We start from the raw sequence: 72,089 nt of genomic DNA, 5'->3' as shown, positions 1-72,089 counted from the left end.
AGATAACATCATTTAGACATTTACATGTAATGTTGATTTAGAGAAATCATTATAGGCATGCTAAATTAGCTGTACAGAGGACTTAGGAGCATCCAAATGTCAAACAGAAAGTGAAACATTTTCGTTGAGGAAACGGGACAGAGTTGGTTGTACAGAGAATTATGATCATGTTAATATACAAAGGAATAAAGGATATGACAATGTTAAGCTCCATTAACCAACCTGGCCATCTGGTCCAGTAAATTCAGTATCAATAGCATCTCGGGTAGTTCCACTGATTGGACTGACAATTGTCCTATTATCCCCAACCAAAGCATTCAAGATACTACTTTTACCTACATTTGGTCGGCCAACTATAGCAATGGAAGGAACATATTCTTCCGTATCAGGGTCCTCTATATGCTGCAAGGGATGAAAACAATCAATTTTTATTTTCAAATCATTTACAATAACAAATTTTTTTTCAATAGGTTGGATATACCAATGATCATATCCTCGATGATTTAAAAGCATAAAAGCTGAAGCATCTCACTGTCTGGTGCAATAAAACTAACCTCAATCTTTTTCAATTGAGAACAGACAGAATCAAGAAGGTCCCCAGTTCCGCTCCCAGATAGAGCAGATATTGGAAGGGGAGAAAACCTAGTAGATCAAAGAAATAAAATAACTTGTTAAACATAGATACCAGTACAGGTGCCCACATATAATATATACTCCAACTTAATTCAACTAACAGTTTTTTTCCTTTTTCTTTGTATAGATTGAAAGCAGCATCTTTGTAGATTTAGATGTCAAGATAGAGAACATAGCTGCAATATGATAGTGAATGTGTGCCGCCTTTGAACTATTATTATTAGAGGAAGAAGCATTAGTTCAATTACTTAGTTCCATTTTATTTTTAAGTTGTAAATTAGTTTTATATATTATGCATGGTATGGCCTGTGCATGAGTTTAAATAGGCTTTTGTAAGGGAACAGAGGAGATGACAAGATTATCTCTACAAACATGAACAGAAAATTGAGTAATGGATGTGTAAAACTATAAGTTATCCATCTAGTCACTCATGTCTCCAATTCTCCTGACCTTTTCCTCTTTTGCATACTTTATAAAGTTTGCTGTTATAAGAATCCCACATGAAAGTGTGGAATAGCAATATGGCATAAAAGTGGGTGCCAATCCTTTCCCTTTGATCATGATCATGGGTTAAGTTAGAGCTCCCTAACTTAAATGCTTATCAATTTGGAGAGGTAAACGTCACGGCCTACTGAAAGGGGCTACCCGAAGGTGAGACCAAAGGGATGCCACCGAAGATGTGGGCCCAAGGGGCAGCAAATGGTTGGTGGGCTTGTGTAGTTGTGTTAGGGTTTGCCACCGGGCGTGTGTCATCCGTGGACGTCTAGTTTGAAAGGGGAATGGATTGATATGAAATCCCAAATTGGTTCCACATGAATGTGTAGAGTGGCATATAAGTGGGACTCAACCCTTTACCTTTGACCATGGGTTTGGGTTAAGTTATGGCTCCCTAACTTAATATGCTTATCAGCTTGAAGGAAAAATAAGTTTCATTAAGCCCTCTTACATCAAGTGATTAAATAGTACAGAGAATTAGAGATCAATGACAAGTATTCATGAAACAGTTGACTTGAAAAAAAGAAAAGAGCGCTTACCCTAAACCCCAGAAATCTGACGCTTGTAAGGTACCTTTGCGAGGAGATTCACATTTGTTAACAGCAAGAACAATATACTTGTGTGAATAGTTCTTTCGCAGCCAATCCCCTATTTCAACATCTGCTGCAGTCAGACCTGCCTGTTAATTGTTCATCTTCATCATAGACTTCCCATGAGGAATAAGACTTGTGATGTAACATTATAACGTACAAACTCCATAAAATTCACAACAACAACAAACTGTAGTGTAGGTTCAGTTTCTTTTAAAATTTGTCAAAGAACGTGAACAAAACCTAGAAATCTAGTGTATACTAAAACAAAGTAGTCTTTCACCTTAAATAAATATTCCAGAGATATTTTAATGAATTTATAACTACCTAATAATGATCAATAGATTAACATGTTGATGAATCTTGGTCATTGATTTGACACGTATACACTATAAAATGATATCAAATGAATTATAATAAATTCAAATCTCAATAATAGAGAAAAAAATCATAAAATATAAATTACTTATATATTTTTCTACTAATTTAGCTACCGTGCATCGGGCAGGAGCAAAACTAGTTGTACACAACATTAAGCTTCTTAAAAGAACTAATAATGAAAACGCACCTGACCATCAACAACAAATATAATGACAGAAGACTCTTCTACAGCAACAGTAGCTTGTCTTTCAACCATGGAAGGCATCCTAGCAACAGCAGCTTCCCTGGAGACGAGAGGAATACCCTCCATGCCAATTGTTGTTGATATAGCTCGTTCTTCATGATATTTTGAAATTGTAAGTACACCTCCGGTGTCCACTACCATAAATTCATAATCACCCCAAAAAGATCTACCATACAAACGGTCCCTGGTAACACCAGGTTCATCAACTACAATTGCTCTGTTTCCCTGCAAAGAGGCACCTCTGATAAATAAAACTTTGCTGCTAAATCAGGATTCCATCGAAAATACAGAATTAACTTAAACAATTGGCACGAACACAACATACTTGTAGATGAAATTGGCAAGAGCAATTTCAACCAGAGCTAACAGTACATACCCCAACCAAGCGATTAAATAACGCTGATTTACCAACATTTGGCCTTCCAACTATTGCAACCTTTGGAAGAAGATGGTCAGGAATCTGCCAAATAATTACTTGCCAAATCAACACCAGGAAAAATTCTACCCTACAGAAAATATTCAGCTTCAAGATAAAGAAAATCAGGTTGATAATTAGAAGCAGCATTTTAAACGTCCATAAGTATAGAAACTGTTTTTGCTGTAATATCTATGATTTTTTAAGGTCACACCTCACAAGGTGGAGGAAACAGGTTTTATGCTGGCATGGGTCAAAAGCTCGTGAGAATTTTCCAATACAGAGTACTTATTAGATTGAATGTACTGAATTTACAAACTCACATTAAAAGCAAAATCTACTTGACTTCGATATCCCTTTAATGCATGTTGTAATTAAAACTCCATGGTAAATTGGTAATCACCCAAAAAGAACAACAGAGATCCAGAAGACACATGAGTTTCACTGACATTGCTAATAGGATTTATGTTCTTCTTCTGCTTTCCTCGAGTTCCCTTTTGTTTGGAAACTTCACCCTCTGTAAACATCCAAACACAGGATGTCAGCATCCATATTCACAAATAAAACTGCAAAAAAATCTCAAATGTAGTCCTCAAACCTCCAAAATTAGGAGGCGTTTGCCTGAACTTATAGTCCTTAAAATTACCTATATAAGCTTCACAAAGAAATAACTTCCTCAACCCCAACTTAATTTTTCATAATCTTATAAGCAGCAATCACTTATCAATCGCAACCACAATATAAGCCTTTTTCAATTTCATCTCTCTTCAACTTTCACTCTCAAACTCATATATCCATCACTAGCTTATAAGCTAGATTATCCTAAATTTCACCGCCCCAAATTTTCACCATACATAATAAGAAGGAAGAATTTTCAAAAAGTAAATAGCTCCACGAATCACGAATTTGATAAAACGAACCAATGTTCAATTCTCGAGACAAGGAATCAGAGAACTCCTTGACCGCCCGCCTAGCCTCGATCTCAAGTTCTTCAGCGTCGAAATTCTCCAATTCCTCCTCCTCTAGGTCTACATCAGATGGCGCTTCTTGTCCGTGAATCTCGGCATGTAGCTCAATTTCTTCACTGATATCGAAATTGGTAGCAAACAACGGAGCAGTGGAAGGCTTCCGGAGGTGCAACTGACGGCGGAGGGCAGTGGGGAGAGAGAAAGCAAGAGGGGGAGGGCAATACTTTGAGAGATGAGAGATAAAGCAGCAACTCTTGCAGAGAGGAAGTGCGGAAAAAGATGACAACATTGCCTCGTCTTCGCTTCTTGGAATGTGGATGTGAGAGTGGGTTTATCGCGCAAAAAGGTTTTATCCATTCCAACCAAATCGTCTAAATGCGACTTTTTTTAAACGATGACAATTGTTACTACTTTTTAAGCGACTTAGTATGATAATCATTACATGAAAAATAAATATGGGGAAATAAACATTTAGGAGAAGGATCATTGAATCAAAATGTCCGATAACTTTGGAGCATGAGGACGTTAGTAAATTGATCCACATCCATTTCTGAGATTTAACTTGATTCATTTAGTTTAGATTAGTTTTCTTCATTTCTTGTACTCCACTATTTACTTTTTACTAACCGTTTAGCTTAGTTTTCTTCATTTCTTGTACTATTTACTTTTTTTATTAATAGTTATTTTTAAGCTTGTACTCGCTCCATTCCGATTAAAATGACACATTAATTTTAGGAGTTGTTGGTTAATATACTACTCCCTCTATCTTGTTTTAGCAGTTCCAGTTTCTTTTAGCACTCGTTTTATAAAAATCATAGATAGTTAAAGTGGAGAAATGGTAAAATAAGAGAAAATAATGTGGAGAAGTGTCTTATCTACAATATTTCTCTCTCTTACTTTACAGTTTCTCCACTTTAACTATTTATTACTCCCTCCGTCCGGCATTAGAAGTCCTGGTTGACCATTTTCATCCGTCCGGCATTAGGAGTCCTGGTTAGACATTTCCATAAAATGTGAAATAAAAATATTATAAAATAAAACACTAAAAATCACAAGTAAAAACACATCCAAAGAATAAAGCAAATAATAATGCAAATGGGTCCCACATTCTATTACCACACAATCCAATTATTACACACTCAAACATTTCTTAAAACCCGCACCCAACTCAACCAGGACTCCTAATGCCGGACGGAGGGAGTATCATTTTAAAAAAAACGAGTGCTCAAAAGTAACTAGCTAGGACTGCTAAAGCGGGACGGAGAGAGTAGTTAATTGCAGAAATAAATGATGGGTGTAAGAGTATCATTAACCCCGGCCTGGATCCAGGCCCCAAGTCACCCTCCTCATCATCTGATGTGGATCCATGTATTTTATGATCCATTTCTCAAGGATTTACCCAATTTGTAGGTGATTGATCTAATATTTTTGTGAAGTAGATTTTCTATTGTATCAATAATGGCAACCCAACAAGAAATAAGGAAACTAAGATAAACAAAGAAGGAAATAACATTGGATAGGGTGGAAATTGTGATACATAGTCATTGATGAAGCAAGCTAAGACACTTACAACATAACTAACATGCATCCATGGCTAGATCTTCAAGGAAACCACAAACCTTGAAGCATACCTCTACTTGATCCATACTTCACTAAGAATTGATGAACCAAGCAACCTAAATCTAGGAATTGGATAGAAACCCTCTCCAAGAGGAAACAAAGCTCTCAAGCATCTAATTTCATCAAAATCTCAAGAAAAGAAATGACATCAAGAGGTATTTATACTATGGGTCCAAAAATAGAAAGTTGGCCCACAAAATCTAAAAAATCGGCATAATCGCCTGGTCGGGCGTTTTTCACATGCCAAAATGCCCGGCCCGGGCGTTTTCCCTGTCCCCGGGCGTTTTACACAGTAAAAAACGCCCGGCCGGGCGTTTTTCCCGAAGCTCCCGGCCTTCTCTGCGCGACTTCCGTAAAACCGCCATAACTCCCTCATTCGGACTCCGATTGGGATGTGCAAGATACCCACGCGAAGCCGTTTCCAAGACGAAGATAATGGTGGCAGTTTCATAGCTTTCGGATATCATCTCGATAGGACGGTTTTCGGTTGAATCCAGCTGTAGCTGAAATCCTTGACGCACGGCCTCCATGATCGTATCATCCTCCCCTTCTTGGAAAGGATTTGTCCTCAAATCCGAGCCTTCTCTATTCCTCGCACCCTCGGGAGGCCCTCTAGCTTTATTGGATCCTTGGCATGTCTTCTCTTTCATCCTTGGGCCCCAATCAACCCATGGTTCACGCCGAAGGGAGGACCCTTGACGTCGAGCACCCGTGGTCATATCATCCTCCCCTTCTTGGAAAGGATTTGTCCTCAAATCCGGATTTCGTACACCTATGAAATGGAAAAAGAGCAAATCAAATATGAAAGTATGATGAAAAGGATTAAGACCACTAACGGCTCTAAGAGACAATAATACACCAAAGACGTTGTGTGGGCCTCCAGAATCATGTTCCCTCAAGCTCAAGGCCAAGTGACAATAAACATGAGAGCACGAATTAATGATTCCTTTCATGTCCAAATCCCTCCCATAAGAAATCAAGACAAAATCATCAAGATACCCTTCATAACAAAACTCAAACAACCTCACAATATAGGTATAAGATATATGTGCAAATAAACATAGGCATTCCTTCACAATGTAGTCCCAAACAAAGCCATTAGATATAAAGTTCTTCACAAATAGACCATAAAACATCCCAACTCCATTGAATGGTTTGATAGACATGCAATAAAAGCAATCAACATGCCAAAACACAAATGCCCCAAGCACCTTGTTTCTATTTGGTTCGATCATCCCCATACAAATGATGCCCAAATCCTTGAACATCTTCACAAAAGATTTGGCATTCTCAACAAGACTAGGCATATACAAGAAAGGGTCCTCATAGTGTGTATATTCAAAGGTAACCGAATAAGGTTTATTCACAAGATTCCTATTCTCAAGGTTAAACAACAAAAGACCATAAGGAACCATTGATACATCATTCTTGCTCAAATGAGAGCTACTCCACAAATTGACAAGCCCATATTTAACACATAGAGTAGGTTCATCACAACACACATCAAGTTTGCAAGAAGGATTATCATTTAACAAACAAAGTTCATCAATATGGATTTCATCCCATTGCCCCATCAATTTCAAGAGATTATCAAACATAAGGGAGCAATGTGTCCATAAACCTTCATGCACGACATGGAGACAAGACACAACACCATGCATATGATACTTGTAAAAAACTACATCAAGTATCATGAGAAATGTTTCCAAATTAGCCCCACACAATTGCTCTAGCAATTTTAAAACAATACCACAAACATGAGAACGATGCAATTTTATGCCATTAGTCACAACATCATCCTCAAGAGACATATGAGTGGAAAAATCCTTCACAAAACGGCCATAGAATACTCCAATCCCATTGAAGGGTTTAACCACTTTGCAATGAAGACATAGCAAACACCAAGTTCTAAAGTCATTATCCATGTTACTCTTCTTGGTCTTAGTATCCTCATCCACATACACATGAAGCTCAAAATTACCAACAAATGAAAGTTTAGGCATCTTAGCATGCAAGGAAGTCACTCCAACATTCAAGGTAGAAGCCACAAGAGAAATGTCATGTCTCTCAATGCTTGATTTTACCAAGAAAGGATCAATATATGGTGCAAAGGTAGATTTAGCATTCAAAGTTTCAAGCTCATGAGACCACTTTTTACACAAGACATCAATAACAAATTTATCAACACAAAGGGGTTTCTCTAATATAATCTCATTCAATGAAACATCACAAGGAGATAAGGATAGTGCACTTGAACCTTGGGCAAGGAGTTCATCCACTTGCCCTCGTTCCTCTTGTTCCTTCTCCGGGTGAGTAGTTTCCAAGCCATGTACAACATGATGCCTCACTTCCATGCCTTCAATTAAATTTCCTCTTTGGTTTGTGTCAACACCACCATGTGGGTAGGTAGGCCTCAACCGAGCTTTATATGAGACTTCTTCTTCAATTGGCCTCTCAAACCCATTATGGCTAACATGATCTCTCACCCTCTTAGAATGCCACTCTCCATGAGACTTGGGAGCTCGTTTCCCACTATATCCTCTATCAAGCCCATCTCCATGGTACCTTGATTCATAGTCACCTTTAAAATGGCCATGAGCACCATTTCTTCCCCCAAACCGATCATTCTCCATGTGATTGACTCTATTTCTATCATTCCCCCGTTGCCATCCCTCATACACCACTTCTTCCATCATCTCCTCCGGGGCAACATTAGGTAGATGGTTACCCCTAGAAGTAGGAGTCCTAGATGTGCGGCCTCCCTTCAAGGTGTTGAACTCCTCAAATAATGTGTTTTGGGCGGCAAGCATGCGGGCTTCGGATTCTTTTGATCGAGCAATGGAGTCTTTTGCTCGCACATCCATTTGGATCATCATCTCTTGTTTGAATTCCTTCATCATACGGGCCATCATGCTCACAAGATCCCCATCGGGTATAGGGTGAGTCATGCTTGTTTCCTCCCCCTCCGCACTTGTCCCCGCCATTTTGTTGGACCGGGTGCGAGGAGGCATAGAGTAAGTACCTACAAATCAAACAAACACTAGGAACTAGTCCTAGAGGTTAGTAATAAAAGAAAGTAGAATTTAAGAAGATGAACTCAACCTTGATGTCCCAAACCCCCCTCAAATCACTCCCCAATAACTCTCGACAAAGGCTTAGAATATTGTGAGAAAGGTGGATTCACTCACACTCACAAATCCAATTCCAAGATTTAAGTGCTTGAGGTGGATCAATCAAGGTATACTCCTTGGTCAACAAAATCAAGAAGACAAAGCCATAAACACATATTAGCAAGATGCAAGTCAAAGAAAAACAAACAAGGGGTGACACTTTTGCTGAAATTTGGCTGATCTTTATGATTTTTTTTGGTATTGATTCCCGCGCCCAATTTGGATGAATTTTGGTGGATAGATTCCCAAACAAGTCTAGATCAAGGGAAAAATGGCCATATATAGTCAGATTTGATGATTGGATATGTTTTGTATGGTTTTCCCCAACTATGCCAAAACAGGGCAATGATGTTAATCTCCACGGTTAACTAGGCAAACGAACGAATTTTTTGATGAAATTTTGCAGGTACGTAGTTCACATAACATAGATCATACACACCAAATTTCAGCTTAATCTAAGCACAATTGATCAATCCGATCATCCCAACAAAACAGAGCAAAAACAAAAGACAAAAGGAAAAATAACCCAACCCAAAGCAACAATAGATCAAACACCTAGTGGGTACTAGGCTCTAGATACCAAATGATGTGGATCCATGTATTTTGTGATCCATTTCCCAAGGATTTACCCAATTTGTAGGTGATTGATCTAATATTTTTGTGAAGTAGATTTTCTATTGTATCAATAATGGCAACCCAACAAGAAATAAGGAAACTAAGATAAACAAAGAAGGAAATAACATTGGATAGGGTGGAAATTGTGATACATAGTCATTGATGAAGCAAGCTAAGACACTTACAACATAACTAACATGCATCCATGGCTAGATCTTCAAGGAAACCACAAACCTTGAAGCATACCTCTACTTGATCCATACTTCACTAAGAATTGATGAACCAAGCAACCTAAATCTAGGAATTGGATAGAAACCCTCTCCAAGAGGAAACAAAGCTCTCAAGCATCTAATTTCATCAAAATCTCAAGAAAAGAAATGACATCAAGAGGTATTTATACTATGGGTCCAAAAATAGAAAGTTGGCCCACAAAATCTAAAAAATCGGCATAATCGCCCGGTCGGGCGTTTTTCACATGCCAAAATGCCCGGCCCGGGCGTTTTCCCTGTCCCCGGGCGTTTTGCACAGTAAAAAACGCCCGGCCGGGCGTTTTTCCCGAAGCTCCCGGCCTTCTCTGCGCGACTTCCGTAAAACCGTCATAACTCCCTCATTCGGACTCCGTTGGGATGGGCAAGATACCCACGCGAAGCCGTTTCCAAGACGAAGATAATGGTGGCAGTTTCATAGCTTTTGGATATCATCTCAATAGGACGGTTTTCGGTTGAATCCAGCTGTAGCTGAAATCCTTGACGCACGGCCTCCATGATCGTATCATCCTCCCCTTCTTGGAAAGGATTTGTCCTCAAATCCGAGCCTTCTCTATTCCTCGCACCCTCGGGAGGCCCTCTAGCTTTATTGGATCCTTGGCATGTCTTCTCTTTCATCCTTGGGCCCCAATCAACCCATGGTTCACGCCGAAGGGAGGACCCTTGACGTCGAGCACCCGTGGTCATATCATCATCATTCCCCTAATTTTCAGGGTCAGGCCACAATTCTCATAATCCTGCAGCCTCATAATCCTGCAGCCTCATCCAGGCCCCAATTATTAAATTGCGCTTTTCACGACTACAAGCTATTTTAATTGTAAAATTTAAAACGATGAACAATTACGGAAAATTCATTGTTTAATCGAAATTAAAAAAATTAAAAACCTAGAAAATAAAAATCACAAATCTAGAAAAAAAATATAAGAATAAATAGAGAGGATAACTGTAGAATAAAGTGAGAAATATAGGTGGGAGAATGTTGAACAAATGATATTTAAATAGGCAAAAAATAAAAAAAAATAAAAAAAATAAAAAGAATAGTGGGTTCGGGTCTGGCCCGAACACCCCATAACCCAAGGCCGGGCCACAACCGGGCGCGGGCGCGGAACTCTCCTGCGTCCTCAGGCGCGACCTGAGCCACAACTCCTTCTTCTCCAACACTGTAGGCCGCGGGCCGGAACCCGGTGCAGTCCGGCCCACGGTGTTATTGATGCTCTAAGTATTATGTGACATCCGTAACCCAAATCATACATCATATTGCATAATTACATATTTTATTATAATTACATGATATACATTTTTATTAGAATTATAGAGATTGAGTGGGTTGTGTTTAGAAATATACTCTCTTGATATTAGCAAGGGTTTTTGGCTTTTTAAACCAAAACCTTTCTCTGAATTCCGGTTTTTCCCATGAACTATGAGATTTGTTTTTAAAACCACAAACTTTCATTTCGTAAGAATTTTCCCAACCCGACCCGAATAGCACATTTTTTACCCGAATAGCATAATTTAAAATGTTAAAGTTGTGTTTTGTTTATTCAAAAGTTGTCATTTGTTATGTAATAATTGTGATTGTATGTATTATCGTGCCAAATAGGATCCAAGTAATCAATTTAGTGACAAATAGGATTAAAATTGACATGTAGACAACCCGGGTTTCGTCGTTGACCCGCCGGGGGAAAATCCTAACAAAATGAAAGTTCGTGATTTTAAAAACAAATCTCATAGTTCATGGGAAAAACCGGAATTCGGGAAAAGGTTTTGGTTTAAAAAGCCAAAAACCCTATTAGCAATTATGTATCACATAATTACATGTAATTGAGCTTAAAATATAAATAATTGAATTATGTATTAGGCATATATGTATAATGTATTCCATGTAACGTGTTAAAATATATAAGTGTTGGGATTCTGTTAATGTTTATTATACGTTAGTACGTTACTAATCAAATGAATATATATAATAGTTATGCAGGAGTAAGTTTTATGGAATCATGGAAGCATTTTGTTCATTAACTTTATTTATATATTTATATTTAAACTATTGCATGATCTTTTTGTATAAACTTATCTTCACTTTACAATTTGATATGTAGGTGACACGTACCACCATGGCTACTTAGGACATGCCATTTGGATTAATTACATTTCAATTTATTTGTTTGAGTCGGCTAGTGCCAAAATAAATATTTGTATGCAATTATACATCTTTAAGCAGAAACTTTTAGAGAAAGAGATATTAGAAGAGGTCTGTGGAAGAAAAAAAATATAACAGAAAGCTTTCGCCTAATAGGCGAGAAATTTATTCAATCTCAAATTCACACGACACAGTTCGATTTTTAATTATACGATTGAGGGTTATAAATCATAACTTGGATCCTGGGGTTCAGTAAGTTTTCCTATTATAATCAGGTATGTATAAATCATACTTTTAATTTTACATGTGTTATGTGGTTGATTATTATGTGTTGAATTTGAATGAGTTAATGTTTGAATTATATGATGTCAGTCTGAAATGGTTATATGTTATTTGATAGTGATGGCAATATGATGTGGATATGTGATTTGTGCAATAGATGTATTTATCTATAGTATTGGAGTTAATTGATGGAATATGTGAATATGTAATTGATGCAATGGATATGTTTGATGTATGGTATTGGAATTATTCGAGTCATGAGATTAAAGAGGATATGTGACTGTCTTGCTCTGGATCTGATATACAATGGCAAAAGACCTACGGGTCATATACAATGATAATGGACCTACGAGTCAAAGAAAATATGCAAAGAGGGGCCTTTGTGGAAAGGTCAAATCAAAGAGGGGCCTTCGTGGAAAGGTCAAAATGCAAAGAGGGGCCTTCGTGGAAAGGTAAAATCAAAGAGGGGCCTTCGTGGAAAGGTCAAATAATTAAAAAGGAACCTGCATGTCGTATACAATGGAAGTCCCGGGCAGATACCATGCTTGCTCAGTCACAGAATATTAAAAGGATTATAGAGGCATATGCATATGAATATTGAATTGTTCATGATATTTATTACTTCTGGTTATATATTTTGGTGAAAGAATGTGTTTGATATTGGTGTGTGAAATTAAAGGTAAGATTTATATGCACTGAGTTGTGGCTCATATAAACCACTAATATTTTTCAGGAATAAGATATCAGTGAAGTTTTTGATTGATATGGGTCATAGGAACTCCACATGTTATCAGGGTCGGCGGCTGACGCATTTTGGCAACTTCTCTTCCTCGTCATTTTTGCATGTAAATAAATGTATAGTATATTTATTGAGTGGTGAGAGGGTCCCACTACTATTAAAATGTTTTGAAATATGTACTTGATAAAATAATGGTTTTTGAAATAAATTATATAATATGTGTGCTTTTGAAATTTTGAATTTATTTATAGTAAGTGCATAAGTCATAAGGGTTGGGGTGTGACATATTAAATGGAGAGAGAGAGAGAGAGAGAGTTGCATATTCAATCGGGAAGTAGGGGTTGTGGTTGTTGTTGGAATCATGGATTAAATGTGCCCTGTCAATGGACTTTGACCGAATAATAAATGTGATGAGACATTTAATTTTCCAAAATTAAATGCTACATCATCGGTCTACGTTCTGCGTAGATGATCGTAGTATATTCACTTTCTCAAATCCGATTCCCGATGAGTGAGAAATAGTGGATTAAAGTTGGGCACGATTGAGCTTTATTTAAGCTTGGAGTCTTGAATGTAGGGAGCAATCAACTAGTGTTAGTTGTCCCACATTGGAAGTGAGATCCTCTGTTTGAGGTGTATATATTAAGTGTTCTACTACACTTAATAAATTCTAGTGAATCAAGTTAGGTCGAAGAGCCCACACGCGCGCGCCGCCGCCCACCGTGTCGTGCCGTGCTGAGCCACGTTGCGCCCGTTTCCTTGGACTTGGATCTTGGCAATTGATCTTTGGGTGGTCTTGGGGCCAAAGTATTACTTTTTGGACCAACGACCTGATCAAGTTGGAGAACTGCCATGATCAAGCTGGCAGAAGTCCAGGTGACCTGTTCAAGCTGGCGAAGTCTAGCGATGTGATCAGGTTGGAGCTGGCGCAGACCAGGTGAATTGATCAAGTCAATTGCAGACCTGACAGACCAGTGAACTGATCAAGTCGATTGCAGACCTGATCAAGTCAATACTCACTTCCGAATGTACATGTCTAGATACATCGGGGATTCAAAATCCGTAACGTTTTGTAACCCCCGGCGGTTACAGAATCTGTCTTGATGATCCATGATGACAGCCATCAAGGTTGTTGACCCCTGTAGGTGGATGGATCCTATAAATATGCTAGTCATTTGTGCATTTTAGCATACCATACAACACACCAGATAATAGAATCTAAAAAGCATTTGCATCATAAGCTCTCTCATCTCTCTGCATAGTTTATTCTGTCGAAGCTTTGTCCTCACCTCCATCCAATTCGTCGGAGCTCGTTTCGATTGCGGTGCTGCATCAAACGAGAGGTAGCTGTTTTATCTTTGGGGATGAAACGCCAATCCGAGAGCACTACCGGGGCGTATCTCGTCTTGTCGAAAGAGGACTCCTCGACTCGGCTAAACATCTTTCCTACAGTTTATTGTTTCAAATTTCTACGTTGTAATTTTCTGTTTCAGTTTTCCATTTTGAATTCCTTCTTTTGGGTTGTATTACGTCCGGCACTCGGCAAGTATTTATCTCTTGTAATCCCGGTATCCCCAACAGCTGTTTATATAGCCCTCGAAGTTGGCTTCTTGTGGCAGCTCCTTGTATACTATGCTTCCTATTTTGGGCTAAATGGTTTCCTCACTTTTGATGCAAACATTGGAAGTCCACTTTTTGTTTGATCTAGGTAATCTTGTCTACTGCCATCGTGGTTCCTAAATGAGCTCAAATTCTTCATCTTCACTTGGAAGATTTGAAGATAGTCGATCCATCCATCATCTTACTTACAATAATGCTTGTACTCTTATGACTTCATTGGACTTTGTTCTCACATCCCCTTTTTTAATTGTTTTGAGATGCTCTCTTGGAGCTTTGTGGGTTGCATAATCGAGTGAAGAAGAAAGGAGAGACAAAAAGGAGAATCTTGCTTTGAGGATTCTTTGGTCTTACCTCTATTTTTGGATACACACCATGACACCAAGCATTTATCTTTGAAAACTTAGGGCAGTAGTAGCTGCACTTCTATTTCCATGTAAAAGAGAGGGCCCCACAGTATGTAGCAACCTCTTATTTTTTGTGTGTGTGCGTGTAGTATTGGTGGGTGAAAATGAAGGAACTGGCAGCGGAAGCGTGTGGATAACAAATCACATAATAATCAGATCTATTCAGCAGATTATTTAGATAAATTCTATTCGCGCAATTATCACATGTATCATGCTCATGACTTGCATTAATCATACTTTAAGTATAATTGAAACCTAAAACATGTTTTTCTACGGAGTAGAAATAATACCTTGTTGATTCTCCAAAAATCGACGATGACTAGTGACTTCTCTGCGTGATGCTTTGAATACTAGACCACGGATCTTCTCTCTGGTTCCGGAACTGTACTCCAATATCAGTGTGGGCTGATCCCACCGGAATACTAGGACGTAAATAAAAGAGACAGAAGAAGAATCCTACTCCACGGAGGAAAGGAAAATTTTCGTCCTCTACTGTACAGAGAGGGGGCAAAATTTTTGAGAAAATAATGTTGTGTATTTTCTGTCTCCTTTATTCTCATATATATATTAAGTTCCTTTTAGGCCCAGAATCTATGGAAGGTTTTGGATATGGGCTCACCCAATTTACTTTGTACTAATTAAATTGAACCCACAATTTAATACAAGCTTTAATTGGAATATTACGAGTAGCCACTCATAAGTAATATTAAACTCTCCCCATCCAAATCCGAAATTATAAGTAATCCGGGTTTCTGTTTTAACTTTCATTTTCCACGCTTAAGATAAAAATGTTCATTAATTAATTAATACCTGCTATGGACTTAATTAATTAACTTTTTATAAATTTCAAGAGTGGACTTAGCACGAAACACTTATTTATTATTCATAGAGTAATCAAACTCCAACTAGCTAGGTTCCGAATAATAAAACTTTGTTTCGCGCTCCTCTTGAGGACATTATCAAACGAAAATCACATCGCGCACGATTCAACATAATAGCAATCCTAGCACCGTTAGATATTAATCACCACTACCCAATATATCAAGATTATTGGGTTACGAAAACCCGCACCATTTGATAAGTCAAAGTAATGCATAATCAATACCGTATGCTCAATGCTGACCTACATTGATTAAGAAACAAATATTTATCAAGACATCGACTTTCAGTAGATAGCATAAAGACTTGTCTTGCTGTTAGATCCGTTCAGTGCTTTACCACACCAATGTCATCTAATTTCAGTAAGGCTTAAAAATATGCGGACTGACATTGCAACCTTTCACGATGGATAGTCTAATTCCATCTGGGTTGTGAAATTCTTCTTTTTCTTTATTTAGGGCTGACCGTGTTACCTTAAAGTGGACGACGCCCACAACCAGTCTACTAAAACAAAGACTTTGTTAAATTTACTTATACATTTAAGCATGCAATCAACATCCATTAAATGTAAAACATAACAACATTATAACAAAAATAATTTGTTTAATTCCTTGGAAAATAAAATAAGAGTTTTACAGTATTCAATCACTCGAAAGATGATTTCTAGTATACAAACTCTAACAGAAAATTCTTATTTTGCTTCTCGCCACTTCAACTTCTTTGAACACAACAATGATACCTTAATGTTTCTTTAATATAAGTGCTTTGTTGGCGAAATCGGCGAATCAATCGAGCTAGAACAAGAACAATTTGAACACTTTGAATTCTAGGGAAACAATGAAAACCCTTTATTGAATTGATCGATCTACAATCTCAATCAAGAGAAATTACAAAATTGGGAAAAACAGCTAAGAGCCAAGAAGTAAAAACAAACTTTGTTTTGTTACAACTAATACAACGGCTAATTGTATCGGACGGTCGAGATTCAATCATCTAAACTAATCAAATCTGACGGCTCCTAACTTTGCTCAATACTTGAGCTAAAGACGCGTTTCCAACTCACGATTTCTTCACTATTTCGTTGAGTTGTCCCGAGATCGAATCCAGCAGCCAACACCGAGTCCACAAATCTCCACCTTGACTGCTTGATTCCGAGATCACTAGCCCCTCTCACACATGCCTATCAATTTCATGCATAAGTAAAATTTCTCCTTGGGCAACGGTTTTGTAAGCATGTCAGCCGGGTTGCAAGCTGTGTCCACTTTGAACACCAAGATGTTCCCCTTCTCCATCTCTTCTCTTACAAAATGATAGCGCAAGTCTATGTGCTTACTTCTTTCGTGAAAGAACTGATGCTTAGACAAACTGATAACACCACTACTATCACAACCTATGGGAATAGCCTTCTGCTCTACACCAAACTCAGCTGCAATGCCTCTCAACCATAGACTCTCTTTCACTGCTGCAGTTAAGGCCAGATACTCGGCCTCTATGGTGGATAAAGCAGCCATACTCTGCAACCCAGACTTCCAGATGATAGCTCCACCATAAAGTGTAAAGATATAACTGGATTGTGACTTCATGTTGTCAAGATTGCCTGCAAAATCACTATCACAATGACCCACCAAAGCATCTCCTTCCAACACTGCATCACCCCTGTACAGAATACCAAAACCCCAGCACCTTTCGGATACGTCAAAGTCCACTTCAAGGCTTGCCAATGCTACCTTCCATGGTCTGCCATAAAACGGCTAGTCACACTAATGGCCTGAGCTAGATCAGGTCTAGTGCTTATCATGGCATACATGATACTTCCAACTATGTTAGCATAAGGGATTAACTACATCTCATTTCTTCCATCTTCACTTTCTGGTTTTTGTTGGCTTGACAGTTTGAACTGCTATCCCATTGGAGTCCCCACTGCCTTGGTTCCTCCCATCTTAAATTTCTCAACAATCTTGCTGATATAATCTTGTTGATTCAGCTAAATCTGCTTCTTGCTTCTATCTCTAACAATGCTCATGCCAAGAATTCTACCAGCAGCACCAAGATCTTTCATTTCAAAAGCTTCACTGAGAATGTTCTTGACTTTCCTTGCTGCTTCCTGCCACCAACATATCATCAACATAGAGTAGCAGGTAAGCCACCATAGCTCCACCTTCTTCCTTAATATACACACACTCATCATAGCAGGATCTCTTGAAGCCATTAGCAAGGATTTGTTCATCAAACATTCTGTGCCACTGCCGGCTTGCTTGCTTAAGCCCATAGATACTCCTTTTCATTAGACAAACCTTGTTCTCTTCTCCAGGTTTAACAAAGCCCGGAGGTTGTTGCATATAGATGGTCTCCTCCAAATCACCATGGGGAAAAGCTGTTTTCACATCAAGTTGTTCAAGTTTCCAATCCTTCTTGGCTACAACAGCAAGCAAAATTCGGATTGAAGTGTGTTTTACCACAGGGGAAAAGACCTCATTGTAGTCAACTCCTTCTTCTTGTGTAAAACCTCTTGCTACCAATCTTGCTTTGAATCTTATATTCTCAATCTCCATTGAATCAACTTCTTCTTGAAGATCCATTTGCAACTTATGACTTTTCTGCCATCAACCTTGTCTACAAGTATCCATGTCTTGTTTTTGATCAGTGAGTCAATTTCTTCAATCATTGCTTGAAGCCATTTGTCCTTTTTTGGGCAATTCATGGCAGCATGATATGTATCTGGTTCAGAGAAAGCTACTTCTTCTGCTACACATAATGCAAAGTATAGCATCTCTGAATCCACAAGTCTAGATGGTGGTCTGATATTTGTTCTCCTCACTCTATCCCTTGCCAACTGATAGTTTCTCAAATCATCTTCTGCACCACTCTCATTGTTATTACTGACTTCAGTAGGCTCAGAAACAACTTTTCCACCAGAATCTGATCCATTCTCCACCCCAATCTCAGATGCAGCTGTAGATTGCTCTCTTACTCCACCAGCTCGATCTTGTAGAGTCCCCTTAAAATGCATCTCTGACTCTGAGAATACCACATCTCTACTGATAATGACTTTGTTATTCCCAGGATCTACACACCATAGCCTATAACCCTTCACTCCAGGTTGGTATCCCAGCATCACACATCTAAACGCTCTTGCATCAAGCTTGGATTGTTTCAGGTGAGCATAAGCCTTGCATCCAAAAGTTCTGAGATAGGAATAGCTTCCATAATCACCATACCATCTGAAATTTGGTGTGTCACCTCCTATGCTGGAAGATGGACACATGTTCATCAGTTTGACTGTAGTAGCAGCAGCCTCTACCCAGAACCTTTTTCTCCATTCCAGAAGCCAATAGCATTGATCTCACTCTTTCAAGAATTGTCCTGTTAGCCCTCTCAGCAACCCCATTTTGTTGAGGGTTCAATGGCACTGTTCTGTGCCTCTTAATTCCCTTCTCTTGGCAGAAGTTTTCAAACTCCTTTGATAGAAACTCTAGCCCATTATCTGACCTCAAACATTTCAATACACCATTTCCCTCAGTTTCCATCAGCCTACACCACTCCTTGAACTTCTGAAAAGCCTCACTCTTCTCTTTCAGCACATATAGCCAAGTTTTTCTAGAGTAATCATCTATTATGCTCATGTAATACCTCCCCCCTCCCACTGAATTCACAGGAGCAGGACCCCATAAATCACTATGATCATAATCCAAAGGAGCAGTAGAGGTATGCTTACCTTTGGGATAAGGCAACTTCTTTGATTTAGCCAGAATACATTCCTCACATGTCAACAGAACTGGTAATCACCTTCTTCTTTATCAACTGATCAATACTTCCAAAAGCAGGATGGCCCAATCTGGTATGCCACAACTTCACAGAATCTGTTTTCACGATATTCAGTTCACCATTCTTCATCACAGAAGCCTCAAGATAATACAGGCTCTCTCTCCTTTCAGCTTGTAGCACCATCTTTCCTGCCATTCCCACCATCATAATACCATCAGAAGAACAAAAAGAATATCCCTTTCTCTCAAGGGCTCCTAGTGAAATCAAGTTCCTCTTCACTAGGGGTGAGAAAAAAACCCGAAAACCGAATATCCGAACCGATCCAAACCGAAAATTTAAAATTCGATTCGGTTTGTTCGGTTTTTCGGTTCGGTTCGGTTTTAGAATTTTGAAAATTTCGGTTTTTCGGTTCGGTTCGGTTCGGACGAAAAAAAAAAACTGAAAAACCGAATTTTATTAATATACTATATATTTAAACTAAACCCTAAAAAATAAACTCCCACCCACTTCCGCCTCCACTCCTTACTCTTCTTCCTCCACTCCCATCTTTCTCCAATCTGCCTCCATCCCCAGAAAATTCTCCAATCTGCCTCCATCTCCAGAAATCTCTCCACCTCCAAGCCTCCAGCCGTGAGCTGTCCACCCACGCTATTGCACTCGCCTTCAGCTTCACACCGCTGCCGGTAACCTCCGCCATCCAGCCTACACGCAGGCGACTCCAGATCTGGCATCTCCCTAAATGCAAATCTCTCCAGCTCCAGCTCGAAATTATGGAAATTTAAGATTTTTGTTGATTAGTTTACTGTTTAGTGTGTACTCATTTTGTGGAAATTGTGGAAAATTATTGTTGATGAGTTCATGTATACCCATTTTGATTAGATTAGTTAATAATGAAATTTAAATTTTTTTTATTTCAGTTTTTGGTTGTTCTTTATGATGGATGAAAATTAATTTTTCTATTTTTTTGGTTTTAGCTTTTTTAGTTTTTTAAAAATCTTATAGAATTTCGGTCTTTTTCGGTTTATTCGGTTTTTGTAATTTGGTTTTCGGTTTTTCGGATTTCGGTTTTTCGGTTATTCGGTTTCGGTTCAGTTTTAGTTTTCAATAAAATTCGGTTTTTCGGTTCGGTTCGATTTTTACAAAAATCGAACCGAAACCCGAATGCTCACCCCTACTCTTCACCTCAGGGATGTACCTGACCTCAGTCAGAACCTTAACTGAGTTATCTTTCAACCTCAGCCTAATATTTCCCATCTCTTCTATCTTGCAAACCTGATTATTTCCCAACACAACCGATCCTGCTGTCTCATCAATGGAATGAAACCAGTGCAATTTAGAACATATGTGGAAACTACATCCATTATCAAGAATCCAGGAACTCTCCTCCATTTCTTCCATAATGTTCAGAGCCTGTGCACCTTCAAGTTCTTGCACACAGTCAATAGTCTGCTTATTCCCAGCAGCCTCCTCTGCCTGCTTCTTTTTCCAAGCAAAACAATCCTTTTTAAGGTGCCCTGGCTTCTTGCACCAATGTCAATACCTTGTTTCCTTCTCATCTTTGTTTGTTGACTTGGGAGCCTCTTTCTTTCCCTTTTTCTTGTTCTTGAACTTTTTGATGTTCAATCTCTCTGGTATTGGATATGCATCCTTTTCATCTGATTTTAGAGAATCTGCATCTTCCACCTCTTTGAGTTTCAATGCCTGGTACACCTCTTCATAGCTGACCTTGGTTTCCCTACCAAGAAGTATAGCCTCCTTGAAATGTACATAGCTTCTTGGCAAGGCATGCAACAACATCAATGCCTTGTCCTCATCCTTCATTGTCTCCTCGATTGCTTCTAAATCATCAAGAAGCGTATGAAACTCTTCAAGTTGTTCCAAGAGACTCTTAGATTCTGAAATCTTGAAGGCCAGTAGCTTGTTCTTCAAATGGAGTCGATTGGTGGTGGATTTTGTAGCATATAGGGACTCTAATTTTTTCCACACATCTAGCGCAGTCTCCTCCTTCTGTACCTCCCGCAGAACTGTCATTGAGATATAGCAAGAGAGTACTGTACGCCTTGTACTCCAATTCCTCCATCTTCGCCGCCTCCTTCTCCGGCAGCCCCTCAGTCGACAGCGGTTTGCCATCCTTCAAGATTTTCCACGCTCCCTGCTGCATCAAGACGGCCTTCATCTTGACCTTCCATAAGCCAAAATCGTTCTGGCCTGTGAACTTCTCAATCTCGAATTTCGCCCCTGCCATTCTTCAAAACTCCGACGATCTGAACAGAAAACTTCGAAGATTACCTTCCCACAGACAGCGCCACTTGTTGGCGAAATCGGTGAATCAATCGAGCTAGAACAAGAACAATTTGAACACTTTGAATTCTAGGGAAACAATGAAAACCCTTTATTGAATTGATCGATCTACAAACTCAATCGAGAGTAATTACAAAATTGGGAAAAACAGCTAAGAGCCAAGAAGTAAAAACAAACTTTGTTTTGTTACAACTAATACAACGGCTAATTGTATCGGACGGTCGAGATTCAATCATCTAAACTAATCAAATCTGACGGCTCCTAACTGTGCTCAATACTTGAGCTAAAGACGCGTTTCCAACTCACGATTTCTTCACTGCTTCGCTGAGTTGTCCCGAGATCGAATCCAGCAGCCAACACCGAGTCCACATGCTTCACTAATATCTCCTTGAATTAATAAATACCTTGCACCTTATTTTCCCAAACAAGTATTTAGATTTATTTCAAAGTTAGATATCACCACGACAAGACTCATGAGAGCATAACAATCGCATAATGATGAGGACTAGTACGATCTATTATACTACTCCCTTCGTCTCATAATAAATGTCACACTTTCCTTTTTAGTTTGTCCTACAAAAGATGTCACATTTCCTTTTTTGGAAAAAGTTAACTCTCACATTAATATAAATATGTTATTTTCTTTTTTTACTCAACACACAAAACAACACCTCTTAAAATCTCGTGCCAATCACCAAGCATGACATCTACTGTGGGACGGAGAGAGTACTAATTAAATCTGATTTTTCTCAAAAGATGGCATGGAAATCTCGGGGCGTCACACCATTGTTTAGGATGAATGCAGTATCATAGTGTATATGAAACAAGTTTTGATAAAATGATTGACGGTACGTGAGTTGAGTGAATTTACACTTTAAATGTGTGAAACAAGTTTTAATAAAATGGATGGTATGTGAATTGAGTAGAGTGAATTTATACTTTAAATGTGTGGTGAGTATAACAAATTGTGTGGACTTTTTCTTTCATGCCTTACTTTTTTTTTGTTTCATACTGTACTATTCTTTCTCCAATTTAAATGCTGATTTTTCAAATTCTACGTAAAAATACCCTTAAACTAACTTGAGACTGAGGAAGTAGGGTTTAGGGTTTAGGAATTACAATACAATTTCTTAACTCCCTCCTATGAAAAGAAAGATGGATAAAAGAAAAAAAAAATTATTGGATGTTTTTAAGTCAGACGAATGAATTTTAACAAAGAGAAAATTGTGGTTGAGTATTTTAATTATTTTCTTAAATAAGTTTGGAGTCAGCATTGTTGACACAGAGGGAAAAAAAAGTGAGTTCTCTTCTATGGAACGGAAGAAGTATTATTCTAAATAAATTATTATTATTATTATTATTATTATTATTATTATTATTATTATTATTATTATTATTATTATTATTTCAATCATACTTTTATTCATTCCACGTAGATATCAGCCATAAAAATGCATATTTCATTCCATTTCAGTTCTACCTTAATCCGTTCATAGTTCCATTATAGTATTAATTAGTATTATTCTTAAAGATGGTAATCGAGGTGAAGAAAGGTTGATGAGGCATATTGGAAGTAGAGGTGCCTACTTTCAGAACCGGTGGTTACGGTTCGGAACCACCGGTTCCGATTTTGGAAATTGCCGAACCGGAACCGAACCGCGAGGGTGTTTCACGGTTACGATTCTGGTTCCAAAACCGCCGGTTTCGGTTCCGAACAGGCGGTTTTTTTACTAATTTTCACGGTTCCAAACCGCCGGTTTTTTGCGGTTCCGGATTGGTTTCACGGTTTTCAGGCGATTTTTCGCAGTTCTGGTTTGGAACCGCTCGGTACCGACGGTTCCGGCACAGTTTCGGTTAAAAAAATTTGAACCTGAACCGAACCACGGTTCAAAAATCGACGGTTTCGGTTCAGGTAAATTTTCACGGTTTCGGTTCGAAACCGTAACCGATGGTTACAATTTAAGTTTTAACTGTCGGTTCGGTAAACCTTGGGCAGATCTAATTGGAAGTAGAAAGTAGAGGGATATATTTCTTGTATATGCTATCTCCCTAGTATTTGTAGGGATATTAGAGTCTCATTAAGTATACTAATAAATGAGTATTGGAAACACACTACAACTGGGAACGCTACACTTATTAAATATTTTAAGAACTCTCCTGTAATCAGGTGGGCGGCCATTTATACTTCATTTTTCAACAATTATCATCTAAATAAATGCTTACATATCATCCATCACCTAAGGGTTTATGATTATGAGTGGTATATATTTAGAAATTAAAATAAAAAGTTCAATTAGCGGCAAGATTCAATGGAGGGAAAGATAGTAAAGCCAAAACCATCTCAAGGGTATTTAATGAAAAATAATTTATTACTATGTCTTTTAAAGAAAAAAAAAACACAGCTAGCCATTGAACTAGTCATGGTGTATAGTAGTACTAATAATTGAAGTCTGATAATTATAGACGATTTGGATATATAAGGTGGTCGATGTCATGAAGATTAAATTAAGTGGATTCAGTAAGAAAATAGACATCAATGAAAAGTAAGAAGCCGTGGCCTCAACGAAGCCAATACATTTATTCATACATGCCCATTATTCAAAAGCCTGCCATCAAATTTAATTTCTGCATAGTCATCAAAACTTCCTTATCTATATTTCTCTATATTAAAGTTTACTAAGTGACTTGCACAACTAACTTATTATAATTGAAGAAAAAATGTATGAGTTGTGCTTCATCAAAAGCTTAATCGCGTTACTCAAATATAAAATTGATAAATGTGGCTGAGGTTACAGAAAAAATAAAAATATTTAATGATCAAAATTAGAGTTTTAGCATACTAGTCATGACTCAGAACACAAATGGGACAAAATGAAGGATAATTTGGTCCGATGTTTACATAGGCATATGTATATATACTGCTCCCTCCATTCTCCATTAATTTGACATTAGTTAACTTGTCACGAGTTTTAAGAAATGTAGTGTAATGTAGATCATAATTTTATAAAAAAATTTGAGTTAAATAAGTTAGTGAAATGTGAGGTCCATTACTAAAAGTAGTCTAAAATAAAAGTGTCAATTAATTGGGACAAACAAAAAAAACATTGATATCAATTCATTGAGGACGGAGGAAGTATACAACTTAGCCAGAAATAAAATTATTTGCACAACTATTGGGAACATACTTAACTAAATTATTTGCACAACTATTGGGAACATACTTAACTCATGATTTTGATGCTATTTTATCTATAGAAGAAAACAAAGCAACACCATTTTGTCAGGACATAGTCTAGAATGACAAGAGAAGAAAACTTACAATTACTCGAAACTCAACTCAAGTGTACTTACCAAAACAGATGAGCAAGAAGGAGCCGTAAAACTCAGGATGGGTAGCGCCGTTACCTAACTTGAACAGTTGAGAAGGCGCTATCCCTCCTGAGCTTTTCAGATCCTTCGTTACTATACATAGTGATTGTTTATTTGGATGTAAAAAATAGACGGAAAATGGTAGTGTATGTATATATAGGGGGTGGGGGGCGTCATCGACGAGAAAAGGGGGACAAGTAAAATGCGAAATGGGATATGAAGTAGTGTACGGTCATATGAAGGAATCATGTGTTCACGTTTGAGGATTTGTTTATTCGCATAAGCTAAGGTAGTTGGTTTGCCGACTGTAGCATTGTCTATGCTTTTTCATTTACATATTACTACTTTAAATAACTTTTTTTTGTCAATATTGGTAAATTCCAACCATTTATCACGCTAGCTGGACATTTCCAAGACAAAACTACCTAATTTTATATGCATATATTTATAAATGTCTATTATATATGCTGCCTTCTGTACGTGTTCCACATGTCATACTAGATGTAATAAGTGGCTAATACAAATCCGGCCCAACTTCACAAATCAAAATTGGCCTAATAAGTTGAATTAGGGCAGATCCAGAATGAGAAGATATAGGTCAAAAAGAAATTATGAAAAGTTAGTTACAATATTTTTTTTATAATAATACAATTAATACCTAAAGTTTATATTTAGCCTTTACAAACTTCTGCCATGAACTGCTGGGATATAATCAAAAACGGTTTTGCCGTCACACGATTCAATGAGATAGTCAGATAACTATCGTAGCACCGGAGCATCTCTGTTCTCCCCTAATTCCTTCTCTCTTCAATTTTTGCCGGACAAAAGTTACTCACAATACTGTCTCAACTCTCATCCCTTAACCATCTGACGCTAAGCCCAAGCTAGCTCGACAACAGCGTATCCTCCCTCAACCATCAACCCTATAGTTTATCTATTAATTTAAAAATACCTAGAATCAGGTACTCCCAATTTTTGGGGATGAAACCCGATTTTGATGCGGGTTTGAATTTCAGGTATTTTTTTGGGGGGGATTCCTAAACTATTTATTGATTGATTGTTAGGGGAATATGACATGAGGTCTGAGGAAAATAATAAAAATTTCCTATCGCCATTGCGGCAATATCCGAACAGAACTTGGACACCAAAGATTGATTTATATATAACCATTTATACTTCACCGGACATCAATCTTGGTGTCAGATAAAATCCCAAAACAGTAAAACTGTAGCAAGTTACTAAACCCCCATGTTGGAGACAAAAAAGGAAATTCAACAATTGCAAGAACTAAAATCAATTCAGAAAAGCAATCTCCAGCTTCACCATAAAGATTCCTTCTTGTGACCATATCAAAATTTTCTGGTGCAATTCGACTACATAGTTTATCATAAACTCAACACGGACCTGCTCGTGCAGGTCCGTGTGATATAAATACACGATCAACGCAATAAATAATGGGGAAGAAAGACCCTACTTTCACCAGATTATTGGAACAAAGAACAAATTTCTACACTAAACACGAATCAAATGCTCCGGTTGTCTCCTCGCATCTGTGGTGATTACCCAACTAGATTGCTCGTGCCTCTGCCTGTGTATTGCTGTGGTCTTTCTGATACAACAAACTGAAAAGGTGCATTGCATCTGCTTTCTAAGTCACGTTGTCAATGTTGTTTCCGTTGTTTAAATCTTGGAAGAAGGACTTTGCTGCTTCATACGTAGACCAGCAGATTGCAGCAGCCGGAGCATGGAAGAGCATTCTCGGCATCCATCCTCTCATAAGACCTCTGTATCCATCTTTCTTGATTATTGTTCGAAAAACATCCCCGATTGAACCACTTACAAATCTATCACATCCGCAGACACCCTGCATATGAACCCCAATCAATAAGTAAGGTGGTGTCAAGATGTAGCTCAAATAGTCACAGCACAACTAATTAACTTCTACACCTCAGTTCTTACAAAGGTTAAAGGTTTTTTAGGTTTTAACGAGAAAGATACTAAAAAACAAACAAAGATACCAACATTATCTAGAGAAGAACACAACAGATTAGGCGCACATCCCTGTAACTATAAGCTTGATTGTTCTTACTCCACAAACCTCTTCTAAACATCAAAATATGCCACAACTAGACATGATTTGACCTACCCCATCCACCCATTAATCCTTGGCTGTGATCACAAATAGCAGAATGTGAACTAGAGATCATTGCTAAATACTCTCTCCGGTCACATATTTCCTTATTTGGACGGTCCCCAACTAATGTCTCATTTCACTTTTACTATTTGTGGTAGTGGTCTACTAACTTATTCTCATTCAACATTTTATTCTAAAACTAATACACAAAAATAAGACTCACATTCGACCAACTTTTTCTATGTGGGAAATTTAATGTGGACTGGAAGGAGTAACAACAATAGAGTTCATTGACAATTAGACACAAGAAAATTATTGTCTTTTAACTTGTACATGGGCAAATTAGGGCAAAGATAGCTCATTTACAAATACTCCCCTCCTCTTCTCACAAGAAGATGCATTTTTTCCTTTTTAGTCCTTTCCATAAGAATATGGACTATCTAATTTTGGAAACTCAAGACCCATCCTCCAAAATCAATACTTGAATTACTTTTCATTTCTATATTGCACTTTTACTTTACCAATTGTGCATTAAAACCTAGTACCTGGCATTGCAATTGAGTCTTGACGACATCAAGGGGAGTAGTGAAGGCTGCAGCCAATGCCCCAGCTGCCGCCCCAGCAGTGGCATGAACAACCAACGTCTCCTCACGGAGAGTCTCGGGCGAATTCGAGACCTCGGTCAAGCCCCTCTTGGCAGCCTCATAGGCCGCGAAATGCAGGGCCGTGAAAGGCGCATTCATTAGCACCGTAGTCCTATAAGAAGCATAAAACGCCCCAATCCCATCCTGCCTCACCACTCTGGAGACGCAATCCACCACCCCCTTGTACGGACTGCTCCCCAATTGCAGCCTCTGCTTCACCATATCCATCGGCGTCAGCACAGCGTCGCTGGCCACGGTGGCGCAGACACCGGACGCCGCGTGCGCCGCGTGGCTGTCCGGATTGCCGCGGGAGAAGCGCCTCTTGCAGACCTCGTAGACGGAGAAGTAGGCGGCGTGTGCGGGGCCCGCGCCGAGGGCCATGGCGCCGATGCCGCGGTAGAGGCCTCTGGCGCCGTCGGATTTGAGAATGGACTGCACGGCTTGGCTGACGGTGGCGGACTTGATGGGGCAGGAGCCGAGGGCTTGCATTTGGGTCTTGATGGTGTCGACGGGGAACATGGCCATGTGCTCCACCATGCCGGCGACGGAGCCGGCGATCATGAACTGCCAGAAATGGAGGCCATCGTGCTCCACGGCGGCGACTCCAGGGCTGTAATCGGGGAGAAGCTCGGTGGCCATGGGAGACCGAATTGGGATTCAACAATTGTTTAATTGGTGAAAGGTGTGAACCGCATCGCAGAGAGTGACGGAGAGAGGTCTACCAAAACGGAAAGTTTAAAACTAGGGTTCTGCTCCAATAAATTGGGGCCAGGCTTCCACTGATGCACGACTTTTAAAATTTACTCCCTCCGTCTTGAAACAAAACTTTTGGACACGGAGATTAAGAATTTATATTAAATAAATAAGAGAGATGAAAAAAAGTAGGAAAGATAAGAGAGAGTAAAGTAAATGATGGAATAAAAAAAGAGTGATTAGATGTTTTGTCTTTTCTTCAAAAAGGAAATGACTCAACTTTGTTGGGACGGACTAAAAAGGAATACGACTCAACTTTTATGGTACGGGAGTACTATTTTTTACATGTACTCTTCATGAGTCATATTGTAATGAGTGGATAAGATTAAATTTTACGAATCTCAATAAATAGTAGACAAAATATCAATAAAAGGATAATATCGTCATTATATTACACTAGTACAAGAAAATATCAACACATATTTATTGATATTTTTACATGGTTTTATTGAGATTTTTTATGTATTTGTTGATAAAAATCTGGTTATTAACATTTACGAAAACTAAAATAAAAAATATTAAATTTCATCATTCGAACGTCGTCGGAACATATGCAATTGAGATCTCGTTGGAATCGTTATAAAATTATCTTTAATTTGATATATTTTTTGCGAAAAATAAATTTAAATCGAGAAAGTTACGTAAATTTAAAGTTTTAAGATGATTTTAATGAGAGGGAATTGACATTAATACCCTCTAATTTTATTTATTAATTTTCTTAATTAAAAATATAATCCATATGACATTATTTCAACCACTAGATCTTCTAATCTAATGGCTAAGATTTAGTCTTAGTTTGTGATTGCTAATTAGTTAGCAATTGATCACTCCCCTACTACTCATATCCCACTCAAATAACCCACTTTTATTTATATTTTTTCAAATAAGATTATTCATTACTTAAAAATAAATATCTTTGTCTCTATTTTAATTATTCACCTTTACTTTATTTTTTTCAATTAATGCATACTTCCTCTGTCCCAAAGAGTATGAACTATTTTCTTTTTCGTCTGTCCCTAAACAGTACAAACTCTCTAATTTTAAAAAGTTAAAACAACATACTACATCTACGTATCATTTTGTTTATAAATTATATCATTATAATAATGCGAACTCCACTCTCCACTAACATTATATCCACTACATTTCTTTCTCTTTTACTTTTTTCCTTATTTATTAAAACTCTGTGCAAAATCCAAAATTATATTATTTGAAAACAGAGACAATAGTGAAATAAATTTATATAAAATCTTGTGCCGCTTAATTAAGGGGTGGTCTTCCTTAGAGCATCTCCAACGGCGGACGTCGCGGTAGGACGTCGCGAAGTCCGACTGGACGTCCGCCGCTGTGAACGAAATGGTAGGACACGCCCGTCCCATTTGCCCGTCGGATGGGCTCGGACATCCGCCCGACGTCCGACCGGACATCCGCCACTGTGGCGTGGGTCGGACGTCCGATTAAATTTGATTTTTTTTTAAAAAAAAACTCTATTAATACGGCTCGTTGAACTTCATTTCATTCACACCACTTGTGTTGACAAGTTTCTCTCTAAACTCTATTTTCAAGTATATCTAGAATGGCTAGTAGTCGTGCGGGTGGTAGTGGCGGGGGCGCTACTGATAGTGATAATGATAGTGATAATGAATTGGATCTCGCTGTGGAAGGGGCGATTGATTGATTGCTACGGCAGAGGCAGCAGCGGCGGCAGCAGGCGGCGGTACCTCGGCCGATCCATCACCGACGTCATGTACCCCGGGACCACATTGACTATGTAATTTTTTTTTTCGAATAATGTATGTTTTTTTTAATGAAATATTCGCATTTCCCCGTTCGTATTCGTGTCGAAATTTTAATTACGTAAATTTTAATTCCGTAAATTGAATAATTGTGAATTTTAATTTTATTGCGGGAAGTCCTAGTGGATGTCTTAGTGGGAAGTCCTAGTGCAGGGGAAGTCCTAGTGATGTGGCAGTGGAATGGGAAGTCCTAGTAATGACGTGGCAGGAAGTTTTGTTGGGAAGTTCTAGTGGAATGGGCGCCACCGAAGATGCTCCTAGACGGAAGGAGTTCATTATAATGAATTGCACTATTTAGTTTGTTTATTCATTTAGCTTCATAGATAAATTTAATCACGTTTTATTCTCATTTTTATCTCTTCTCCCGTTGTTCTTTAATCCACTCATTTTTTTAAAATGTGTCTCAAAATAAAAGTTATCTTAAACAATATCTCGTAATAAAAATTTTCCTCCATAAAAGAAATCTAAATTTTAGATATTTTTTTAGTCTTAGTTTTAGAATCACATAAGATCTTCAAACTTTCATGGTTTTCGCAACCCGTTTAACCCGCCAACCATATTGGGCGAACCCGTTTAGCCCGTTTTGTATATGGGTTGCAAAATTACATCCCTAACTCGCTAAATTTTTTGGACTGACCTACGAGTTTTGGGTTAGATTGACATCCCTAATTCATATCCATGTCAACAAATAGTATAAATATTGTCAATAATAAGCATGTCCAGTGTCAATCAATTTAGTTGAAATATTCAAGACATTGAATTGACAATATTACTATACCGTGTTGACATCGCGAGAATTACAAAACTGCAATATATAAAACTAACAAAAATGCCCTTTTTGATTTAGCAATACAAAAGGAATTTTCAAGTGGCATCACTATATACCATTAGATCTTTTAGATATAATGTCTAGGAATCGACAGTAATCCATGGGTGGGGCTAATCAGGTTGTATTTTTTTTGGTTATAAGAGTTCACCTGTAATCCTAAAAGCTCAATTTTTTTGCTAGCTCGACGGATTGATCGGGTTGCTACCGATAATATTAACATGCGATCAATCTAATATATAATGATGAAAATTAGTTATGTTTATAAAATGTAAAATATTTAATTATGATAAATTCGAGATATATATATGCTTAAACTCAAACATAAATATTATTTATATTTGAGATTCGTGCAAAATGAAACATAAACATATTTTGAGAAATTTTAAAGCATGTTTTAGAAATTTAATTATTTTTTAGTGAATTTGAAGTTTCTAATTTACTTATCTATTATTATATTACTAAAAGTTTAATAAGTATATAATTTGTATATTTAATATAAAATTGAAAGTTATTTTTTTTGTTATCTATAGCATAAAAATAATCAATGAAGTGTCGAATTTGGAGTCAAACAAATAGAGCAATAGAAATTTTTACTGGGTTTTCAGGTAAGTCCATCGAGTTTTCGAGTTCGGCCCTAACGGGTTGCGTGCTAATCAGGTTGTAATTTTATCGGGCTTGAAATTTTCAACCCTAACCCTATAAATTTGACGGGCAGTTACACTAAAATGTGTGAGTTTAGTGTAAATGGTTAGAGATGCTTTTATAACTTCTCCAAGTGATGAGGCAAATAGAGAGGTAAGGAAAAATAATTACTGCCATATTTATCTCTTTTTCACAAAACCTAATTCCTCAATAGAGTTGTCCATCGGACTGGACCCGGTTCATCGGTGATATGAAGTGGGCCTGAGCTAGACTCATTGGTTGCAGAGGGCTCTAATAGGAGCATTTTGTAAACCCAAGCCCAAACTTGCCCCTGCTCATCTGAAGCCCGGCTCAAGCCCAAGATTGGCTAAGACATAGGTCCATCAGAAGCCCACCTTATATAATTAATTTTTTAATGTAATTAAGTAATTAATCACTAATAACAATATAATTCTTGATTTATGCATGTCATTTTTTCGTGTGTCATGCTCATCTTCACTATATCGTTCCAATTTTGTTGAATGTCGCGAATGAATTTAACAACTAATAGTCTAATATTTATAACTACATCTAATGAATGTAACATTCAATCTTTAACTATTTAATTTTTTTTTTCCTTAAATTTTTCATCTAAGAATTAATAAGAATGATTGTAAAGTTTTATTTTTAAGAATATTACACATGTCTTGATATTCAAACCACAATATCTAGTAAATTATTGCCATCATCTATTAACAATAAACGATAGTGGTTTTTCCTTGAATTATGCTCTTTTAAATAAAATAATGAACGTAAAAAGTGATATCAGTAAAAAAATTAACAAATGACGTTAAACATTATTTAAGTTTAAGTGTCATTAAAATGAGACAAAAATACAAAATACTACTACTATTTTATTTTTATTTATAATATTTTTATAATATCTTTGACGTATGAATATATAAGGGAGTGATCAATTGCTAACTAATTAGCCATTCCAAACTAAGACTAAATCTTAACCATTAGATTTAGAAGATCTAGTGGTTGAAATAATGCCACATAGATTACATTTTTAATTAAAAAAATTAAAAAATAAAATTAGAGGGTATTAATGTCAATTCCCTCTCATTAAAATCATCTTAAAACTTTAAATTTACGTAACTCTCTCGATTTAAATTATTTTTTCGCAAAAAATATATCAAATTAAAGATAATTTTACAAGGGTTACAACGAGATCTCAATTACATATGTTCCGACGACATTCGGATGATGAAATTTGATATTTTTATTTTAATTTTTGTAAATGTTGATAGCCATATTTTATCAACAAATACATAAAAAAATCTCAATAAAATCATGTAAAAATCTCAATAAATATGTGTTGATATTTTCTTGTACTAGTGTTGATATTCTTATGTCATATTGTTGATATTTGTAAAACACTATGCTTTGATATAAAAAAACATTCACGAAAATTATCATATGATAACATAACGACGATATTACCCTTTTTTGATATTTTGTCTACTATTTATTGAGATTCGTAAGATTTAATCTCATTCATTCATTTTAAAATCTAAGGATGGAAATTTGATCTTGATTTTGGATTAGGATGCTATAAGCATTAGAAAATAACCCTGAATATATAAATAATAAAATTTAAACAAAATCCAACTTAGCAAAATTAATAAAAGCCAACCCAACCTAGCTCGCAACAAATACGGGTCTTTAGGCCGGGCCTCGGCTGGTCTAGGATAGCCCAGTCTACTTGACAATTATTCTACAATTGAAAAAGAAGGATATTGAAGAAGTACATTATATCTTTTCTAATTTAAAAATATTATCTTTATCTCTTTTGCATTAAAAAATAACTTTAATAATTACATTTATGTTATTTTTTAATTATCTTTTTCTTCGAATTAAATATTCCCTCCGTTCCATAGTAATAGAATTATTTTGTCATTTTGATACGTTTCATAGTAATAGAGTCATTTCCCTTTTTAGTAAAGTCAACACATTTTTTCACTCCTACTTTACTCTCTCATACTTTTTTATTCTTTCTTTATCTCTCTACCTTTTTCATTTTTCACTTTATTCTCCTTTTACTTAACTCACCAACATAATTTTTCTTAATCTTAAGATTTAGGGTTTAGGACGTTACCTAAACCCTAAGCCCTAAAAGAAACGCCTCTCTTCCATAGGGAACGGAGGAAGTAAAAGAGTACTTTTTCAAGAAAATAAATAAGAAAAATTCTATCTAAATTCACCTTTTATTCATCAAAATTTTCCTGTGAGATACTCTCATTTCAGTGACAGAAAGGAAAAGATACTTCTCATGGCGGGACGAAATCAGCACCGCCTCACTCCGACCGAAATCCGTCTAAAGGAGGACCTTATCGCCGCCCGCAGCCGCGAGATCCAAACCCTCCTTCTCGACAATCAGCGCCTTGCCGCTTCCCATGTCGCGCTCAAGCAGGATGTCCTCGCCGCGCAGCAGGACCTCCACCGCCTCTCCGTCACCGCCTCCTCCGTCAAGGCCGAGAGGGACGCTCAGGTGCGAGAGGTCTACCAGCGCTCCCTCAAATTGGAGGCTGAGTCTCGCTCCGCGGACGCCCTCTCCGCCGAATCCAACCGCGTTAGGGCTCAAATCCAGGACCTTAGGGCTGAGCGCGACCAATTATCGGTCAAATTGAAGGAAGTCCAAGACGATATAGCGAGGACTCAGCCCGAGCAGAAGGAATTCTCTGACCTCAAGGCTGACATTGAGGCATTGCGTAGAGAAGTGCAAAAAGGAAGGTATGTAACAATGCATTTATTTTATTGTGATTTACCCAAATATGTATATCTGTATTTGCTTATCATATCAATTGGATTCACCAACAACGAAATTGCAAGTGTATATGATTGAATTGTCGGATAATTGTGTTGGATTTGATTGAGTGATGATTATAATTAATCATTATTGGCACATGTTGCAATTTTGTTTGAGATCAGTTAAAAAGAATGTATTTGGTTTGATAATATTTAGAACTAACATTGAGTAGTATCAGTGGTTGATTTCAATGTTGAAATTATTTTGTTTGTGAATGGATAAAGGGCTGCAGTTGAATATGAAAGGAAGATGAAGGCCACCAACTCTGAACTAGGTGAAGTAATGGAGAAGCACCTGAGATCCATGGCTCGTGAGGCAGAAAACTTGCATGCTGAACTTGCAGAGAAGAGAGCTATGGCAGCCGGTGTAGGTTCAGGAACATCTGCCAACCCAGGTTAGTCCTACAGGATTCTGCTCTTGTTCTTGCACATGGAGTTTGTTGGTTAATTTTCTATTGCATATTCACAAAAACATAACGATATTAAATAACTTATTCCTCTTTCAGCTCCAGGACATGCCGTTCCCCAAAGCTTTGTTGAACCTGGAGTTGGTAGAAATTCAGTACCCGATCAGCATGCTGTTCATCAGGTTTGGTTTATCTCCCATCGTTAAAGTTTGAATGCCATGAAGTCAAACCTAAAACATCTCATACACATCCTGCTATGACAGTGATGGAGTAATAATACTTTGTAAACTCATTATAAGTTTCTGCCCTTATGTTGAATTCTGCTATGACAGTGTGTCTGTCTGTCTGATGTGTTTCCTAGTGGCAGTAGCACTCATATTTTTTATGAATTCAAACCTTATTTCTGATACTCCATATAGTGTGGCAAAATGCAATTTTGGCGCCCTCTTATTTTCAGATTATGTTTTGTTGGCCCTCATAGTCTAGCACTGCGTTCCTTTCTTAAAGTAAATGCGCTTCTTAGTCAAGCTTTGCAGTATTGTGCTTTGCTGAGCTTTCGAAGATATATTTTCCTGCAAATTGAAGATTTTATATTCATTGTTAGGAAAAATAAGTTTTTAGACGCTCATTATAATTATATAAATGCAACAACATTGCCTCCAAGTAAATGTTAATAAAACATCATCAAAGTACAAGTAGAAGGGCTTAATAGGAAAAAATGTGCTCTATTCCTTTTTTGTATAAACTCTGAATTTTCCCTATGTGCTTATTGATTGATTTTATTAAGCATAATTAAGAGTCTTCTGTGCAGACGTCTTAATGACAAAATGCGATTTTGGAGCCCTTTTATTTTCAGATTATGTTTTGTTGGCCCTTACAGTCTAGCGCTGCGTTCCTTTCATAAAATAAATACGCTTCTTAGTCAAGCTTTGAAGCATTGTGCTTTGCTGAGCTTTGGAAGTTATATTTTCTGCACATCGAAGATTTTATATTCATTGTTAGGAAAAATAAGTTTTCAGACGCTCATTAAAATTATATAAACGCAACAACACTGCCTCCAAGTAAAAGTTAATAAAATAACATTAAAGTACATGTAGAAGGACTTAATAGGACAAATGCACTCTCTTCCTTTTTTGTATAAACTCTGAGTTTTCCGTGTGTGCTTATTGATTGATTATATTAAGCATAATTAAGAGTCTTCTATACAAACGTCTTAATTGTGGAACCAACATCCGAATTTTGAAAGCCCTTTTGGAAGGACTTCTAAAGATATAAATATAGAGTAAATTCAACCATAATAAAATGTGTAACGTAAACACCTAAAGTAGATAATCCAGGTCGATTTATTGTGAGAGAAAAAGAAGGGCAAGATTAGTTTTTAGCGTGTCTATCACGGTGTCAACAATCTCTTGTATGTGCTAAAGTAGAAGAGGTAGGATGAAACTAGTGGATGAAGGTGACACTTCATTATACTTCATTATTTGGTATGAGTTCCAGGGATGATGGCAATGACATTTTGTAAGAATGGTGATCAAGAAAAGTAGAAAAACATTTGATTTAAGAAATATCAATAGTGCAGAATATTGAGTACATGATTAGAACATACCCTTGATTTGTTTGATATAAGTAGTGACAAGTGTAACACCATCGCCGTAGCTTATATGTGTTTATATTTTTACAAGTAGTAAATTATACTCCCTCCGTCCCACAAGAGTATGCACAACCAAGAGTGCATACTCCTATGGGATGGAGGGAGTATATATTTAATATTGATAATAATTTAATTTTATAAATAATAGTAATATGGATATAACAATAACTTAAGTGTAAACATATAATATAAATATAGAAAAATAAATTACAACTAATTAATTTTAATCTTGATTTGGGATAACCACTTAACATATGAATAGTCAAATGGCAAAATATCATTATCATCGCTTCAAACTATAATGTTGAAACCTTTACTATAGTGCGATGCAAAAATAATATCTTAGGTGTAACTGAAGAAGATCTGTAGCGGGAGGTGCACATGCATGACGAGGCCGTATTGCGCATGTGCGTTTAATGCTAAAAAAAAGTAGTAATATAATCAATTATAATTAGTAAATTTAAGTTGAAATTGATTATTTTTATTTAAGAAAAAAGGAACATGGAATTGGATATAATTAGATTTTTAATCTTGACATAAGATCAATTTTGATCTCTATTGTTTTAGGAAATAAAAGGATCCAACATTGACTTATAAGGAGCAATGTAAAACCTATAACCAACAACTTTAGATATGAGAAATAAGATAGAAAATATGGATAATATGATAAATTAATATTTGATGAAAAATCATAAAATATCTAAAATCGAAGCAAATTTTTACAGAAAGTTAAATGAAGAATGCGTGGAAAAAATGTAGGAATATGTGGATTCTAAGCGACCAGTTGTCATATATTTATAGTCCAAAAATAAGAATTTAGAGTCTCTTCCAAAACCTTTCACTTCCTCCACTTGTGATAAGAATAAAAAAACTTTTAAACTTCCCCAATTTCAAAACCTATGAATGACAGCTTTAAATATGAGGAATAAGATAGAAAATATGGATTATGTGATAAAAAATTAATTTAAAATATAATTGGTGAGGCTAAGTTTCATTAATATAGATGTATACGTATGACATATCCGGAAAAAAAGAAATAATGGAAGAAAGAACATTTGACAAAATAATAAGTTTCTATTCCAAGAAAGATTCCATATACACCCTCTGTCGCACCATAAGCGAGTGACTTTCCTTTTGGGGATGTTCCACTATAAGTGAGTCGTTTCCCTTTTAAGCAAAAAATCCTCCCTCCTACTTTATTTGCCAACCTACTTTATTCTTCTCACTCCTCTACTTTTCCCTCTTTCATACTTAACTATCTTCACTTTAACTCTTTAAATATCAATTCCTTAAATCCCTTGCCCAAAAGAAGTGGTTCGCTTATGGCGGGATGGAGGGTATATAACATTATTAGACGCTTTTGATGTTGATCCCAATTATTTTATGGTGTATCATTTCAGAAATTGAATTATATTTTCAAAAAAATAAAATAGACTCTTTATAAAATAACATACGTGACCATCAAACAAATAAAAGGTGTTACATGATTATTTATATCAAATAAGTAACAACAACAAATTGTTGAGTTAGGATTCAGGATATCCAATAAGTAATGGTACATGAGTGATGGACATTAGACATTAAATTTATGATATCAAATTATTGTCTTGGAATTCAAATATAATATGAAATGTCTATTCATGTTGCATTAAAAATTGAAAAAAACTTTGTTACTGTATTATTTTATTAGTTCAAATGGCATTCATTTAATTTCTTCCAAAACTCCCATTTTATATATGTATAGATATAGATAACACTGGCACTAGTAAAGGATGACAGTCATAAGGACTAACATCTGAATATTTCCATATGAGTAATATATAATGATTTTTGCTTTTAAAATAATTATTCATTATCAATCTATATGTACATCTCCTGTTGTAATATTGCAGTCTTGAATCAAAAGTACTGCTTGGAGTGGTTTCTGTTTCAGTTGCACCTTGTTTTAACCTTTTCTTTTCTTTAGAAGATTAGACTGCTTCTTAGGATTTTGTGATATTAGAATTAGTATTCGTATGTATCATGTGGTGATGGAATCCCCTTTGATCTGTTTAAGTTATATGTCTCTTGCTTCTTCAATTGCTTAACAATTCTGAATCGACAAAAATGTTCCTATTTGGAACTAAAAAGGTAACGTTATGGCAATGATGTGTGACTTTGAAGTACATTAGCTTTGTTGTTAATATGATTATTATCACTCCCTGTATCCTGGGTTTCATGTCTGCTTTTGTTTGTCATTACTTTATGGGCATATTTGGGGTTCAAACCTGGATGCGATCTTGATATATTTTCACAGGCTAAAAGCCTCTTTAGTTGAAGTTGTTATTGAGGTTTTTATTGATATATTGAACAGGGTATGACTCATGTACCTGGAGGGCCTCATGGTCCCAATGACATGCAAAGGTAGCTGCAAAGCAGAATGGTTGGTTACCCTCTTCTCCTTCATCAGGTTAGTTGACATTGAAAACATATTTCAAGTCGAGTACCACTGGCAAGTTCACTAAAAACAGGGAGCCAGATAAAAATTATGCTACTTATAAGAGCTAAGTAGTAGTACTTCAGTTTGCAACTAGTATTGCACTGCACCCCTTCTCCTACACTGTGTACTTGATGTGTATCAACATAGTATATTGTAAATTTATCACTAAAATATAAAACATGGAGTTTTTTATAATAAAATAATATATATAAAAGTAATATAGTTGAAAAATGCTGTGAAATCATTCCGGAGACGATTTTGTTCTATCTGGTAGTGTATGTCCCAAACTTTGCCATATTTCCACCATAGTTTACAACTAGAATCATAATTCATCATCAACAACATTTGGGAAAGAGAATTTTGTTGTAATTAACTAGTTGGAGTAATGACATCCTCTTAAAAAGGAAATGACACAGTTTGGTATCCCGAACTGACACTTGTTTTGTAGTGAATGTTGGGAGAGAACTAAAGGCCTTCACATATTGAGATATTTAGACTGACTAAGGGTCCCTGAAAAATGAAGATGTGGTGGTGTCATCAAACGCCATTTTCGTAATTCTCGATCGATTTGGCAATATCGTAAAATTTGTAAGTTGCGGCACTAGATAAGAATGATTTAATTACTGGTTATATATCGATGATCCCTGATGATCTTATAGGATGACTTTCGATACTATAAGTTTAATTCAAAAAATTAAACTCATTCTAGAGCGCAACTTGAGAGGCAACAGATCTGAAAAAATTTGATTTCTAGATATTCTCTTAACGATCAGAATATACCTTATTGAAGATCTTTTTTATCTATACGGGTGGTACATGATTATTTATACAATTGTACTACCTCCGTCCTTTAAAAATAGAAACCATTTCCTTTTTGGTCCGTCCCTTAAATAAATAAATATAGAAACATCTACTTAAGGAAACTTTTTTGTCTCTAATGATGTGGGAACCATTCTCCTCTAACAATATTTCAGCCATCATTTCTTGTCCTCTCTTTGATACTTTACCAATTATGCATTAATACCCGTGTCATTTCAAAGTTTCTATTTTTAAATGTAACACCCGTCTTTTTAGAACCTCTTCACGTTGAGTTTTGTTTTAAGAACGAGCGAGTGATAGACCTTAAATAAAATACTGTCTTTGTTTCGATTGACTGTGAATGAAATTAGTGAATGCTTGATCGTTGTTGGTTAATCGCGTGGTGAAAGTATTCGGCAAGATTGATGTGAGTGTCGATGGAAATATTAGGTGTTCTTATTTAATCACCAAAATACTAAAAATAAAATACCAATAAATACTCTAAACCAAATATTTGGGCTTATCTTTTTACCTCCCATGTTTATAGCTTTTATTCCTTTTTGGTTGACCGATTTTGAGAAGCCAAAATATAAATTAATTATTCTTCTACTACAGTCAAATTCTTAGTCAAAATAAATTCCCTCTCCTAAATCCACGTCTCCACCGTTGCTCCCACTACCAAAAATCTCTCAACAAACCAATGAAATCTCTATATTATACATCTCCTCCCACAATCTCAGCAGTCCGTCGTCCCTGCAGTTTTCTTCCCTTTCAGTGAAGGTAATTTCTTCCCCTCCCATTGAATTTGAAAATCTGCATATTGGTCGATTCCATAATCAAAATTCTCGAAATCACAGTGTGGAGGAGAAACGCAACGAGTTGTGATTTTTTTTTCAATATCTTCTCTTCTGCAAGTTCTGCTTCTTCCGCGAAGGTAATTTCTGCTCCTTCCATTGAATTCGAAACCCTCCGTAGTTGTTGACCCCAAAATTCGACATTTACAATGGGAAGGAGAAATTGAGAGTGTGACTTTTCAATACCTTCTGCTTGTGCAAATTTTCTTCTCTTCAAAGGTATATCCTTAATCGCTGAAATCCTCCACATCATGGTCACATATATTTCACAGTAGATCACAGCCCGGAAAAGTTTTGGAATTTAATTTCTTGAAACTTGTTGAATGATAATCTTTTTCCTCCTAAAGCTTCGAACTTTAAGGCTTTAGAAGCTGTCTCCTGTTTCTTTTCAATTTCAATTAAACCATGTGTCTGCCCATTTAATAATTGCAATCAATCAATTAGAATTTTGAGATAAAAGTTTGGATTGGGAAAAGGGGAGAGGAAAACCTACCGTTGGGAGTAGCGGTGCCGCGACGGAGGAGCTGACCGCCGGGATCGGTGGCGGACAGTGGCGGTGACGGAGAGGCCGTGACTGCAGCAGCGACGAAGGCGGTTGCGGCGTCGATTTTTGGAACGAGAGATGAGAGTCCTTTGGTTACTTCTGTTTTTGTGAGAAAGAGGGAGAGAGCTATGACGGATAGGAATTATGCTTCTGTGAAATAATTTGGGAGATAATTTGGGATTGTTCCTGCATTGTGAATTGTTAGGAGAATTTCAGAGAGAAGTTTGAGAATGGGGGAGATAGAGATGGAGATAGAGATAGAGACGAGAGGAAGAGATAGGCGTGGCTAAATGGCAGAGGATATATACGTGTGATGATTTGGGAGTTATGTACTACTTTTTTTTTTTTCCCTTTTCTTTAGTTGATAAAAGTGTTAAGTTGGGAGTATACTAAAATATATACATGAGTTTGATAGGGAGTACAGACGTGAGTTTGGCTGGGAGTAATATATATTAAATGACTAATGCTATTCTTTTCCTTAGTTCTTGTTTAATAGAGTTGACCGATTAGTGTTGGGTTAGTTTATCTTATTAAGTAATTCAAATTTATGTGAATCGCTTGGCCTATTTTTAGTAATAACCGAGAGTTCAAGTATGTTGGCCACCATTGGGTTTTGTGCTTGATTGATGAGTCTGTTTTATTATTTGTGAATGAGGAATAAATTTTTCACAAACACCTAGGATGCATGCATTGTCTTTAATTAAATTATTTAACAAGGCCTGATTTTTTGCATATCATGTTATTTTGAAAAGGGTAAAATTTTGCACGTTGTTGAGGTTGGGACAGGAAGTTTGTGGAGGAGCTAAGCTTTTGAGGTAGACTTTTATTTTAAATAAGGACAATGTCCTAAATACTATTTTTATGTGAAAGGAGGTGAAAATTGTTTGTCTTGCCATGTTTTGTGTTTGAATGAACCTATCGGCCATTAAATTCATGTAATTTCTTCCAAAACTCCCCTTTTATATATGTATATAGATATACAGATATAGATATAGATATAGATATCAATAACACTGGAACTAGGAAAGGATGACAGTCATAAGGACTACCATCTGAATATTTCCATATGAGTAATATATAATGATTTGTGCTTTTAAGATAATTACTCATTATCAATCTATATGTAGTAATGTAGATCTCCTGTTGTAATATTGGAGTCTTGAATTGAAAGTACTTCTTGCAGTGGTTTCTGTTGCAGTTTGCAGCTTGTTTTAACTTTTTTCTGCTTCTTTCTTGGTTTTTTTTTTTTTTTTTTTGTGTTATATGAGTATTAGTATTTGGATGTATCACGGGGTGATGGAATGCCCTTTGATCTGTTTACGTTAATTGTCTCTTGCTTCTTCAATTGCTTACTAATTCTGAATCAACAAAAATGTGCATATTTGGGAAAATTAAAGTCATAAACTCTCGCTTTCTCGAATATCACAATTTATACTATTACACTACACTATAATGACGTGGAATCCATTACCCTTTATCTCTCTCTCTCTCACACACACACACACTATACAAATAATACATTAAAATCTGTGTCGAACAAAATATTCACACTCTTCGAGAGCGGAGGTACTACTAAAATCGGTGTTATATGCTATATTTATGAAAAGAAGAGAGTATTGTTTAGGGACCCAAACCTAACACACTTAGTGTGAAGGACCAAAGCTTATATGAGCAAAAAGCTTGTAAATTAGGTTTATATTGTGTCAACCCATATTATATTGCATCGTTATTGGACTTCTAATTGCATAGTACTCCCTCCATCCGTCATTAAGAGTGCGGTTTACCATTTTAGTCCGTCCGTCATTAGGAGTCGCGGTTCACTTTTACTCTAAATGGTAGGCACGCCTCATTTTCCACTAACTCATTCCACTCACATTCTAATATAAAACTAATATATAAAAATGGACCCCACATTCCACTATCTTTTCTCACCCACTTTTCTTTATATTTCTTAAAACCCGTGCCAAACTCAAATGAGACTCCTAATGACGGACGGAGGGAGTATTCATTTTGTAACAGTTACTCCCTCCGTCCCACAAAGATTGTCCCAGTTTATTTTTTGCACTCATTTTGCAAAAATAATAATAAATAGTTAAAGTAGAGAGAAAGTAAAGTAAAAGAGAGAATAATGTAGAGAATAGTCTTACCTACATTATTCTTTCTCTTATTTTGCTCTCTTTCAACTTTACCTATTTATTATTATTTTTATAAAACGAGTGTAAAAAATGAACTGGGACAATCTTTCTGGGACGGAGGGAGTAATATTTATGAATCAATTTTAATTATACATAAATTGTACATATACATAATTCCCTTAATTTTTAGATTTTAATTTGAATTTAAATTATAAATTAGTTTTGTTATTTATTATTATATTATTCTATAACAATAAGAAAGAAATGATATGGAAATTTTAGGTTAAATTTTAACATGATTTTGAACTTGATTGAAATTAATTATACAGTATTTAAAAAAAATATTTTTTCTTAAATATGCAATATTTAAGTTAAAATTTCAATTTTTTTTCTAAATTGTGGCAAATTGATCAGTATTTAATTTATTTAAAATAAATTAATATTTATAAATAATTTTTTAATATAAAATATTAAAAAAGTTCAATCTTATATATCCCTCTGTCCTACTCAAGATGTCTACATTTGTCTTTTAGTTTGTCACATTCAAAATGTCCACTTTCTATACTTGGAAACAAATATATCTCTTCTCTCTCTTCATAGAAAACCCTTACTCTTAGGTTTACCACTTTGGGGATATTGACTATAGTGCTATAAATTCTGTTCTAATATGTGGATCCTTTCTCGAATCCCCACATATATTAAATTATACATACGTTATTTGTCAAGCAACCAGATACATTATTGGATAGAACTAAACAAGTAAATTTAATATTGGATGACTGAAATTAAATGAACATAAATTGGTGCTTTCAAATATCCAATCTTACAGTTAGCTTCTAATAGACAAGTGCGGAAAATAGTAGATTAAAGTGCTAAACATGAAATAAATAGATACAATCCAATGTTAAATCTTGAAGTCTGCATTCTTGTCTTACCACCCAGATGGATTGTAGATGAAGGTGAATTATGTAGAAAATTAATAGGTGATTTATAAGTATGCACTGGACTAAGACGTGTAGCACCTGAATCTCTTTCAATGATAAACGAGGAGGATTATTTATAGACTTGGAGGCTCCTGCTCTGATTTGGTAACAATTTTGGCCTCAAAAGCTAAGAAATGACTCGAAATAGCTCCTGCCAGCGGTTTGTTGACAATCTTTCTGGTCTCTCAGCCCAATTCTCGGCAACCGCTAATTTCCTCTCGGCGGACTGCTGAGCGTGAGTCCTCGGCTTGCGTATTCCGATGCAGGCCACTGGGCACTTGTGTCGATTGTTGACTAGCTCAACGACCGCTGACTTTGGGTCAGCGCTGCTGCAGTTAGTCTGATCTTAAATTCGGCCGATTTGCACTTTTTGAAGTTTTTTTCAATCATTTCTCAACAAACACGTCAAAATTCTAATGTGCATTTTAAGAACAAAATTCACAACCATCACACTCAAAACGAGCCAAATATAGGTCTTAAAAGCATGCAAAATTTGTGCTTATCACCTATGGAATCCTACTTTGCCCAGGTGCCCGGCTCAGACTCCGAACATTATATGTTCCGTTCGGTATACGAAATTAGAATATAACTGGAATTAGAATTCTATGGAAATAAACTTGTAGGAATTGAGTTGTGATTCAATTTCAAATTCTTAGTTTGGTTAAAATTATATATATTGAATTTAAGGAAGTAATAAGTGTGTGCTCAATGTGTGTGCAGTATCAAGTATGTATATTTGTGTGTATAGTGTATGTAGTGTGTGGTGTGAAGATGCCCAATTTTATATTCTATAATTATTTGGAATTTCAATTATCCACTCTTGTTATGGAATTCATACCGTGGAATTAAGAGGAATTGGAATTGTAATCTATACATATATAAAAGGGGAGTTTTGAGGGTATTTATGGAATTACAATTTTGAACTCTAGAATGATTAGAATAAATTTAATTTTGTTAATTAATTTGTAGTATATATCTCAACCGGCAGATTGTGGACTATTTATTATTGCACATGCACATTATTATTTCAGGTATATATTATAATTAAAAGGCTCCAAATGAAAATGAATATAAAAAGTCATTATTCACAAAGAATATGGAAAGCCAACAGACTCCAATTAAGCAAGAAACGCATGCACTATTATTTTGGGAATTAAAGCTAAAACTTTTAATCTACACCATCTTGGCTCTATATAAATAAATGGATTCAGTATTGAAACAGAGAGTACCCAAGAACAAGCACAAGTAGATAAAGAAAAAAGATAAATGGCGAATTCTAAAGTGAGCAGAGGCAACCGAAAACAACCATGTTTGCTCATCCCTCGACCACCGGCTTCATTCCGAAGATGATGAAGATCAATTTGTTTTCTTCCATTTGTGTGTGAATGTGCATAGCCGGATTGTAAAGGCTTCAATATTATTAGTATGTTTGTACAAGAGTTGTAATACTATTCAAATACGTTGTTAGACTGTTATAGACTTGAATACTATTCAAATACTATTAAATTTTTGTAGATTATCATTTTAGTTAATCAAATTCAAATACTATAAATTTGGTCATTTTTTTTATAACATTTTTGTATTTAAACTCAATTTCTTGACACTAGAATGAAATTCTCACGAAAATTAATTAGCTTCTGCCACATGAAAAAGTGCTATAATTTCTTATATTCTTTGACATAAATGACATTTTTTAATTCTTAGTTTGCTTAGTTTCATTCAGAATGTGTAGTAATAATAGTTCGCTCTTTTTAATTATTATTTCATTTTTTATTTGTGGTCATTATTAATTTTAATGGTTAATTCTGATTTATTGTAATAAGCAACACATTTTTATTAAATTTATGGTAATTCATGTATTTTGTTCAAATAATACAAGGGAAGTTTTGAAAATATTTACAAAAACTGCCTAACTAAATTTAAAATTATAATCTAATTGAGTATATTTCAAAGTTAAGGGTTTATGATTTAGGTTTCAGGGATTGGGTTTTTAGTGTATAGGGTCACTATATTGCAATGAAATGAAGCTCGACTAAGAAGTGTCTCACCGGTGCAATATTATTAGTATGTTTGTACAAGAGTTGTAATACTATTCAAATACGTTGTTAGACTGTTATAGACTTGAATACTATTCAAATACTATTAAATTTTTGTAGATTATCATTTTAGTTAATCAAATTCAAATACTATAAATTTGGTCATTTTTTTTAACATTTTTGTATTTAAACTCAATTTCTTGACACTAGAATGAAATTCTCACGAAAATTAATTAGCTTCTGCCACATGAAAAGGTGCTATAATTTCTTATATTCTTTTACATAAATGACATTTTTTAATTCTTAGTTTGCTTAGTTTCGTTCCGAATGTGTAGTAATAATAGTTCGCTCTTTTTAATTATTATTTCATTTTTTATTTGTGGTCATTATTAATTTTAATGGTTAATTCTGATTTATTGTAATAAGCAACACATTTTTATTAAATTTATGGTAATTCATGTATTTTGTTTAAATAATACAAGGGAAGTTTTGAAAATATTTACAATAACTGCCTAACTAAATTTAAAATTATAATCTAATTGAGTATATTTTAAAGTTAAGGGTTTATGATTTAGGTTTCAGGGATTGGGTTTTTAGTGTATAGGGTCACTATATTGCAATGAAATGAAGCTCGACTAAGAAGTGTCTCACCGGTGCAATCTTAAATTATATCTTTTGATACACAATATCTTAAATTAATTTTACATTTCATATGCTACAAAGTTGGGGATTTTCAGTTTTTTGGTAGTATATTTTAGTCATTTACCAAAAAATGTTCTAATTTTTGAAATAATTTTATAAAATAATTATTATTGTTGGATATTTAGAATATATCTATATATACATATATAAAATGGTAGTTTTGGAAAATTTTAAAATAATGTTGTTTTAATTAAAAATTAATTAAAATTATTTTTATTATTTGAAAGGTCAAATAATTATAACTCCATATATAAAAGGAGAGTTAAATTTTTTTTAAACAATGTCATTTTAATTATAAATTTATATATCAATTAAAATTATTTTTATTATTTGAAAGGTCAAATAATTATAACAATGTATGATTTTAACCCATATAATATTATTATTTTTTTTAATTTCAAATCAATATTTTATATTTTGAAGAAAATAAAATGGACCGTGCATAGCACGGGCGTGATACTAGTTTAATCTAAATCCAAACATGAATATAGAATTTGAGGCACCAATTCCATTTCCGCAGGCTCAGTTCCATGATTCCAAACGGGGCTATAACAAAATTTAAGGGGACACTAACGAAAATTTTTATTCATAAGTAAAAAAATTAGCTATATGTTAAGTAAATGGGGCAATAACAAAATATAATGGGACGTTGATGAAAAATTTCATTCATAGGTAAAAAAATTAGCTATAACTGAAGTAAATTAAGTTCCAACTAATTAATAGTTTTGATTATTTTGCTAGACTACTTTAGAAATCGCCTGTTCTTAATTTATCAAGACAAGAGTATATACATATTTGACAATGCTTATATAGGTTTGTGTTAAAATGACACCGTGACACCACTTATACAGCAATATTATAAACGTTACACAACAATATTATAAACACTACACAGCAATCTATAGATTGCTGTATAGCGTGTCGGATATTGCTGGACAAGAAAAATTGCTGGATAAAGACCAACAAATTGCTGGCCGTCTTTTTCAGATTTTTTTTAAAATTTTTTTTGCCACGTGACAGCTTATTATTCATCCACGTGTACAAATGATTGGCTAGGAATGGTGATATGATGTTATTTTAAGGGGTGGTGGCACCCTAACATGCCCATACTTCTATATTTATATAATATTTTTCAAACAAATAATTTTTTAATATTAGAATAGTACTTCTTGTTGTGACAATATGTATATGTCAAATGAAAATCTGTTTATTACAAAATTGTAAAATATAAACTGATCTCTTAGTTAGAACAATCAATCAAAAAACGAGTGTGAATGAATGGAACAACGTGCGTAGGAAACGGTAAAAGTGGAATTTGTATTGCTAATCTTTAGGAGGAAATGAATGAATTCTCGATGACTTTTGTTCTAAACATTTGTGGCTCAACTACCTTTCCACAAGCCGCTAACTAACATCCGAAATGCATTAGTCTAACGGCTAGTTTTCCAAACCGGGTGATTCTTGATCTCCTGCAGCTGCTCCATCATGCTTAGACCATCCACTCCAAATTACTCCCTTTATCCGTGAATAGGAGTTGGTTCGTTTTTATTATAAGTACTCCCTCCGTACTTTTAAATTTTGTCACATTTTTCCATTTCTATCCGTCCTACAAAATTTGTCACATTTCACTTTTTTACCATTTTTGGTAGTGGACCTCATATTATACTAATTCATTTCAACTCACATTTTATTATAAAATGGGAGTATACAAGTAGGGGTGGGAATTCAGTCGGTTCGGTTCCTATCGAACCGATTAGTCAGTTAACCGACTCCAATTTTTTCCGAAATTCAGAACTGAAACCGAACCATTTGTCGGTTCGGTTCCAACGAAGGAACCGAACTCAAGTGCAATATAATACTCCATTCGTCCCACTTATGATGACACGTTTTCCTTTTTAGTTTGTCCAACTAAGATGACACATTTCCTATTTTAGAAACTTTTTCTCACTCCTATTAAAATATTCATCTTTCTTTCTCTCTTTATTTTAATACTTACACCCATCTTTTTTCTCTCCAATTAAACACTTTAACCAATAAGTCCTAAAATCTCGTGCCGGCTAAGGAATGTGTCATCTTAGTCGGGACGGAGGGAGTACATTATGTAATAAGTCGTGAAATCAAAAGGACAAAAACCATGATTCTATTCCATCATCAAAAACCAAAATTCCAACAAAGTTTACAAAACTAAGTCCAAAACCAATATAAACAAACATCATTCATCAAATTAATTTTTACTTTTTTAAAACAATAATAATAAGACAAATATAAATATATAAAAATTAAATATTTAGAAAATAACGGTTATTCGGTTCTCGGTTAGAACCGGAATCGAGATTAGCTTAAACTTAATAACCGGAACAGAACCTTAACCTTATTTTTCGGTTCTCGGTTAACCGAGAATCTAAATAAGGTTAGGTTCTCAGTTAACCAAGAACTGAGAACCATTTCCCCAGGTCTATATACAAGAATCAAATTCTATTAACTCAATCCACTCACATTTCATTTAAAACTAATATATATATATAAGTGAGACCCATATCTTACTAACTTTTTCTGACCCACTTTTCTTAAAATTTCTTAAAATCCGCATCGAGAAGAACTATGACTCCTATTCGTGGACGGAGGGATTAATACCTTATGCATATATAGATACATGAACAAGTACTATACTTATGAATTAAAGATTCTTGTTTTGACCATCCTAAATAATACACTATTAATAATCATATAAGTTTATTCTTAATAAAAAACTAAAAATAAAAATGATTATATGATATATAGGTACATGATCAAGTACTATATACCCAGAATTAAAGAATAGTCGTAAGCAAACGGTTGGCCGATTGTCAATTTCTTCGCCAGTTTGTAATTTATTCTTGAATAAATAATTAAGAAGGCTTTCATTAAAATAAAATTCATAAATGTAAATGCTCATGCCACTTGCATTATTATTTTGTTCGTGGATTTAATCGAGGACGTTCTATGATGAAAAATATATATTCTTTTTGGACCCATCAAATTGGGGGTTGCAATTATTAACTTCATAGCTGAAATTAATTATTAAATTTCAAGTATTCCTACAGGGACATTATCAATTTTTTTTCCTTTTCAATTTCATAATTTTTGCACTAGTAATTAGTGGTGAGCAGGCAGCGCTTGCGTGAACTCAATTACTTCTCGTGATAAACTAACGAAATATTCCCTACGTTCCGAGGCAGTGTAGGCGTTTCTTTTTGCGTGCAATTTTTAAAAAATTGTGTTAAAGTGAGTTAATTAATAAAGGAAAAATAAAGTAGGATTTGAAAAAGGTAAAAAGATAATGAGAGAATAAAGTAAGAGAGAGTAAAGTAAGTGAAAAGAAATGTTTTAACTATTAATAAAAAAGGAAATGATTCCACTATGCGACATACAGTACTAAAATGGTAAAATAAATCCATTATTATGGAACAAAGAAAGTAATAAAGAGTAATGAGTCAATAGATAGTAGGATATGATGTTATGGTCTTTGCATCAATTTTTGTTTTGTAATACTCCATATTACATGAAGCTATTTAATAAATAATTTATTTAGGTGATTACTTATTAAAGCTTTGAAAAATCACACCTGTGTATTATTAAATTTTTTATGAAGTTTATTATTAAGATTTAAGATTTACATGAAATGATGAGATTCATAAACGATGAAAATAATGTATAACGATATAAAATTGAGTACTAGGTGGCTGAAACTATTTAACGTGTTCAATATCCGATATTAATCTTTAGTAATATTAGATCCACTCTTTATACTCGTAAATATTTTTAAGTGCTATTCAAACGTGCATAAGGGCGGAATCAAGAATTCTAGAGTATGCATGTCTGTTCTTCTTCGTGGCTTGATCCCCTTTTTATACTAAATCCCCTTTATATAGAACAGTTCTGAGCATTGATCCTAGGGTATCCTTATTTGTATCCTTATTTGTGGCTTGACAATTGTACCCTTTTACAAATGGTGTTTTCTTATTTCTTGTCCTTTTCGTACTCCATGTAGCGCTAGCACACTTGGAATGCATCCTCTTAAGTTAACCACTTGGGTGACACTTCTGCATTTATACTCCTATTTGTTCCATATACACTCATCTAGATCAGTTTTCACTTCTCCTTGATTGACACATCTACGCACTAAATATATCCATTCGTTCATTACATCTTCATGAAAATCCAAAACATGACCATAAATCAATGCATGAAACGTGCCTTATCAGCTACTTCACTAAAACAAAATTAATGGCTCCACTAAACAAGAACTACCATAACATTGAACTTAGCCTGGCAAAAGAACAATGCAACCACGATGGATTTCGATTTTGATAAATCTTCAAAGATAAAGATGGGTGCTCAATATTGAGACTTTGTAATATTCAGTATGAGGCATAAGCTGCTATAAACAAACCTTAGCATAACTATTTATACTATGAGTCAAAAAGATGGAAAATAACAAAGTTTATTGAGAAAGCGTAGTTGTGGAAGACATACCAGATGACCATCTGTATGGACACTTCCTGGATGGATGAGGTGTTAATATTGGTATACTAAAAACCATGTTTCGAGCAATTTGTATGATTAGGCTTGATTGCATACAACAAACTCTACAATCCTCTTTTAACCCAATTATAATTCGCTTATGTATTTATAAGATGTTTTTCAAACATTTAAATGTATAAGAAGTAAACAAGTCTAATAATTCTTCTGTTTAGTAGACGGTTTTGAGCGTCATTTACAGAAAGTAACATAGTCGATTCAATATAATGCTTTACAAAAGAGAGATAGAATTTCACAACATAGATAGACTTTGACTACCTATCGCGAAATGTTACACGGTCAGTTTGCATATTTCCTTTACCTTTAGAAAATAAACGACATTGATGTGGTATAACACTAAATGGATCTAACAGTGAAATAAGTTTTTCTTGCTATATACTGAAAGATGATGAACTTTTCTTGATAAATACATTGAGCATGCAATATTGGTTATGCACTTCTTTGATTTATCAAGAAGTGAGGGTTAATTGCAACCTCATAATCATGATATCTTGGGTCGTGGTGATCAGCGTCTAGAGGTGCTAGAATTGTTGTTATACTGAATCGTGCGCTGCTCTGGATGAGTCCAGTTTCATAATATCCTGAAGAGGTGTTCGAAATAGAGTTTTATTATTCAAAACCCGACTACTTGGAATTTATTTCACGAATAATAAATATGCTTCTTAAACTATACAACTCTTGAAAAATATCTTAATTAATTAAAGTCAACAACTGAATTAACTTAAGTAATGGATTTTTATATCACGAGAAATTATTTTTTTAAGAAGAAAGCTCGGAATATTCGTGAAAATGAGGTTGAAATTGGGGTGAAAATGAAGTTGAAATTAGGACTGGCAGTGATTGCATGTTTTGGAATGAAATGAGAAATTGATGTGATAGTTGAAAAATGGGATTGGGCTAAGTTTATCGATTCACACTCTCACAGTGCCTTTTTGGATGTGTAATATCCAATAGATTAAAAATAAATTGTAGACTTATAGCTAAAAATGATTTATGAATCAAGCCACTTATGCCCTTCAGACTTTTTTGGCTGTATATGAGTGATATAAATGAGTTAACACGTGCTGAAATAGGAGTAGTGTCCAGATTGTATGGCTTTGAGATGGTAAAAGCGCAGCATTCTGCGAGAGGGGACCAGAGATCCACCACCCTCAGTTTTAGCCATAACTGAAATTCTACATTCAAACTCGACTTGAATTTTTATAACTATGTAGTACTCCTTCCTTCTTGTGTTATTATACTCCTTTCTTACGTCCGCAGTTTACAATCCTATTTTGATTCAGTATGAGTTTCAAAAAAGTGTTTTGACTTTGGAAAAAAAAATAGGAAAATGCATTAGTAGGATGTGTACCTCATTTTTATAGTACTCCCTCCGTTCCACTAAAGATGTCACACTTTCCTTTTTAGTTTATCCAACAAAAGATGTCACATTTCCCTTTTTAGAAAAAGTTCTCTCTCACGTGAATATAAAAAATATATTTTCTCTCTTCATTTAACACATAAAACAAAACCTCCTAAAATCTCGTGTCATCCCACAAGTGTGACATCTTTTATGGGACGGAAGGAGTATTAATTTTATAATAAAATGTAAGTGTCATGATTTAGTCGAATGCTCGGCGCACACTTACCTAAAATAGAAAAAAAGAAATTTGGACTTTAAATTGTGAAGCTCCCAGATAGTAAAATGAGATATTTTTCACTGACAGAGAAAGTAATAAAATATGAGTGGAATAAATAAATGTAATGTGGCTCATTACTAAAACTAATAAAAGTGAAGAGAGAAAATACTAAGAGACATCTCAAAACTAAGACAGATAATGGGAGACGAAAAAGTACTCATTCCGTTTCCATGTTAATTGAGTCATTTTTTTATTTTCAGGAAGTTTCAACATAACCGAGTCATTTCTAATTTGGCAAAAATTAACCATTTCTCTTATTTTATTCTCTCTTAATTTCTCGTACTTTATTTTCCTTTACATTATTCATCATCCACTTAACATACTATTCTTAATTTCCATACTGAAAAGAAGTGTCGTAATTAACAAGGAACGGAGGAAGGAAGTACAAAACATGAGGAAAGACATTCTAACTGAGTGCAGGAACATATAAACTTTTCTTTTGCTCTTTCCATTGTTAAATAAAAGGGCAAGATACCCAACCAAATTCTAACAAAAATATATGATATATATTTAGAGTTGTTTCACATGATATAAACATCCATGAAATTAATGAATTTGGGTTAAACATTATTGAATTCATGTCCTTACTAGATTAATTCGTTAAGAACCCAATAATTTTAGGGGTTCGTGACCCATTAAAAAATTATAATTTCAATAGTTTAATTATTTTTATTCTTTTAAAAATATAGGACAGTGATAAAATATAAACTGCATCTTTTCTACTAATTCCAAACTATAATCTGGACCGTTATATTTTAAGATTTGATGTCAATAGACGACGAATAACGTCAATAATATGTCAACACAACGTCAATCGGTTGACAATGTAGATTCGTGTAGATTGCTCTATTTTTTGTGGGCGGAGGGAGTATAATAAATTTTAATCTAGGTTCGTGTAGATTATGTTTTTATCATGTAAACCTAGTTTAAAAATTAGGTTTAATCATGTAATATTTGGTTTTAATCGTGCAAGTTAGGTTTTTATCCTGCAATATTAGGTTTAAATCATGTAAATCGGGTCTATGTCATTATCGAGTTGTTATCATGTGTATCAACTCATATCATATCATATCATATCATTAGCGGGTTCGTGTAGTGTACGGGTCATGTTTGGATATAAAGGTAGCGGTCAGATTCAGCCATTCAGGTTTGAAGGTAGCAGGTCGAATTCTGGTTCAGATTCAGAGTTTGCTTAACAGATTGGGTTTGGTTTGACCTTATTGAATTGAGTTGAGTGGTTATCTAGTCTATCGTTTACCTATAATGATCCAACTTGCACGATTTGCCATATCTATGTGCATCTTGGGTAAATATGGATTTTTAAGTTTTGTTTGATGACTATTACTCTCTTCGCAATAATAGAGTCATTTTTTTCCGACATGGAGATTAAGTAAGAGTGAGAGTAAAGTAAAATTAAGAAAATGTATTACTTTTTGCTAAAATGATAAAGGACTCAACTATTACGAAATGTTTTAAAATTAAAAAAATGACTCAACTACCTTAGAATCATATAATTAATGTTGGGAGTATAAGAGTGAGGAGGCACAAACTATTTACCACTCGTATTTTGGTTCAGACAATTCAGACACGTATATAAATAGAGACGAAAAAAGAAGAAAGATCGTTTCTAAGACGAAATTAGAAGACGGATAATAAACCAAAATGAAGATGACAAAAATATTGTACTAATATGAATCCACACTCCAAACACGTACGCTTCTGATCCTCTCCACTTAAAAAATGCTCGTGAAATTTTTTACAATAATAAATGAGATCATATAAATTAACTTACGTACATACATGTGTGTCTGAATTGATAATTAATTGCCACTAACCCCAACAATTATACAAACCATTGTCGGTGCTAGCTAATTAACCCCTTTAACACAAAACCAATGTCGGTCGATGTATTATTGCCTTTACTTAATTCATGTATTTGACAACCCTAATTTAATTAGCTCATCTCCTGTCGACTATATTCATATATAAACATAATAATCCATTATTTACAATTAAGGGAAGCACAATGTAAGAGATTAAAAATGTTATAAGAAATTGGAAGCAACTTATAATTACAGTACCATGTCTTACTTCTTTAGTAACGGTAGAGGAATCTCATCCTCATCGTCGCCAATCCGCTGCTAACAGTGTCAGACTATGTAAAAGGCGAGTTTTTTGTAGTGGATATTTTTCGACCATCAATTATACCCCAACGGTCAACTCTCCTCCTCCATCGCCATCATCTCCTCTGGCGCCGCGATCCGGTCTCTTGCGCTTCTTTTTCTCATAAGGAATGCCCCGGGCTTTGGCCTGACTCTCTCTGACTTCTCTGAGATAAATCCTGACCGCCTTCGCGCCAAAGGGGTTGGAGTCAGGCTTGCCTCCATGCTCCTCGTATGCAGCGCGGAGGCGGCCGATGAGGGCATCCAGGCTGCCCCAGGCCTGCCTGCAGGGGCAGGCGCACGGGGCGGGGGGGCTGGGCTGCCCGAAGTGGGGGCACTCGGTCGAGTGCACCTTGGTCTTCCCAAACTGGTCTAAATATTTCAAGAACTCGATCACGTGCGCGCCGCTGCACCGCGCAAGCGTCAGCGGCGGCTTGTGGTTCTTGAGGTATTGGAGGAACGTGTTCCAGTCTCGCCGCTTCTGCGACTCGTAGCGGCTGGGAGGGGCCGTTGACTCCTTGGACGACGGCCCCGCATCGCCCGGGTCGGGTGCGGATGCGGAGTCCATAGATGGAGGGATCGAATCGATGATATATACCGATGTTTTTGATTGTTAATTGTTGATTGGGAGGAGCGTGTGAATGGGGAGAGAAGGATTGAGAGTGGAAGTGATGGGACGTAAAAGAGCAAACGTAATTGGAGAGTGAGTATGACTTTGTGGCTAAACTGTAAGGAGAGGGAGAGAATGCAATCACATGGTGGCCCCTTCATCAGGTTTACTATTCAACACCACGGCGGGCCCTCAATATTTTACTTTAATTCATATCTTTTGTCTTATATACTGCGCTTAATTAATCTATATGTATGCTAATCATGACTCATGAGTATAATATTACGACTTTTAAGTAGACATAAAACATGTAGAGGGCCTTCTACTAAATACGAAATATATTTTTTTTATGAAGTTTGCCATATTATCATTTTTGATCCGTAACATTTTGAAAATATCTTTTAGGTTCGTCAACTTTGACTTAATATCATTTGAGCTATTTTTTATTTTGGATAGAAATACCCTTATGGCCATAAAAAGATAAATTAATCTATTTACTCTCTCCTCTTCGTTAAAATATTTAATATCCCTCTCTCTTCTCCCATTTCATCCTTCTCTCTCTTCTTCCTCATCTGAATCATCTCAGTCCAAATCGATTTCTACACCAATTTGAAGAATTAAAAGCATTAAACACAATAACCTAAATTCATTTTTTCTATCACTCCTCGTCACCCGCAATTCACTTTATCTCCCCCAATTCACTTTCCCTCTCTAACTCCTCATCACCATAATGTTAAAGCCCTCCTCCAACTGCAGATAAAATGAATTGGGGTGACGAGGAGAAAGAGAGAAAAAGTAAATTTGGATTTTTGTGTTTGATGCCTTGAATTCTTCAAATTAGTGTAGGAATCGACTTGGGTTGGACGACTGAGATGAGGAAGAAGAAAGAGAAGGATGAAGGGGAAGAAGAATGAACGGGAAGTTAAATATTTTAATGATGAAGTTAGAAAATAGGAAAATTACCCTTCATGGTTATAAGGGTATTTTTGTCCATAAAACAAAAAAGCAACTCACTAGATATTAAGATGAAGTTGACGGACCTCAAATAATTATCTTCAAATATTATGGACAAAAAATGATAGTTTGGCAAAGCTCGCTTACTAAAAAAAATTGCTCCCTATTAGATCATTTTAATAAAAAAAAACGAGGTCATTGTTTTTATGGATTATGGTACATTGAGTTCTTCTATAATTTTTTGTTTTATTAGATCTTGATAAAAATATTTTTGATTCAAGAAGTTTTTATATTTTTATTTTTATTTTGATGTGAATTTTATTTAACGAACTTTAGAATTTAATTAATATTTTTATAGTAGTTAAACTTGATTTTAAAATTTACTTAGTTACAATATCAACTAAAAATAATTACAAAACCAAATTTTATTGATGTTTTCCGTTAATAATTAATGAATTTTTCATTTTTTTTAATAATTCTTTAGTCTTTATAACAATTCAATTAATTTTAAAATAAATATAAGAAAACTAAATATATTTAATTAACACTTGTAAAGTAAATTAATGATAAAACTAAAGAATCTTTTAAATGAAAATGTATTAGTATAAGGATCTAATGAAACAAAAACTTATAAAAGAATCTAATGAAATAAAAATACATTAGTACAAGTATATTGTGAAATAAAGTGTAGAAAATATAATACCCCTATGTCCCATAAAATAGTACTCCTACTGTCCCATTAGAAATCAAACGTTTTCCTTTTTGATCTGTCCCATTATAAATGCAACGTTTCTAAAAATGGAAACAATACTCTCTTTAGTTTTTCTTCTCTCTTACTTTACTCTCTCTTCATTAACTCACAAAACAAACTACATAAAATCTTGTGCCGTAAAGCAAATGTTGCATATTTAATGGGACGGAGGGAGTATTCCTTTTGTATTTCGATCCATCCAACAAAAGTAGCTCCTTTTTATTTTTGGCAAGTCTTTTATTTATTATAAGATGAGCCTCATTTCCCACTAACAATATTGCAATCACTATTTTTTTTATATCTCTCATACTTTTCAATTCACCATTAAATCTCGTGTCGTCTCCACATTCTCTATTTTTATGGGAAAGAGAGAATAAAATAAATGTATTTGTAAATAAACTTTTAAATATGTTTTTCCTTTTAAAATATACAATATATGTGTGCTACCTTTATTGCAGTTGCTTATTTAGGTTGGAGTTCATTTGTTCGTTTATTGAGAGACGCTTTTATTGGCGGATTAAGTAACTATCACGCCATATATAGTTTAATGATTTAGAAAACGATCTGTCCAGAAGAACATGAATATTCCACATTCTTAATTCATAGATGATAGGAAATTAATGCTACTTAACCAAGTGAAACAAAATACTACTCTACTCACCTACTTAGTAGTAGTATATATAGGCTAGCCCATTGTTCTATAACAAATCAATTTATTAATCTTAATCAAAATATAATGACATCAAATTAAAAATAGCAATAAAAAAATTCCTCCCTCTCTATAGCATGACGTTCCCTTTCTTCCCTCTTTCCTAATACTCTCGAAATCCGTGTTATTACTCAAATCTAACGTCTATTATGACACAGACGGAATACTAATTTATTCACACATTCAAAACAAAACATTTCATTTTCAGTATATATGAAGGTTTATGAATTATCAGGAAGAATAAATTATGAAAGAAAATAAATTAGAACATGACACTTCCAATTCTAAAAATGTCACTTAAATGGAAAATCTCAGAAAAAATATGTTACTTTAAAAGCATTTTATGAAAATAACAACAACAATAATAATAATAATAATAATAATAATTGTTATAATAATAATAATAATAATACTAATACTTCTGTACCTTAAAATTAAGAACTTTTGGATGGGCACATGGGTTTAATGCACAATTATTAAAGCAAGAGAAAGATAAAATGAAAAGTGATTGAAGTATTGTTTGTGAAGAACTACTCTCACTTCATTAGAGCAAAACAAAATTTCTAAAATATAAAGTGTATAATTTTAAGGAACAAACTAAAATGAAAATAATTATTATTTTCAAGGAACAAAAGTGTGAGGGCAAACAATATCCCACATTGGAGAATGAACAAGAGTTGCAAGCATATAAATGAGTTACCCCAACTCCATTAGTATGAGGTCTTTTGGGGAGTATCCCAAGAGTAAAACCGTGTGGGTTTTGCCCAAAGCGGACAATATCATATTAATGTGGAGTTCGGGTGTGCACCACCGATCCCCAACAGTGGTATTAGAGCCCTGGTTCAAGGCTGGGCCTGTGTGGTTTGGGGTTGAGTGGATTGCACTTGCAAGTTCTCCAATGTCTCTGTGTGAGCTCGATCAAGACTTGTGGTGACCTAGTGACCTGTAACATGGGGTAGACATGTGATCTTGGTTTGAGGGGAGGATTGTGAGGGCAAACAATATCCCACGTTGGAGAATGAACAAGAGTTGCAAACATATAAATGAGCTACCCTAACTCCAATAGTATGAGGCCTTTTGGAAAATACCAAAACTGTGAAGGCTTTGCCCAAAGCGGACAATATCATACTAATGTGGAGTTCGGGTGTGCACCACCAATCCCCTACGAAAAGAAATATTATTTCATATATAAAAATATTAAAAATAGAAAAAATGTTAAAATGAATATAAAAAGTTCTAGTATTATTTTTTCCTTTGTTGTTTTTAGGGAAAGAATTTTCAAGCTAGTTAAGGTATCAAAAGTGAAAACCTTTATTAATTTTGTTCATGTGCAAAGGAGTGTAAAATAATACTTCATTCGTCTGCCATTACTTGTAACTATATTTTTTCGGTCAATTTATCATAGTCATACTTGTTATACTTACCACATTCCATTAACTTATTCTCATATTTTATTAAAACTAGTAGGACCCACATTCTACTAACATTTTCAACTCACTTTCTATCACATTTCTTAAAATCCATGTCGAATGAACGGAGGGAGGAACATAAAATATGCAAAATGTACGTTATCCATTTCACACTGTTCCAACATCTTTCAACAAAATGTGTTATACGTGTAAAAATATAACCACTACCATATACCTCACACCTCGCCTTGACGCCACTCGCTCGCCTGGGTCACTCAGCGTCAAGGATGGTTAACACGTGAATAAATAATTACAAAAATAGATAAACATTTTTGGAAATAACATTTCCTCTTTATAGTTGGGGTACCAACGAATCCCATCTTTTTCTATTATTGAATTTCTTCCCTCTGTATGATGATATGTTACATGCCATAGTCCTGGAAAAAATTTGTGCCGGAAACAAGTGATCTACAATTCCGGACTTGTTCGTATACTTCGACCCTGACCGGAATTGGCAATCATTAGAACATTCTCACACATAGTTTGAAGCTTCAGTCTCGTTTAAACAATCATGATTTTTTGGCGTCCAATATCAAAACTATTTATATATAGGCAAACATTAGTATTACTTGAATTCCGACATGAGAAGGAAATTGTCAATCCGAACACGAACTCGACCTGGTACATTTAAACCCGAATACGATCCGCGCCTGACACGAACCCAATAACGACACTATATCATATGGGTTGACACGACACCGTAACAACACGATATCGATCTGAATCTGGATTACACGATTGAACCTTATTTACACGATAAAATCCGTTTTACACGATTGAAACCTAATTTACAAGAAATTGAAGAATTAAAACATTTTTTTAAAAATAATAATATTAGTAATGGGTTATCCGCTTTCAACCCGAAATTATCATACTCTTAATGGGTTAACTCGATAAAGACACGGTTCCAATAAAGCTTGACCCAAATCTATTAATTATATGCGGATTCATATTGTATTATCGTGTCAAAAATTGTTAGCTCTATCAGTAAATGTCATATATTCTTCCAAGAATCACACAATTATTATTAGATCATGACTGTCGAATAAAATCTTCAGAGTATAATGTACAATAAATCCACCAAACAATTATTGGTCCCAATGCTAACTGTATCTCATGCAAAAAAAACCAAGTATATAAAAAATGAGAAAATGTTTTGTGGATTATGAATTTTAACATAGGTCTAAATATTAGTACTCCATTAAATGATAAGAAATTTACGAATTCCGTTTACACATATTAATATAAAAGAATATAAGAACAAAAAAGAAATATAAATTAAATAAATGAGACAGAGAGAAAAACTGGAGAAGAGAAAAAAGAAAAATAAATTAAATAAATATAGAGAGATTAATGAAAAAAGTACCTCAAACGAGAAAAAGGGAAAGGATTTTTTTTTTTTAAAACAATGAAAAAGTACATCAAACCATCCAAAGACCTCTGGTGGTGATATTTATTTTACAAGATATCAAAAAATGTGTAAACCCCATCGACCAATAATATTTCTTTGGAATTCACTATAATTTTTAGATCACACTAATGCACTCCCTCTGTTATTTAAAAATAAGAATTTATTTTTATTTTGATCTTTCACTTAAAAATAAAAACATTTTGTATAGAAAATTTGGTTCACCTTAACAAGGTGAGACTCATTCTTCACTAATAATACTTTGACTAGTTGATTTTTTCTATCTCTCTTACTTTACCAACTATGTATTTTATCATTTCTATTTTTTAAAGACAGGGGAAGTATATAAATTACATATAAAATTGAATATTATATTGAGATTAATGATTAATATATTTACATTTAAGTATTTCGTTTATTGAAAAAGATAACCAAAACAGTGAATTGCATTAAACATACCACTATAACATCAAAATTTAAATTAAAAATGCATTATAACAATATTAATATATTTTTAAAGATTGGTATTTAATACTATGAAATTCAGTAATTAAAATAAAATCTAATTTAGCGGATCGATAATTCCATCATTAAAAATGTAAAGACTTAATGGCATGTTTAGTAAGGGTGATAACTCATCTAAGGATGAAAATTCATGACACAAAAAGACTTAAAATGACATATAATTTTGTTCATGAATTTACATCCCTAGATAAGTTATCACCCCTACCAAACATGACCTTTATAATTAAATCAAAATTAAAGGTTGCTTTGGGCTCGTCAGTTGTAATGGACTCTAATCAAGCCATTTAAAGCATGGATTGGGTTGGGCCCGGCCTTTATATTGCCAATTCACTTCGACAAAATTTCCAGATAAGGCCCTAGAAAAAGTATGTATCCAACATTGTAATAAGATGATCAATTTATCCTAAGAGTGGTAGTTTCAGCTCTAATATATGTGACTGTTACACTCTCTGTCTCTAAATTTTGTTCACCACTTATGGAGCGTTCACCAAAAAAATATTTTGCTCTGCAGTAATTGAGATATCAGCAAATCAGAAAACAAATCACGGCAGGCTATAGGAAGAAATACGCAAAACAATAAAAATAAAAATTAAAAACCCACACACCAATAATTAAAAAAAACTTAAACAAAGATATGCCTCTCCGGCAATAGCACCAAAAATTTGAATTGATTTTTAGGCTACAAATAGTGCATTTCAGATATACACGAACAAGTAATAAATTCCTCAAAATACTAGCATTATAGAGAATAGCTGTATGATGCAGTATAATAGGCATCGAACTCATAGAAAGGAAAATGATGATAAAAGCTATCAAAACTACTACTATAAAGCAAAACGGAGTACTATAAAGCAATAACTTTTTTAAGGTTTGGGCTTAAGCTGATAGAAAAAAATCGAGGAAGCAGCTTCTAAGATTTGACAAGATGAGGGAAGCACTAATTCTAATTTGTTTCAGGCTACTATTATTATGTTTTCTTTTTCCTGACAGATTTTATGTGTTTTAAGTATCCAACGTTGTTTTACGCTCTCCCACAGCTGAGCATAGATCGAGGAATGGTACACCTAGTATAAACTAAGAATGTCTCCTTGATTCTACGCACTAGCCTATCACCTCTACAAGATGCATAACAAGCTTTAGATTAACTTCTAATTAGGTCAATGATCAACTTTATGGCTATAAGCTCACACACTTCTAGTTCATATAGTTTTCAAACTACTTTATGCTCCTGCATCAGAATTAAAGAAACATCAGATAATATTACGGTCAATGTAGAAAATATGCAATTGTTCCTAGAAACACAAAATATAATAAGCACAATAGAGAAGAACTGATGAACACAAGAAAACTCAAATCAATAAATTATGGAAAACATGTTTAAAAAAACAGAATACCATGTCTTTGGTGGATGATAGCCTCGATCATTTATCCAGCGTTTGAGTGTCTGGGTGACAAAAAGTCTCTTTATCAAGTTTTGGGGTCAGCATGCTTCATGGACTTTTTGTTAAAACTCGGATTTAATTTGAATAAACAGAAATTCTCCGCTGACTTTGCTCTAGAGGGAAGCACTCGGTGTTGGTGGTCCGCGGACACGATCTCGTTGGCCCGATGAATGCCCTCAGCTTTGACAACATGCCCCTCGTCCAATAACTTCTCCCAGCTGACAAGTACTCAGTGGGCCGCTGGCTGCTCAGTGAATGGCTCGTACCGGCTCTGTGGTCCGAGTACAAACTTTCTAATTTTGGAAGCCCAACTACAATATATTAATATGGACCTCACTCTCCACTAACACTACTTCCACTATCATTTCTCAACCTCTCTTTTACTTTACCAATTTTTCCACTCGTTTCTCCCTTATTTAGCCCTTTAACTACTTATGTTCGAGCTTGACTAAATTTTTTGCCTCCGATTTATATACATTAATAGAAATGGGTCAAGTCACCACCTTAAAACGCCTCGTAAGGGGGAGAGTTATCCTCATTTATATAAATTAGATAGGATCTTTACCACGTCGACGTGTGACAAGATTTTGACATTTAACACGCCCCCAAACGTGTGGGCCGGAATGCCACGTTGGACTTCAATCACGTGGGTAGGCAAGACAAGAGATAAGAACCATCATTGATATGGGTCGGAATCAAATTAAACTATAAAATTATTAAATAATTATTAAAAAAATATACTCCCTCCGTCCCAATAAATATGAAACATTTGGTTTCCGGTACAGGATTTTATGCAAGTGTTGTTTTGTGAGTTAATGAAGAGAGAGTAAAGTAAGAGAGAGAGGAAAGTAGAGAGAGTGATATTTCCATTTTAGGAAACGTTTCATTTTTAGTGGGACAACCCAAAAAGGAAAACGTTGCATTTCTAATGGGACAGGGGGAGTATATTGTATTATATTAAGTTATAAAATTATTGTACATTTAAATATAATAATTTCAGTGTAACGGAAATATCAACCCACCTGTCTATGGACTTGCACCAACTTTTTGTAAGAGATTTAAATGAACATAAATCTAAATTATCTTCACGAAATTCACATAAAACTTGAAAACAAATTAACTAAGAGCAACTGAGGTGAATGAAAAGATAAAAAAATTACTATATTTATATATATTTTTAAATTTCGACTATCAAAGAATCATCTCAATTAATATGATGAAGTACTACTATACTGTACTAAGTAATAGAATAAAAACAAAAGCAATTAGTAAATGGTTTGTGTATGCTCGATCTTTACAAATAGGCAGTTTATGTTTCTTTAAAATTAATTGAAGATATTATAAGATTGAATATATAGCATTTATTAGATCTTTAGAAGTAGGCAGTTTATGTTAAAAAAATTAATTAAAGATCTGAATCTGTGTAGGAGGTATAGCTATAAATACACTATGCATAACTTTCTCAAAACATCAATTAATCTAGTATAATGCATAAAATAAGCAGATGCAGAATTTAAATATTAGGGGGTTCCAAATTATTGTTAATATTTTCTGCATAAATTTAATGTCAACGATCCCAAATAATTAGAGAATTAACAATACAAATTAGAGATACATACGGTAACAGTGCTATCGTCGAAATAATTATAAGAATTTTTTTTAAGTATAAAGGTATAACTTTAAAATTATTACTAATATAAATATAATATACATAAGCAAGCTAAAGAATTACTACAATACTAATATTTATACTAATGTAAAAAAACATAAATTTGCTGATATTAAGAGTGAAAAATAAAACGAAAATTGAATTAAGTATAATAATTAGAAAAATATGAGAAAATAAAAAAACATATAATAAAGTTATTATAATCGAAAATGAGGTATTGAAGCTTTCTAACTAAGATTAAATGAAATAATAAACAAATTAGCAATACAGAGGATTTTAACCTGGCATAAATATTTACGTTTGCAATTTGAAGAATTAGTGCTTTCTAAATTTAAAATTTGAACAGTATGCATAAATATTTACATTTTCAAAGTTTAGACAAAGTATAAAATGCAATTGCAGGTTTGAAGAATTAGTCAATTCTACAACTTTAAAATTCAAAATATAAAATTTTAATTTTTTCAATTATATCATGATGGCCAAATTGAAACTTAATATGGTAAAATTCAAAATATGATATGGCAACAAAACCAAATCATTTTATTCTATCAACGGATGCTCCTAATATAATGACATCATTTTATCAAAACACAAATTGTTGTCTTATCATATTTAATTTTGTCATAGTACTTTCAATTTTGGATATTGTGAGACAATTAAAAAAAATAAAAAGTTACTTAGTATTTTTTTTAATTTTAAAAATTATGGTATGAGCAAGAAGTCAACAAAAATTTACTAGTTTAAATGACAGGTATTCATTAAATTAATAATTCTCAATTATAATATACTCCAATTATATTGAAATAGAAATAATTTTTAGAATAATATAAAGGGAGTTTCTATTATTTTTTGAAATTAAGTTTTAGATTAATATTAGTATATTATAATTGATATTAATAAATTAAAATAAAAAATAACTTTCGGGACTGCAGGAGTTTTAATGTGAAATTGATAAAGTAAAAGAGATAGAAAAAACGTGGCTTTAGTATTATTAGTGGAGAGTGTGACCGACCTTATAATAGAGAAAAGACTTGCAAAAGAAATAGGAAGAGGTTATTTTCATGAGACTGACTAAAATAAAAAAAGAAGACTATTTTTGTGGGACGGTTAAAGTATAAATCATAACTTAGAATTGATATGATAACTCCCAATTGCAGCCAATGAGCTCTCCCTATGATTTTAAATAATAATTTATTAATATTATTAATTCATCATTATATTAAATAAAATATAAATGAGCACACAATTAAATATAAAACTCTGAATCTAAAAATTAGTGGGAGATTTAATATTAGTAATTATGCATTAAAACTCGTGATCTAAAATTAGTTATTAATACTTCCTTCGTCCCTGAAAAATATGAACTACTCCTTCCGTCCCTGATTAAGAGTCACACTTTGACCGGACACGAGTTTTAAGAAATATAAAGAAAAGTTGGTTGAAAAAGTTAGTGGAATGTTGAACCCATTTTTTTATATTGGTTTATTAATAAAATATGAGTGAATTGAATTAGTGGAATGTGAGACCTACTTACTATTTATGGTAAAAATGAAGTGTGACTCTTAATTGGGGACGGACCGAAATGGAAAAGTGTGACTCTTAATCGGGGACGGAGGGAGTATTTCTTTTTTAGTCCGTCACTGAAAATATGAACTTTTTAATTTTGGAAACTCATTTGTCTATAATGAGCTGAGACTCATTCTCCACTAATAATATTTTAAAAACTTTTTCTTTCTGTCTCTCTCGTACTTTTCTAACTATGCATTAAAATTCGTGCCGAAACAAATGTTCATATTTGGGGGACGGAAGGAATACTAGTTATTTTAATGAAATCATTTTTCAACTTAAATCACTTAAAATGTGGATTGGTTAGTGCGGTGTGTTGTATCCATACGGAAGGATTGAAGTTTGTCAAATTGGTATTAGACGATTGCGTTTCATAGCACTGCCCCCTGCTGGGTTGCCACCACGGCACGAGATCCACTCCCGGTTAAATGAGAAGAAGAGAGAGAATTACATAGAAGGAGAAGGAATTAGAGACACGAAAATATAAAGAAAGAGAGAAAATTGACGATGATGTTGCACATCACAAGTCGCTAACCTTGCACTGATCACATAGTGATGCTTAGCAGATCAATCCTCTGTATATCAATGTGCACACCTAAATTATTAGATTCAACATTATTTTGCATTAAAAACAATAATAGAAATGTACAATAATACCGATGGCCACAAATGCTCAACTGACAGAATACATTAAAAACGAATTAAATAAAAGCATGCTGAACAAATCTCGAAAACGATAGGTTTTAATTAATGAATTATACAGTAAAATTGAATTATACATATAGAGCACCTAATCTACCCTTCCAACAACCTTAACCAATTCTCTTCCAATTCCCAACTGAACCCGCCAAACCTAAACCCCCAATTTGTGTGCGATACTGCGATTGATTGATTGAATTGGAAGTAAACCCATGTGGCTCAGACGAACCAAATCAAGGATTCCCTCGCCGCCCAAATTCGCCTGCTCCTCCTTCAAAGACATTCACATTCTCCTCTCCGACGACGACGCCACCTCTACAAAGCTCTCCATTTGCCACCGCTCCCGCAGCAGCGTCAAGTCTCACCTCCGTTTCATCGACGAAGAGGAAATCCGCATCGCCGGATCGGAGGCGACGGTAGTAGTCTACTTCACGAGTTTGCGAGTGGTCCGATCCACATTCGAGGACTGCAAGGCCGTCCGATCGATCCTGCGCGCGTTCCGTGTCCCGATCGACGAGCGCGATCTGTCGATGGACGGATCCTTCGCTACGGGGGATCTTAGGCCTCACGGAGAAGTCGAAGCTGGTGCTTCCGAGCGTGTTCATCGGCGGCAGATACGTCGGGGGGGCCGAGGAGGTCCGCCGCCTCCACGAGACCGGGGCGCTGAGCAAGTACGTGGAGAGGCTGCCGCGAGCCGAGCTCGGTACGTGCGACACGTGCGGTGGATACGGATTTGTCTGCGTAGAATGCGACGGCAGCCGGAAATGCTACCGCCAGAAATCCGGCTTCAGAAGTTGTACGTTGTGCAATGAGAATGGCCTCATTAGGTGTTTTTCTTGTTCCTCTTAATGTTATTCACATTTGACTCAGCCACACGGATTTTAAAAAAATGTAAATAAAAATAAGTAGCAAAATTTACGAGTTTTGTATTTATATATTAATTTTATAGTATAATATGAGTATGATGAATTATTGGAAGGTGTGCCCATTACCAAAATGGGAAAAAAAGTAAAATGGACAACATTTTGTGAGTGGATCAAAATGGCAAATGTGTACTCCCTCTGGCCATCTCAAGAGATTGACTACTTTTTTGCACGCATTTGAAAATAATGATAATAACACTACATCCGTCCACCAAAATTTATTCCATTTTTCTATTTCCCGCCGTCCCCCAAAATTTGTCCCATTTCACTTTTACCATTTTTGATAGTGGACCTCATATTCCACTAACTCATTTCTACTCACATTTTATTATAAAACTATATATAAAAGTAGGACCCACAATCCACTAACTTTTTCAACTCACTTTCCATTACATTTCTTAAAAATCGTGCTGGGTCAAAGTGGGACAAATTTTGGTGGACGGAGGTAGTAGTTAAAATATACAAAACGTAAACAATTAATAGAATAATGTATATACGACTCTCTTTTATACTCCATCCGTCCGCCATTATGAGTCTCACTTGTTAAGAAAAGTAGGTGAAAAGAGTTAATGGAATATGGTCTCACTTGTATATATTAGTTTTAAATAAAATGTGAGTGTATTGAGTTAGTAGAATGTGAGACCCTATTATCATTTATGGTAAAAGTGAACCGAGACTCCTCTTCGCAGGCGGACTAAAATGGAAAAACGGGACTCCTATTCGCGGACGGAAGGAGTATTATTCTATTCCATACTTTACTTTCTCCACTTTAACTATTTATTATTATCTTTGCAAAACAACGACCAAAAAGAAATCAATCACTTGCGTCGGAACGGAGGAAGTGCAACATTTCACGAGATGGAGGGAGGGTTGCGTTTACTTGGGTTTTTAGTTAGTGTAGTTTTCTTTATCCGAGAAGAAGGAAAGAATATTACATCTGTAATGTGTAAATACCTTATCTAGAAAAACAAATGTGTTGGATATTATTGTTGCAACAACTGAGAGTTGGTATAAAATTCAAGTAATGTGTCGTCAAGCAAAATTTTATTTTTATTTTGACAAAACACATTCCTTAAATTCTTGTATTTTGATTGTTTATTTTAATAGATTTTTATACAATTTTTCCGTTTTAATAAGCTCCTGTACTTTTATATTCGATATATTCCAATCCTTATTTAATGGAACCGTTAACTTTTCGTTATAAAATAACACATCATATATTAATTATTTCAATCTATTCCACCTAATATCCTAGTTGGAAAATATTCCGGCGTGTGCAGCATCGTGCGGTTTGATTCCATTTCGTTTCCGGCATGGGCATCGTTGCTCTCGTTGCCGTGTGCAGCAGCGTGTGGTTTGATTCCGTTGTCGTTTTTTAATATTCCGGCGTTCAAGAACCTGTTGCCATTTTGCTCTCATTAATTTCTAATCGAAAAGAACAGCAACTTCAAGCAGAAGACCACTCCACAAAAATTGGTTCTTGAATTTATTGGGTGTGATTATAGCTATCTTAGCGTTATACAAAAAGAATTTTGATACCAGGATTCTACACCGTGTGTGAGGGAGAAAGAGAGTGTGTGGGAAGGGGCGGTTTCAAAAAATTGATATTTTCCAACTAGGATATTAGGTGGAATAAATTTAAATAATTAATATATGATGTGTTATTTTATAACGGAAAAATTAATAGTTCCGTTAAATAAGAATTGAAATATATCGAATATAAAAATACAAGGATTTATTAAAACAAAAAAATTGTATAAGGATCAATTGAAATAAACAATCAAGTACAAGGATTTGAGGATCTGTTTAGCCTTTTATTTTCTTATTCGCATGATTTATTTTATTATTACTAATATTTTTTCTTTTTCAAAATTGAGCCGACATTTCAGGATTTAAATTTGTTATGTTTTTTTTTCAATTTCTAACAACTAGTTTTAGAAATTTGTGTATTTTCAGTTTCTAACAACTAGTTTTAGAAATTTGTGTTTTTTTCAATTTCTAACTAGTTTTAGGATTTTTTTAATTCCCTCCTAATGTAAACATCACATTTTTGTCGCACCGTTTTCATTCAAAAATCATTCTCTATTCGATCTGTTATTTCTTTTTCCAATTTTGCCAATTCATATCTAGAAATTCACTCGATTCAAATTTCAATGCCAATAACTCCAAAAATTCCCAATCTCAACTTTTTCAATTTCAACTTTGACCAAATTGCCACAACAATTTCTTCTATTTTGTAGAAAAAAAAAGTATGAATCCGAACAATCTATTTTGATCACGAGTCGTGATTAACGACTCAAATGAAAGTCCACCAGGCATCTCGGAGGTGAGGTTCCACGTCATCCCCGACAACGACGAGGATGTGGAAGCATATACTCATACTAAAGGCATCAAGAAGTTTAGTGCCAGCCAAGTAAATCACTAGGGTTTTGTGGAGTGGAAACATCGATGAGAGTAATGAATTCTTCAGTAATGTGTTTTTGGGAAGGTCAACTCTCCTCCTAGTGCGTAGAACTCTATGCTAAGATTTGAAGTGATTTGAGCTAAGCAAGAGCTAAGAGAAGCTAAAATTCAAAGCTCAAGTGAGAGCTCTCGAACCAACCTCCCCCGAACTGCTAATTGACCTCTTTATCTTTCCAATTCCATACCTTTATATAGGGAGGCTTGAGGCTCTAATCCCTAGAGCATTCCTCCTCTGAATTGACGTTCATGCCCTTAAACAGGATCTTTAGAATATGCTCTCTTTTCCACTTTTGCTTCTGTCGCAGTCTGCGTGATTCTCCTTGATCAGTTTGGCGACTTATGGTAATTCACTTCAAATTTGCTTGATTTCTCGTCTGCCCGGTTGATTTGTGCAATCTCCTGGATCTGGCAGATTTCTATGCACCTGAACTCAAAATTACACATTAGCTCCCTGAAAGTATAGAAATTCACCCCAGAATCAATGCATGAAACGAGTCTTATCAAACTGCCCACACTTAAACCATACTTGTCCTCAAGTATGAAGGAATCAAGATAAAAGAAATAAAGGGCAAGTTTCAATGCATGGTTCCCATTTGACCGACATTACAAAGACTGAAAGACTGGACTTAGACTTACTCAACATTACTTAAACAAGGACAAGACTAAAAAACAAACAAGACTCGAGAAAAACACATAAATGACAGAAAACACATTAGTACATATATGCATAAAACTAGTTTAAATTTTGGCAACCGTCCCCACAAGCTTAAGATAAATTCAATCGGTTACAATCTCAGATCCCCCCCCCCTCTTCTATCTGATCAGTTTGTCCATTCGTCAAGATAGCCTTTGTTCAATTGTTGGATTCATTCCTGAAATGTTAGGACCATTCCCTCATTCTTTTGCCATACCACTGATGCTTTAAGTTCTACTGACACAGAATGGTTCCTTAAGGTCTTTCTTTTGGTTGTAATGGGGCTAGAGGGTTATAATGTATGAGGTTAGAATCCTAGGGGTCCTAAGTTCAAAAAGTTTTAGTAGAATGTATAAAGGACATGTGAACTTAGGGACAAAACTGGAACAACCTCCCTATTTACAATTCAGAATTCCCAAAACTTGGAGATGTCCCCTGGCCATTTTGGCCTTATTCCTCTGGGTTAGGTAACATTTTATCCCTACCCTATATATTTTTTTCTCTCTTTTACTTCGGGTCATGCTATATTTTACCCTGCCCTATTATTATTATTATTAATTTTTTTTCTAACAACTTTTTTCTCTTTCCTTCTATTTTTCTCTTTTCTGGCTAAAACAAAACATATTTTTTTTTCTTTCTTCTTTCTTTCATT

The 72,089-nt window shown here is 34.9% G+C and overlaps 4 protein-coding genes, 1 long non-coding RNA gene, 1 other non-coding gene and 1 pseudogene across 10 annotated transcripts in view; 2 read left to right on the top strand and 5 right to left on the bottom strand.

The window, feature by feature from the left end:
• Positions 1-4,055, bottom strand: part of LOC125222556 (GTPase Der-like) — a 7,479-nt gene extending 3,424 nt beyond the window's left edge. Inside the window, exons 1-7 of one of the 4 annotated variants that reach the window (XM_048125233.1) lie at positions 3,679-4,055; positions 3,208-3,275; positions 2,720-2,803; positions 2,287-2,568; positions 1,668-1,807; positions 555-642; positions 223-402 (exon numbers count right to left, since the gene is read on the bottom strand). In XM_048125233.1, coding sequence (XP_047981190.1) covers positions 223-402; positions 555-642; positions 1,668-1,807; positions 2,287-2,568; positions 2,720-2,803; positions 3,208-3,275; positions 3,679-4,015 — 1,179 coding nt within the window. In that variant the 5' untranslated portion in view covers positions 4,016-4,055. Of the gene's footprint in view, positions 1-222; positions 403-554; positions 643-1,667; positions 1,808-2,286; positions 2,569-2,719; positions 2,850-3,081; positions 3,099-3,161; positions 3,276-3,678 lie in introns of those variants that run through there. The other 3 variants (XM_048125234.1, XM_048125235.1, XM_048125236.1) reach the window with 3 other exon arrangements.
• Positions 4,056-26,193: 22,138 nt separating this feature from the next.
• On the bottom strand, positions 26,194-28,421 carry LOC125218207 (mitoferrin-like). Its single transcript, XM_048119833.1, has 2 exons — positions 27,576-28,421; positions 26,194-26,760 (listed from the first exon to the last, which is right to left on the bottom strand). Exons 1-2 carry the CDS (start codon positions 28,311-28,313, stop codon positions 26,545-26,547), a joined length of 954 nt encoding a protein of 317 aa, XP_047975790.1. The 5' UTR covers positions 28,314-28,421; the 3' UTR covers positions 26,194-26,544.
• A 3,711-nt stretch (positions 28,422-32,132) lies between these two features.
• On the bottom strand, positions 32,133-32,238 carry LOC125185739. The gene has a single exon (XR_007170241.1). It is a non-coding gene; the product is annotated as a U6 spliceosomal RNA (small nuclear RNA).
• A 1,715-nt stretch (positions 32,239-33,953) lies between these two features.
• On the top strand, positions 33,954-42,176 carry LOC125224373 (protein FLC EXPRESSOR-like). 2 transcript variants are annotated; one of them, XM_048127766.1, is made up of 5 exons: positions 33,954-34,469; positions 34,770-34,939; positions 35,051-35,133; positions 38,956-39,051; positions 42,030-42,176. In XM_048127766.1, exons 1-4 carry the CDS (start codon positions 34,009-34,011, stop codon positions 39,007-39,009), a joined length of 768 nt encoding a protein of 255 aa, XP_047983723.1. In that variant the 5' UTR covers positions 33,954-34,008; the 3' UTR covers positions 39,010-39,051; positions 42,030-42,176. The 2 variants fall into 2 exon arrangements, with proteins under 2 accessions (XP_047983723.1, XP_047983724.1); XM_048127767.1 differs by lacking the exon at positions 42,030-42,176 and adding an exon at positions 39,530-40,548.
• Positions 40,314-41,753, bottom strand: LOC125224374. The gene is made up of 2 exons (XR_007176860.1): positions 41,227-41,753; positions 40,314-41,144 (listed from the first exon to the last, which is right to left on the bottom strand). It is a non-coding gene; the product is annotated as an uncharacterized LOC125224374 (long non-coding RNA).
• Positions 42,177-55,375: 13,199 nt separating the features above from the next.
• LOC125219857 (protein LIGHT-DEPENDENT SHORT HYPOCOTYLS 6-like) lies at positions 55,376-56,355 on the bottom strand. The gene has a single exon (XM_048121943.1). The coding sequence runs from the start codon at positions 56,121-56,123 to the stop codon at positions 55,596-55,598; it is 528 nt and encodes a 175-aa protein (XP_047977900.1). The 5' UTR covers positions 56,124-56,355; the 3' UTR covers positions 55,376-55,595.
• Positions 56,356-67,497: 11,142 nt separating this feature from the next.
• LOC125217655 lies at positions 67,498-68,226 on the top strand (annotated as a pseudogene).
• Positions 68,227-72,089: the final 3,863 nt, after the last annotated feature.

Source organism: Salvia hispanica, chromosome 4, assembly GCF_023119035.1.
Source record: "Salvia hispanica cultivar TCC Black 2014 chromosome 4, UniMelb_Shisp_WGS_1.0, whole genome shotgun sequence".
Taxonomy (NCBI): domain Eukaryota; kingdom Viridiplantae; phylum Streptophyta; class Magnoliopsida; order Lamiales; family Lamiaceae; genus Salvia; species Salvia hispanica.
The sequence above is the reverse complement of the archived record's forward strand: the minus strand, read 5'-3'. Positions and strand labels throughout refer to the sequence as shown.

Excerpts from the sequence above, each read along its gene's own strand:
- LOC125219857 (XM_048121943.1), bottom strand. The coding sequence starts at position 56,123 with ATGGACTCCGCATCCGCACCCGACCCGGGCGATGCGGGGCCGTCGTCC.
- LOC125218207 (XM_048119833.1), bottom strand. The coding sequence starts at position 28,313 with ATGGCCACCGAGCTTCTCCCCGATTACAGCCCTGGAGTCGCCGCCGTG. Across the intron at positions 26,761-27,575 it reads AGACTCAATTGCAATGCCAG|GGTGTCTGCGGATGTGATAG; the intron begins GTACTAGGTTTT and ends GTTCATATGCAG.
- LOC125224373 (XM_048127766.1), top strand. The coding sequence starts at position 34,009 with ATGGCGGGACGAAATCAGCACCGCCTCACTCCGACCGAAATCCGTCTA. Across the intron at positions 34,470-34,769 it reads AGAGAAGTGCAAAAAGGAAG|GGCTGCAGTTGAATATGAAA; the intron begins GTATGTAACAAT and ends GAATGGATAAAG. Across the intron at positions 34,940-35,050 it reads AGGAACATCTGCCAACCCAG|CTCCAGGACATGCCGTTCCC; the intron begins GTTAGTCCTACA and ends TTCCTCTTTCAG.